At 62.1% G+C, this 64394-nt stretch overlaps 2 protein-coding genes across 2 annotated transcripts; both read left to right on the forward strand.

Annotated features, from left to right (window-relative positions):
• The first annotated feature begins 1580 nt into the window (after positions 1-1580).
• Positions 1581-33729, forward strand: QSOX2 (quiescin sulfhydryl oxidase 2). The gene is made up of 16 exons (XM_032866401.1): positions 1581-1832; positions 1947-2074; positions 4266-4563; positions 4872-4997; positions 5057-5492; positions 18589-18689; positions 20577-20625; positions 21233-21338; positions 21482-21572; positions 22862-23007; positions 24213-24347; positions 24538-24667; positions 26468-26590; positions 27723-27873; positions 30792-30980; positions 33072-33729. Exons 1-16 carry the CDS (start codon positions 1581-1583, stop codon positions 33617-33619), a joined length of 3009 nt encoding a protein of 1002 aa, XP_032722292.1. The 3' UTR covers positions 33620-33729.
• Positions 33730-37258: 3529 nt separating this feature from the next.
• Positions 37259-44642, forward strand: LHX3 (LIM homeobox 3). Its single transcript, XM_032866402.1, has 11 exons — positions 37259-37334; positions 37939-38031; positions 38788-38952; positions 39060-39404; positions 39896-40062; positions 40492-40667; positions 41517-41753; positions 42317-42519; positions 42974-43125; positions 43211-43382; positions 44194-44642. The coding sequence occupies exons 1-11, from the start codon at positions 37259-37261 to the stop codon at positions 44610-44612; spliced, it is 2205 nt and encodes a 734-aa protein (XP_032722293.1). The 3' UTR covers positions 44613-44642.
• Positions 44643-64394: the final 19752 nt, after the last annotated feature.

The following is a 64394-nucleotide window of genomic DNA, read 5'->3' on the forward strand; positions in this document are numbered from 1 at the left end:
CTGCAGCCCTCCTACCCGCTTCCAGATTTCCACTCCCCTTCTCAGAAGGTCTCCTGGGAAGAGCCATAGATCAGGTCCTCACAGATCGCTCCTTCTCTCCTTCGGCCTTTCCATAAACTGTTCCCTCTGTCCTCCTGGCCTCCTGTGGTGACCTGCACCAGCCCTACCTGCCCTCGGAGCCCCACACCCCCAGAGCCCACCAGTGGCCTGGCACCTCCCTCAGATGCGGAAACAAGCTCGGGCTTCCATCTCACCCCGACTCCGCCCGGCATTCTTCACCAGTCCCCAGCAGCTCAGTCCGCAGCTACTTCCTCCTTCCAGCTGCTCTGGCCAAAACCCTGTAGGAGGACATGACCTGTCTGTCTACATCTGGGTTTGATTCACCATGTGTCTTACCTTCAAGATGTTCCCAAAGTCCGACCCCATCACTGGCACTGCCATGCGCCACCATGAGTCCCACCATCCCTTGGGGGGCTGTGATGGCCCGCCACGGGCTTCCTGCTTCCCCTTGCCCCTCCTATATGGCAGCCAGAAGAGCAGACCCACATCCCTACTCAAAATCCTCTGATGGCCACACGACTTTCAGAGCTGGGGCCCTCGTCTATAGTCCAGCTAGTAAGGGCCCACCCAGAGCTCCTCTCCGCTGGTTCTCTGGTTCCCTCCCTTCCCTGGCCTACTCTGCTCCGGCTGTTCTTCCAACATGCTTGGTCCTTCTACCTCAGGGCCTTTGCACATGCCCTCCCTCTGCCTGGGCTGCAGAAGAGCCAAGAGGCCTGAAGCATAAGGCTCTGACCAGGCCAGTGACTGCCACTGACTCACGTCTGCTCTGTGACCCACTTCCTCTCTTCTCTGTTTCAGTCCCACAGTCCAGAGAAAATGTGGATATGCATAACAGTTACAAATAACAATTAAAAACCAGGTCTCCTGTTGAAGTAAGCAAAAAGGCATAGTGATAGGAGTTGAGGAGTCGATAGGTCGTCAGGGAGCTGGCGTGAGCAAGGTCGTACCAAGCATCTGCGGGTCAGGCTCTATATGCCGAAAACTGGACAAGCAGCCACTGGGCAAAGAACCCATGAAGGGACCTAAAGCAGACAAAGAACGTTGAAAATACAGTGTGGAAGGCTGAACCGCCGGCCCGGATCCCGGGAAGTGAGGACCGGGCGCCATGCCCGCCGGGTCCTGGACGCCACAGCCGTAGACAGAAAAGTCTCTAAACCGACCAGGGGGAAAACGGTCAGCAGTGGCCCCCGCCCAGAGAAGACTCCTAAGGCACCTGGACCAGACCCTGCAGGGCTGTGCTGCCCCCAGCCCCTTCCCTCCCGTGCGGGAGTCCTTCCTGCTCAGTGAAGCTGCCGCCTGGTCTGGGTCTCTCCTCCCCCCAGTGCGCTCGGACACGGATGTGGGGGACGCCCACTGGGCGCTGGGGACTTCTCTGGGGGCTCATCAGGGGTGTCAGGGAGGCCGAGCAGTACCGCGACAAAGGCACTTTCTCCTTTCTTCTCCTTTCCTTTCTCAGGCCATCTCTGCCCTACAAACGTTGCTGTGGCGCGCAGGAGCACCACGGGAATCCGTCAGCCCGCATGCCCGCTGTTCTGAAGGCTCGGAGGTCGGGCTTGGTGGACCCGGACTGTGCAAATCGTCCTGTTCCCCGAGCGGGAACTGCTGGCTCTGTCCAGGGTCAGGGGCTCCGAGGCTGTTCGATGGCAAGGGGCGCCCCCTCCCGGCGCCTGAGGGTTCCCGGCCAAGGCTGCTCATTGCTGGCTTCCAAAGTAGAAGGGACACGGGGACCCGACGGGCGACCCGACCCAGCGGACCGCTGGCGGCAGTCCCGAGTGAGCAGTGTGCAGAGCGGAGCCATCTCCTCTCCCCGACCTCGCTTCCTCTCCTCCCTGCTTTCCCCTGCATCCCTTTGACCCTGAGTTTTTTTCCCCTGAGATCTGCACCAGGTGACAGGTGGGGGCTTCTCTGGGGCCACAGATGACACCTGTGGCTCGTTCTGGCCCACGGTCCCACCTCCGGTCACCAGCGGGGCAAAGGCTTGTCACACCCCTGCTGCAGGAGGCCTTTTGCTCCTGTAAGTAGCGTCGGTAAGTCTCTGGGTAGCTGAGAGGAGATGTGAATGGGGCCAATGGGGGATCCCGATTTGCCTTCCCTGGGAAAGCCTGGCTGCTGCAGAGGGAGGTCCCAGATCGGAGCACACAGCCCAGGCTCTCATCTGGAGCTCTAAGTCAGGACAGAACCCCACCTGCCTGCTGAGGCCGTGGTCGGCCTCTCCCTCCGGGGAGCCCCACAGGCCATGCCCCCGAGGACCTGGTGGGGACAGGCCGACCGCACACAGGCCAGCTCTAGCGCTGAAACAGGAGAAGGAGGGCGCGGGGAACCAAGGGCTCACGGGCACCAAGCACCAAGCTACAACCCCGACAGGCCTCACCCCTGCCCCTAGCCGCAGAGGTAGGCCTGTTCAGACCCCACTCAAGACGCAGACAATCCCGGGGGCCCTCAGGAAGTCCTTATTCTGTGGGAAACACGCCCTCCACCGTTCACTCTCCCCTGGAAGGCATCGTCACAACCGACCCTCAGAAAGAAGCGTCTGACAGCCTTCTGCCCTGGTGCTGGCCCGAGGACCAACCGGAAAGTGGAGGAAACTGCCTTCCGGGGGAAGTAGAAACCACACCATCCGGCCCTCAGACCTGTTCTGTAAAAACAAACAAACAAGGCAAATGGTCTGGAGGTTCCTATTTATGTGGGGGCTCTCTCCGCCCTTCGGGGTAGCCCTGGCTGCTCCACCAAAGCACCCTCCCCCCATACAGACGGGAGACTGAGCACCCCGTCATTCCTCTCTCCTCCCACTGCAGGAACAAGCGCTGGTGGAGGGAGGGACCCCTGGGCCGGTCTCCCACCCGTTCTCACTCCAGGACTTGAAGCAAACAAAAAAGGCCACAAGAAAAGGTTCGGCTGATCTTGACAACTCTCGAGGTCCCTGTAGAAGCCAGCCGGGTCTTCCATCTTCCCGGGAGAGACAGTATGTTCCTCCCGAATTGGACCCTCTCTGTCTCTGAAAAGGATCACCCGTGTGGGCAGCCAGGACTTACGGAGCCGAGCCATGGACAACGGGAAACCCCGACCCTCCTTGAAACCTCCGGCCTCCATCTGAGCCCCCCTCAGATGGAACGAGGGGAGGCCCGAGAGCAGGGGCGGCAGGCTCCACACAAGGAAGAGGAGGAGGAGAGCCTCTAGAGGAGGCTGACACCCTTCCACGTCCCACTGGGAACCGGGCTGTCCCGATGGGGGGGGGTCCTATGCCTCTGAGGAAGGGAGATGGAGGACCAGACATGCCCCTCGATGCGTCGCTGAGCATTTCGAACACACATGCGATAGGCCTCTTTTTAGAAAAGTTCTGAGAGGCCCTGAGTAATCTATTAAACTTAACAATCCGGATCCTGATAATTACTAGGGACAGCTTACTCTTAAGGACACATTTGTCACCCATCTACATATATATTTTTTTTATTTACTTGAGAGAGATCGACAGAGAGAGAGAGAGCACAGAGAGGTGGAAGCAGGCTCTCCGCTGAGCGGGGAGCCCGACACGGGGCTTGATCTCAGGACCCCAGGATGGTGACCTGAGCTGAAGGCAGACACTTAACCACTGAGTCCCCCAGGCTCCCCTTGCTCAGGCTACCTCTGACATTAGGAAAAGTTACAAAGATCTCCTCGCGGACCCGAGGACAACCTCCTGAGGACGGCTACCGCCATCTTCCACACTAGGTGAGGCACCTCGGGGAGCTCCCCCAGGAGACACAACTTGCATGGCCCGCTCTGCTGCCCACGTCCTGTTAAGGGTCAGGAATACTCCCCCTCCATAGGAGATGAACCTCTAACAGATCTGAAGCTTCTTTTCAGGAAAAACGCAGCCCTTTCCTCGATGCCAGAAGAGTAATGACTATTAGTCTTTCTCCGTCATTCACAGCTTTAGGTGCTGTCTTGCTTCATTTTGCTGCGGGATTACACGCAGCGCCTCCCTAGAGTGGGAACCTGTCAGAGGCCCTGGTTATGCTGCTCCTGCCTTTCCTATACAGACTTATTTATTTATTTATTTGGATCGCACAGGCACCAGCTGGGGGAAGGGCAGAGGGAGAGAGTATCTCAAGCAGACTCCCGAACTGCGGAGCCCACCACCCTGAGATCACGACCTGAGCCAAACCAAGAGTCAGATGCCCGACTGACTGAGCCCCTCCGGCGGCCCTGCTCCTTTCTTCTCATAGCTTCAGCCCTGTGGGCTACCTTGGCCTTGGGCCCACTGAACTCATCGGTTGGGCACCGCCCAGCACCTGTATTTGGGAGCAGAAGGGCAGCCTTAAGCCCGTTAAGTGTGTGGTGGTGCGCAGCCCACACCCGTCCGCGCTCTGCACTGCTGATCGCGTGTGCGCGGTCCCCACCAGGCACCTGCAGGCTGACCGGCCAACTCAACGGAGTGGGCCAGGGCGCAGGCCAACCTGTCATTCCACTGGAGGGTCCATGGCTGCAGACTTGAGCGACTACTCCAGGCTCTCCAGGTCTGCGGTGGGGATCCCCTCATGCAGGGAACCCCCTCCTTGGGTCAACGTGTGGCTCTTGACAGCAAGGCCCCCAGCTGCCTCCAAGCACACGGCTCCCCGGGACCAAGGCGGAGCCCTCTGGTCACCACGGAAGCACGGCCCATCGGGGCACATCGGGGCAGACAGGCGGGCCCGCGTTTCTCGGGCCGCGGGCACACAGAGCGCTGAGCCGCGGGTCCCGGGAAGCGAGGACCGGGCGCCTTGGCCCTACACGGGAAGGTCCCCAGGCCGGCCGGGGGAAGCGGTCGGCGGTCAGCGGCTCCCCTCCCGCAGCGCGCGCTGCCCGGCGGCGGGGACGCGGCCCAGACTGAGATGCCCCGGAAACCGAGCTCAGGGCAGCGGAAGCCCAAGTCCAGGCGGGGCCCTTCGGGACTAAGTTTCCGGCCAGAAGACGGTGCGGTGAGGCCCGCACGTCGGACACGAAACCTTTTCAGTCGCTAAACCCGGCGACCCTGCAGGGGGCGGGGCCGGGGGCTCGGGGGCGGGGCCGGGCGCGCGCGGCGCACGTGACGCCGGTTGCCAGGGTGAAAGGTCAGGCGCGCCGCGGCACTCCCAACATGGCGGCGGCCGAGGCGGCCGAGGCGGCGGCGGGGACGGCCCGCAGCTTGGGAGCCCCGGCCCCGGCGGGGGCGGCGGCGGCGGCGGCGGCCCGAGCCCGGCGGTTGCCCCCTCTGCTCGTGCTGCTGGCGGCGGCGGCGGCGGGCCCCGGGGCGGGCGGCGCGGCGCGGCTGTACCGCGCGGGCGAGGACGCCGTGTGGGTGCTGGACAGCGGCAGCGTGCGCGAGGCCACGGCCAACAGCTCGGCCGCGTGGCTCGTGCAGTTCTACTCCTCGTGGTGCGGCCACTGCATCGGCTACGCGCCCACCTGGCGGGCCCTGGCCGGGGACGTGCGAGGTGAGGCGCGCCCTTGAACCCTCTCCCGCCGGCGGCGCGTACGGCGGGTGCTCGGAGCGGGCCGACGGCTTAGCCCTCCGGATGCGCCGGACGCCTGCGGGGGCAGCCCGCACCGGCCCCGGACCGCACGGTCTCGCCCGCCGCCGGGGGCCGGGCCCGGGGCGCCTCGCCGGCCCCGCGCGGCTCAGCTGGGGCGCGGTGGGGGGCGTCCGCTGCACCCGCCCGCCAGCTGGCAGAGCTTTGAGGTGGAGCTCCCTGGCCCGGGAGTCGGAGCTGCCCTCCGCACGGGGAGGGCCGGCCGCGGTCCAGCTGGCGCTCGCTAACCTCTAATTACGCGTTTCCGTGGGCAGGAGCGGAGCAAATTGCTGCATTTTCTTCTGCGCTTTTGTTTCTGGATCTGACGTCTTCCTCTGCTTTGATTTTCTTCTCCATCACGGGACAGACTCATACACTACTTAAAAGCCTAAATAAGATTTTTGTGCAAAATCGTAAATGATTATCTGTTTATTTTATTTTTAAGATTTTGTTTATTTGACAGAGACAGATCACACGTAGGCAGAGAGAGAGAGAGAGAGAGAGAAGGAGGGAGGGAGGCTCCCTGCTGAGCAGAGAGGCCAAAGTGGGGCTCGATCCCAGGACCTGAGATCATGACCCAAACCGAAGGCAGAGGCTTAACCCACTGAGCCACCCAGGCACCCCAGCAAATGATTATCTTTAAAATGTGTTCTCCTCTTACTTTGGAGTGTTGGGAGCCTTTTTTTTTTTTTTTTTTTTTGTACAGATTTTATTCACTCATTTGACAGAGATCACAAGCAGGCAGAGAGGCGGGCAGACAGATAAGGAGAAGCAGGCTCCCCGATGAGCAGAGAGTCTGACCACGCGGGGCTCGATCCCAGGACCCTGAGATCATGACCCTAACCAAAGGCAGGCGCCCAACCGCCTGGCTCGGGGCGTCCCTGCGTGTTGGGATTCTTGATTCTGAAGGCTTTGTTTTCTGATCTCGTTTTCTTAAGCCGCCAGTGTTTGGACCCGAGGTCAGAGGCTAGGAGGTGGACAGACTGCCCCTTAAAGGTTCTCTTAAAGCCTTTTCTCTGAGAACAAACAAGCATTTTAATAACAGAACTTTTCAGTTGTCATTTGTTTTTTAGTGGCAGAAGCGACATGTAAATTCAAATGCAAATGCGGGTATCTGTCTGTGGCAAAACATTTGTCACCTATTTTGTGTGTATTTTGATTCACTCACTGGGCATCTGAAACAGAAATGCCGTGAGCCAGATTCGAACATTGCAGACTGTTCTGTGTTGAACCAGCATGTAAGGGGCCATGGGGCTTGGACGGAAGGTTCCTTCTAGAAATGAGGGCGGTAAAATCCATACCTAATGGGGTGATTAACTCAGCTGTTTGCTGAATACAGTTATCTTAACAGGATTGGACGCTGTCCAAGTCAGGCCTGTGGTGGAAGGGAGATGTGGCTGGAAGTGAAAAGCAGCTGTGGTCTGAGGGAGGGTGAGGACAGCTGCAGGAACACCTGGGCAGAGCCCTCGGCACTGGGGAGTGGCCCACTTGGGATCCCCAAAGAGAGGTCACCTGGGGACTTGTTAGAAAGACAAGGGCCCCAATCCAGGCCCAGCCTCCTGTCAGCACAAGCCCCACGTCTGCAGGATCACTGTTCTCAGGGACGCTGGGCCTCGGGAGACACCTGCATGTTAAGGTTCATGGCCAAGAGCGCCAGGAATCACAGCACATGACCTCTTCCTCGTGGATGTCTGCCACACACAAGAATTCCTCAGGAAAGGAGTGCGCTAAGTCTAAGCCTTTGCTTCCCTCTTGATCTACCACAGGGTCCTTTTTGTGCCTAATTTCAGCCAACTCCCCATGGAATCACAGGGAAGAAGCACCCTTTCCCCACCCCTGGCCGCCCACAGGGGAGCAGATGCCCATTGTTCCCCATGTGAATGCAGGCTTTCCTCCCCCTGTCACCGCTTGGCCCCATCAGTCACTTGTGAATTCGGCTGTCCGGTCCCTGGGGCACACAGACCTTGGCCTGGGCCACCACAGGGGCCTCTCACCACCGCTCTTAAAATGGAGAGCACCCAGCCAGGTTTTTCCATCCACCACTCCTCCAGCCCCATCTCAAGGCTTCTGGAAAGTGGGATAGGCTTGGCTCCTCGGTGAGATTGCCTGGGGTCAGGGGAGCTCTGTCTCCCCTGCGTCCCTCCACCATTGCTACCTCAGGGACCTCTGCCATTTGCTCCGAAGGGACTAAGGGACAGGACAGGAGGGGTGGTCTGCAGGGGGTGGGGCTCCTCCCAGTTCCAGGAACAGCTGAGGGGGGCCTTTGTTTTTCTAAAAGAGAGGTTGAAGTTTAACACTTCACTGACATTTTCAAGGTTTTGAAATAAGTGTTTTTCCTTGTAAGAAGGCTTAACAAACAAAAGGTCTACTGTTGGGTGTCGCCAGTGTTTCTGTGGATCTGGCTTAGGCCTGTCAGTTCTAAATCCTTTGCAAAACAGAACCCTGCTGTGTTCCTGGAAATCATTTAGCCCCGAGCTCTGAGCTCCGCCTGCGGTGCCGCAACCCACCGCTTTCCGCCCGGGAGCTGTCTCTGAACTAGCTCTAGGGAAACTTGCTCATCCCGAAGAGTGTCCCTGTCAGGGTCAGGGTCACCAAGGCCTCAGCCTCTGTGCTTGTGGGTCTCGCATGTACTCCTGTCTTGCGGAAGCAGGCAGATTTTCTGCAACAGCCCTGGAGTCCTAGGTAAGGCTCAAAGGGGAGCCAGAGACTTGGCGGGCAGTCACAGCGCACACCTCTTCTCCCTGCTCTGTGAGGGGTTGTTGGTGTCACCCATGTCCTGGATGGTGATGCCTGGAGGTCGTTCTCTTAGGGTCACACAGCTGAGTGACAGGCTCTGTGGCTCCGAGACCTATGGCTCCCTCTGCGTGGTGGCCATGAGGCAGGTGCTCATTCCTGCCCAGAGTCCACTCTGGCTTGCCCCCCTTGAGCTCCTCACCACGCAGTCTGGTTTTCCCACCCATGCTGGCCTGTTGGAGATGAGCTAGGACTGCTTGGTGTCCCCCATGGGCGCACATCCAAGCAGAGAGGGTGGAGAGTAGGGGTGGCGGCTGATGGGGGAGGGGTGACGACACCAGCAAGAGCTACTGGTCAGTGCACCTGCAGGGGTGTGCAAGGTGGGAAGCCGCAGGAGGCTTCCGGGAGTCTGCCTGGACCCTGGAGAGGGTGGACAGAAGGTGGGAGGCAGGCAGGGGGTGACATCCACCTGTTATGGCCCCAGGAAAGCCTGTTGTGCCCCCCACCCCTGGCCCAGGTAGCTGTGGTTAGCCCCGAGTGAGACACGCCCGTGAGACCCAGACTGTGTGATGCCTGTGGCCAGAGGAGCACCACTCGGCACTGCCAAGCTCAGTGATGTCAGGTGTGAGAACTGGGTCATCAGGGTGGGGGGAATGGGGGCTTTTCCTCTCTCTGGCCAGCATTGTGAGGCTTCAGCCATTTGCCAGGAGAGAGGCTTGCGGCCAGGACGGCAGTGTCCCATCGGGCTCTGGAACAGCCGCCCAGGACTGTGTGTGGAACTCTTTCACCCCTGTGCTGGGCTGTGCTGGGGTGGGAGCAGCGCGGAGACCCTCCCTCTGCTCCCAGAGGACGCTGAGCAGAGTGTGCCCGGATTCCATCCACCTCCAGTAACTTCTGGATGGCTCAGGCTGGACCTGCTGCTCACTACGTGGGCTCGATTTCTACCCAGACTTACATATGTTTCTTTTTTTTTAATGTAAGCTCCTTGCCCAGCGTGGAGCCCAGCACAGGGTTTGAACCCTGAGATCGTGACCCGAGCTGAGATCCCAAGTCGGACACTCAACGAAGCCAGCCAGGCGCCCCTACCCAGGCCTGTGTAGCTTAAACTTGCTCTTGAACTTGGAGCCTGAGCCTGAACAAGAAGACCTTGTTGAAGCAGGAAAGGGCCTGCACAGGGGGAAAGAGTGTCCTCCGGTGGCTGGAAAGTGCAAACCCCACCACCCTGGCTTCACCTGGAGGGAGACACCCCCCCGCCCAGTGCGGCTCTGCCTTCCAGACAACCCTCCTCTTGCTCCCTCCAACCCCAGGGGGGAACGACTCCATACTGTGATCGTTTTCTAGGACAGATTGATGCCTGCCTGCAAATCAGACTTACAGAGACGTTTTATTAGAACTTGGCAAGTAGTGGTACGAGGTTCAATCCTGTAAGTTAAGAATAGAGTTACTTGAAGGGTAAACATGAAATAAATTTCAGTTTGCTGTTACACAGAAGCTTACGTCTTTGACAGATAGGTTTTCAGCCTGTGGTACTGAAAGTGGGCAGGCCTGAGAGCAGCGTGGAGCGTGGCTTGCAGACTCCTCTGGGTGCCCCTGGAGGCCGCAGGGCCTCCCAGCTGGTGCCCTCCCCCCGTCTGGTTGGGGTGGCCTGACATTTTGTCAACCAAGCGGTTTGCATTCAGTTTAGAGTGTTTCTGTCCTTTGTATGGTGGGGTCTAGACAGGTGGGAAAGGCAGGAGGTGGGGAGGGTATGAGTTGAATGAGGCAAGTACCCCGAAGCTAGACCTTTGAAATAGTTTGCATTTTACTTGATAAAATAGACTGTCTCTTTTGTGTTTGCATGAATGCCTCCATCTGCCAGCGCGTAAACCGAAATTCTCCCTCTGCTGCTTTCCTCGCCAGCCTTCCCGCCCAGCGCAGGCAGGCTTCCTTTCCCAGACGGACAAAGGCCTGGTGAGGTGTCAGCCCTCCCCTCCGCTCAGCGGCCGGGTTCAGGCGGGCGGGCTGGTCAGCCGGCTTAGTTCTGCGGAGTGCTTGAGGACCGGTGTCCCAACAGCCTCTGTGCGCTGGCCCGTGGCACTGTCCTCGCCCCGTCCATGCTTCTGCGTGCTCCCTATGGAAGTAGAGTCTGATGTCTGCCCTGCGTCAGTCCTGCGTGTTGGAACTTGTCCTGAGTATGTTCTGTGTGGCCCTGGGGTGCGAGAAACTGTGAACAAGACAGCGCAGATCCAAGTGGAGCCTTGTGCCTGAGGGGATGGGACAGTGAACAGAAACACAAAATGAGGCTAATGGAAGGTCATGAGTCCTAGGAGAGTAAACGGGAAGATTGCGTGGGCACTAGGTGGCGGTGGAAGGCGTCGGGTGGCATGTGACACTCAGAACATGAGGGGCGCGCCACAGCCGGTGTGCCACGGCCCCGAGACGGGCAGGACCACGGGCATCCGAGGACTGCAAGGGGCCACCACGGCTGTCCGGTGGCGAACCGGGGGAGGTTCCAGTGGGTCAGGCAGCCAGCGGGACCTATGGCTCCAGGCTTGTAGGCTGGACGGACTGCAGGAAGGAGGAGCAGCTTTAAGTAGGCGGTTATATGATCCGGTTTCTCGGCTTAAAAATGCGGCTGGCCTGGAGAACCGAGGGCCAGGAGTGACGGGCGGGGTGAGCCTGCCCTACCAGCGCCAGCCGCCTCCAGGGGGCATTGACCGACCTGGGGCAGCAGATTCTGGCGGAAGAACCCCGGGGGCGGGGACACTTGTCTTTCCGCCGCAGGCAGGGTCTTGGCGTTGACCCTTTGTAGTTTGTGGACAGGAAGAAGGACTGTGTTCTAGGCAGTGTTTTTGGATCCATGAGTTTTGGTCAAAGCTCACCAAGTGGGACGTCTTCCCTCTGGGGAGTACAGCAGGCTTGGGGATTTCCCGCGTGTATTTCAAGGGCATACCCCATGTCCCTGCCCTGGGCCACTTTCCACACTGGGCTAGTTTTCTTTTCTTTCTTTCTTTCTTTTTTTTTTTTTTTTTTTTTTTTAAAGAGTTTATTTATTTATTTGACAGACCGAGATCACAAGTAGGCAGAGAGGCAGGCAGACAGTGAGAGGGAAGCAGGCTCCGCTCTGAGCAGAGAGCCCGATGCGGGGCTCGATCCCAGGAACCTGAGATCATGACCTGAGCCGAAGGCAGAGGCTTTAACCCACTGAGCCATCCAGGTGCCTCTGGGCTAGTTTTCTTCTATATCCTGCTGTTATGAAACATTATTTGAAACCTGGAACTATGAAAAAAGAGGGCTGGCGTGTCCTCTCCATGTCATCGAGCCTCGTGTCACGGGCTCCCCCTGGGGCTAGTCTTCTGAGGGACGTTCCAGTGTTGGACACGGCGTGCTCACTCTTGGTTAAGGGCCCTGACTCACCCACCTCATCTGATGGAGGAACAGAGTCCTGTCCTGTGGAAAGGGGAACCCAGCAGTTGGGGGCTTCCTGCCCTGCTGGGCGCTAGCCTGCTGTGTCTCCGAGCCGGCAGTTCCTGGCAGGCCCGGTGCTCCGTCCACGTGCCCCTCCCCTGCTCCTTCAGCGCTCAGTCCGGGAGCACCTTGGGTGCCCATTTGTCCTGTGTTCGTACGAGTCATGCCTCTGCTTGGAAATCGGGCCCTGACACTCGCCACGCATGGATGCAGGGTCTGGAGCCCTCACACTGCCGAAGTTACCAAGTGTCTGGTTTCCCAGAGGCGGCAGAGGGGGGTCTCCTGGGCGCAAAGTTTCCTCGGAGCCCCCGTGGGGCGGTTGGTCAGCAGTCGGCATCCCGAGCGCCTACACTCCCTGGGTGACGCTGCACCTCTGGCCCTTTCACCGCGGGATGAGGACAAGCAGTGGTTAAAATCCAGGGAAACCGAGGTTTTCTTTTATCTTTTTCATTTTTAAGCCATCAGCAGTTGTGCCCTATTTCAAAAGGCAGGGTCCACCTCCTGGGTGCCTGGGAAATTTTGGAGGACTTCGGAGGCTGGTGACTGCAGTCTGGGCGACCTCTAGTTTCCCCGTGGCCGCATCTGCCTCCCAGACCTTGCACATCCCCCGAGCCCAGCAGCCCCGACTCCTCCTCGCCTGGGAAGGCAGGCGGCGCCCCTGAGCGGAGCGCTGGCTCCCCGCTTCCAGGGGGCAGAGCGGGGCAGGACCAAGGGACCTCGTTCTGTTGTCTTTTGGGAGGTTGTGCCTGCGACAGCCTAGTGGGGACAGCAAGTAGGGAGGGGATGCACGCCGCGTGGGCTGGGTGCGGCGTGCGGGGAGGGCTCAGGCTCCACGTCCAATGGGTCAGCCGCCCTGCACCCTGGCCCTAACCCCGGGGACTTTAGAGGGTAATTGCTCCGGTGCCGATGACCTGTGCCCAGTTCAGCCAGAGTCTGGGGGGCCCGACAGGGGTGGCCACATGTGAACATTGGACCTGCCTAGGGGTACAGGGTGGGTCAGGACACTGTCTACCCAGAATCCCGGTGCTGGGCTGGGCACTGGCTGAAGAGGAACTGTCCCGACCTCGCTCAGCACAGCTGCCGGCGCCCAGGGAGGGCCACCTCGCCCCGTACTCCTGGGTGCCAAGATGGGAGGCGGCAACCAGTCTGCAGTCTCTGTGCCACCAGGACCCCACGCTGCTGGTCAGAGTGATGTCACTCCTCCCCCTGAAGTGTGTGAGTCCCTCCCGAGACCCGCACCCTCACAGGACTGGCCCAGCCCCTGACTCTGGAGCCACTCATGCTGGCCACCCCCCACCCAAGCTGCCTGCTAGCCTCTCCCCTTCCGTCCCTGCCTCTGGGACCCTGGTCAGTCGCCAGCGTCTGTGAGGACGGCAGTTCCCAGGGTCACTGGGAGTTTGCCATTGGCCTGCGTGAGTGCGGTGTCCCCTGCCACCTCATTGGCTGTGGTGAGTGCTCAGGACACATTCTAGCAGCAGATGCCAAGCAGCCGTGCCCTGCGCAGGGCTGTCAGCCCACCTGTCCTCACACCCCCTTGGAGGGAGGTGTTATCTGGCTTCTGTGTTGTGCCCGCGAGGCTGCGCAGGTTCTCCAGACCCGGTAAGAGGCGGAGCAGGATGTGGGCTGCACGGTCCACCTGATGGGTGTCCTGGTGCCATCTGGCACCGCCTGCCCTCTGTCTGCTCCAGATGGGCCTGCTGGTACGGGGATAGGACAGGCCACTCCAGGGACACCTGGAAGCCTGATGGGAGTGAACTAATTAAAGGGGCAGAGGCCAGGACATGTTAGGGCGTGACCGCAGAAGAAGGACGTGTGTCATGTGGCTGTTGGCGGTGTGAGGTGAAACGCAGCAAGGCGAGAGGGGGGCCTGTCCTGACTGTGTGGCCGGTTGAGAATGGCCTTGCTCCTTGGGAGCCATCAGGGTCCTCTTGGGGCCATACCTGGTCCCAGCTTGCTGCCATCTGCGTGGAGTGTGGCAGGTAGAGGCAGCCTCCACCCCGGACGGCTCCCAGGCCCCTGCTGGTGCCCATCGCCAGCACAGCCTGCCTTGGCGACGTCTCCTGCTTCTGCACGCAGGCCTCCCCTTTGTCAGGCAGAGAAGAATCCCCCTTCTCGCCCCCCATGTCCCTGGGGTGGCGCGTCGTCAGCACTGCGCTGGCAGAGCGGGATCGGCCTGTCGTGTGCCGCTCGCCCTGCGTTGGGATGAGTAGGAACAGCCATGCTCAGGTGGAAGCGGTGTCACGAGTGTCACGGGGAGGAAGGGGCAGAGGAGGTGAGGACCATCAGCCACCTGGCGCTTTTGTGACGCCAAGCGACAGTTTCCTGGTTACTGTCCTCAAACTCAGGATGGCCCAGCTCGGGGCTGGGGCAGCCCCGAGGCCCGGGCAAGGGAGGCGGCACTGGGTGCCCCTCATTTAGCCTGTGGGGCCTAGGCGCCGGCTCTCTTGCCTGTAAAGTCACGTCACAGTCGTGGGCACCAGAGCTGAGCTGGGCTGCCGTGGGTCAGAGCGTTTTAGATTGTGGAGTCCTGCACGAGATGCAGGCGGTGACGTGGCCGCCCTTGCAGAGCAGTTTGGCTCTTGGGGGTCGGGTCGAGCCCTGGGGGCACCGGGAATGGGAAGCAACCCCTCTGCCGTGTTGCTGCGCGGGGCGCCGGCTGCTCGGCTGCACCTGCGACTCGGAGCGGGGCTCCCCGCGGAGCGGACACAGCTCCTGCCCGTGCACGGAGGGCCGTGGTCTGGTGGAGGGATGGTAGAAAATATGCTGGCAATACAAGGATAGGTGGTTTTTCCAAAGAACTGGTTTTCTGTGTGTTTCTCGAGGAGACACTGTGCAGAGGCTCGTTGAGGACGTGGGTGATTCATTCCACATGTGACCATGTGCGGTTCAGAGGAGTACGCGTGTGCCGCATGGCGGGGGGGGGGGGGTTTGAAGGAGGGAGGGTCTTCGTGTGGAGCTGGTAGGATAAAGGGAGAGCAGAACCTTGAGAATATGTCAGTCGGCACACTCGTGTTGCGTGTGCTCCGCGTGCCTGTGACGGCAGGTGACAGTGGTGCCACCAAGCGGATTGTGAACCCCAGGCAGATTCCTTAATCTCTCTGACACTCCGCTGTAACATCCCGCCTCTTTGACCCGGCAGACTTCGGTAGGTGGTGGCTTGGTAAGAAAGCTTGTAAAATACGGTGTAGTTGACTTTGTTTTGGATGCAAGACTGGTGGGGAGCTCTTCTTGCCATTTTAACTGTGCCTGGGCAGAAAGTCAGGGCAGGCCTTTCTGTGGAGGTGACATTTGTGTTGAAATCGATGAATAAGGCAGCAAGTACAAGTTGCAGGAAAGCGTGTTCCCCCAAGAAAGAGCAGGTGCAAAGGTCCTGGGGCAGGAGTGCGCTTGGACCTGTCTGTGGCTTGAGGGGAAGAATGAATGAGGAAGAGATGAGGGTACAAGTCAGCTGATGAAATGGCAGAAATGTGCAGAATCTGGAAGGTTCTGAGGACACCCAGAAAGTGATCTTGCCTACAGACATACATGCCTTGCTGAGGGCTAGGCAACCCTCCGGGGTCCTTTCCAGCTAAGGTTAGGATTTGAAGAATCACAGTTCAGTCTCGGTCAGAATGTTTTTTCTTATCATGGAAGCGCAGGAGGTGGGAACAGCTGGCAGATGTTGGGGCCCCAGGGAGGTCAGCCTGGAAAAAGAGCAGCCCAGTCAGCGCGGCCGGTTTGGAGGAAGTACAGGAGCCTGGCTGCTGGCCGCTGCCCGGGGACACAGACTTTATCCTGCGTGTGCTCAGAGCTGGGCACCCGGATGGCACTGCTGAGTCGCGGTAGGGGGGCGGCTGCAGAGGGACGCAGGGACCAGTGGCCGCTTTCCAGCCCTTCCTCTCATCTGGGGCTGCGGGCTGAGCCTGAGGCCGGACAGCCGCTAGTTCTCAGGGCACAGCAGCACGCGATCCTGCCTTCGGGGTTACCAGGGTGTTCACGGGGACTGACAGCCGTTCTTACCTCCGCGGGGGAAGCCAGCATGTTCCCGCTGTCTCCGTGCCCTGTTAGACTCAGGAGGGCTATTGCAGTGTGGCTGGTGCTGCTGTGGCGTTGGGTTGGGTTCCACTCAGCATCATCGTCACGTGCAGCGTCAGGACCCGGGGCTGCTTCGTGGGGTGCTCTTTGGAGCCTCTCTACACTGGGAACTCCGGCAGGTGGGAACGGAGCACAGCACGAGTAGCCACAGGACTCCGTGTCCGCCGGCCCCCTGCAGACTGGGTGGGGGGCATTCGCTTTTGTGTGAAACGTGCTTAGTAAGACTCGGAGGACAAGGAAGTCAGACCGGGTCCCACCGCGGAAACTGCGCCGTCGCGGACGGGGAGGAGTGGTTCCTTCCGCTGCTCTCCGCTTCCGGAGAATTCCGGCTGGATTACTCATCGCGGTTCTACCAGACGCTCAGGGTTAGCCCTCGGGGCAGGCCTTCATTTTCTCACACGCTCTTTCCGGGCAGTGGGTGCTTTTACGTTTTTAAGCATGAAATGACAGCGTGTCATGGAAATTCCCAGGAAACCGTGAAACCCTGCGCTTGTGAGGCAGGGACGAGGAGGCAGACAGGAGGCGTTTTGGCAAGATGAATGGGAAGAGAAGCGAGGATGACAGGCTGGGGGAGGCCCCCCAGCAGGGCAATGTGGGTGCGTATGGAGGGCGGAGGCAGCTGCATGCAGGAGGCAGCATGCAGGATGGAGCCCGCCGACGAGAGCACCGTGTGGCAGGTGGAGGCCACCGCCCCGGAGGGCTCCGTGTGCAGGTGGGGGCCGCCACGGTGGAGGGGGCGGCATGCGGGGGGGCGCCGCGGTGGAGGGCACTGCTGGCACCGCACCGAGCTGCCCGCTCTGGGCCATCTGCTGCCCTAATTGGATGCGAGTATTAACTGTCCTTCCTTAGTTCTATGTAATCCGAGACTCCGGAAAGATGTGACTTGCGGTTCCCGAAGGTTCTGTGATTCTTGCCTGGAGCCCTCTGAAGTGGCCTCGGGACAGGACTTGGTTTCGGGAAGCAACATGAGCGGGACAGTGTTCGGTCCTCGGTGGTGAAAGCCGGCGGTGGGTCTTCCCACGGCGTGGACACTGGTCACTGGCTTCATGAGGACGGAGGAGGGAGGCGAGTAGTTTAGCACAAGTGGTGCCTTAGTTGGGAAACTGGGAAGCTACGGACTTGGCCACGTCCAGAACTGCTCGTGTGGTGCGGGATCTGGTCATGTCTGGTGCCTTCTCTCCTCCCAGGCCCGTGTTCGTTGCAGCCTCTGAAGTTCAAGATCGCAGCCAGGCCCCGGGCAGACCTGTGCGACGTGATTGTTAACCAGATGACGGCATTAGCCCGGCGGTGCCCCGTCAGCACGCCCGGCAGTACGGGGCCTCCTCGAAGTCTGTGCGGGACCTGTGGGAGCCCCCACGTGGCACTCCCTTAGCTGCAGGGGACCAGGAGTGGACCCGCCCACCGCCCCTGGTGGCCCCATGGGCAGTGTCCCTGGAGCGCCTGGGTCCCGCTGGGAGCGCCCCGCCTGGGGAGCGTCCTGCTGCGGTGTCTGCAGACCGCCACACTCCGTGTCCTGCTTCCTCGGGCTGCCCCTAAGGAGCCGGGAGGTGTCTGGCAGCGTTAACTGGGACATCCTCGTGGGAGGGATCAAATCTTTTTAAAGAGAGAATCTCACTTTTTGGAGGATACTGGGGAAGCCGTGCCTTTGAGACTGGCAACCACAGGGCCAAGCCAAGCACTTGTCTCCCTGTGCACACCGCGCCTCGGGTCTGCCGTGAGCTAGGCCCCTCTGTGCACAGGTGTCCTGCCCGTCCCTGATCGGGGGGGAGGGTGAGATGACACGCTGCCTACATTCGGGGGAGGGGAGGGCGGTCTGTCAGTAAGAAGGGAGGAAGGGAGGGAGCCAGAGGTCACCCACCCACAGGGCCAGCTGGGAAGCCATCTCCCCAGAGGCTCAGACTCGAGTCTCCACGCAGGTGCACGCGGGCTCTGGGAGATAAGCAGAGACGTGCGGTCAGCCCAGCCCTGATGTTGGGGGGACCCGAGGTCTTCGACAGGAAGTGCGTGGGGCACAGGGCTGTAGATGGAAAGACACACAGTCAGTCACAGCCTCCTGACCAGTGAAACTTAAGGAGAGGTTGAATCCTGAGGTGGGAGAGAGCGAGAGAGAGTGTGTGTGTGAGAGAGACTCAGTGTGACCGCGGCCACTGCTGGGTGTGACCGGGTGGCGGGGCTGTTGAGTGGAAGCGTGTTTGGAGGGAGGGGGCCGCCTAGCCGGAGACCTTGTGGTACTCACATGTGGCAACATTCCCATGAGAAAGTCTTTAAAGATAAGCAAAATATATGTGTAAAACTGCACCTGTTCTACTCTTAGGACCGGCGCCAGCTTTCGAGGGTCTGGGGGAGGCGTCCACGGGAAGTAGAAGTCGCTTCCCAGAAAGAACGTGGCTCAGACGCCGCGGCCACAGGTTCTCATTTGCACGAGTGCCCGGGAGTGTCGTCGCTAAGCACGCGCGGCCGGGCCTCTCCGCCTGCAGGCGCTCTCGGCGGCCCCTGGGGAAGGCCAGCACCCGCCAGCTTCCGTCCGGCAGAGCCGTGCTCGGGTGGGAGCGGGGCGGCTTGCACACTGGGCAGAAGTCCGTTGGCTGTGTTGTCCGCGATGGGAGAGCCCTGCAGCCCGGGGAGGCTGTGTTCTCCCCTCCAGCCTGACGCAGGAATGCTCTGGGCGCGTGAGGGCTAGATCCAGGACCTGAGGTGGGGCGTGGGCCAGTGGGCCGTGTGGATGCGGGCGCACACCCACACTGAAGGTCACGCTCCTGCTTTTCAGACTGGTCTGCTGCCATCCGCGTTGCCGCTCTGGACTGCGGGGAGGAGGAGAACTACGAGGTGTGCCGAGCCTATGACATCCACTTCTACCCCACCTTCCGGGTGAGCACCCTGCCTGTCCCGCGGCCAGCGCTTCTCCCACCCTGGCCCTCCTCCCGCTCCGCCCGAGGGGCACCTGCCCACGAGATCGACTGCGTGTGTAACTCCTGCACCCGGCATGTGGGGGGGTGTCACTTGGGACTTGGCAGGAACTCGTTTGCACAGGGTCACCCCTGGCGTTCCACCCTCTCAGGCTGTATGTGTTGTGGGGGGCTGTAGCAGTAGCAGAGGAGGGTGGGGTCTGCAGCCCACAGACCCGGTGGGCATGGCCATGCTAAGGAGCCGCTGTGGGCTCCCCAGGTCAGGTCTGTCCTCCCTGCTTCTCTGCCCGTGTGGCCCGTGTCAGGCTCGGGGCCCTCCGGCGCACCATGTATGTGGTGGGTCATGTTGTCAGAGCAACACTGGCAGGTGGCTTTCAGGTGGCCCTACAGGCAGGTTTTACTGTGTTCTTTTTTTTAAGATTTTATTTATTTGACAGACACAGCGAGAGAGGGAACCCAAACAGGGGGAGCGGGAGAGGGAGAAGCAGGCTCCCCGCTGAGCAGGGAGCCCAATGTGGGGCTCGATCCCAGGACCCTGGGATATGACCTGAGCCGAAGACAGAGGCTTAATGACTGAGCCACCCAGGTGCCCCGATTTTACCCTTTTCTTCCACGGGGAGGCCGAGAGTAAACAGATCTGTTGAGAAGGTTCCGAAGGTGCACGTGCAGGGGCCATGTGCACGTGTGTGCGCGCTGCAGTCCCGCTTGGGAGCATGGGTGCATCGGGACGGTATTTACATCCCAGAAAACATGCGGCCTCTGAGGAAGCTTGGAGGCCCTCAGTCTTCCAGCCCCAAAACCCTGTGCTCCGTGTGGCCTGGGGCCCGGTGCTGTCCTGCAGCTCCCGTGGCTGGGCTCAGTGGTAGCCGTGCCTCCGCCCCTAGGGACGCTCCTCCAGAGCTTCGCGGCCTCACCCTCGCCTTCCCTGTGTGAGTTTGATTGTGTTTTAGCTGCACACGCAGGGTGCTGTGCTGGCTGTGAGCCCCAGGCCTTCGGTCTCGCGCTGAACAGGGCTGCCGAGAGCTCCCTCACCCTCGGCGGTGGCTCCGGAGTCCTGAGAACGCCTCCCTGTGTGACCGCTGCTGCGTCCTCTGTTCACGGGCGCTGTGTCCTGCAGCTGCTCCTTCCGTGTGCAGCTTTTGTGACTGATCGGCAGGAGTCCTGGGCACGTTCTCGACGCTGACCTTTCTTTCAATTGCGAGAACGGAGAGGCTCTTCCCCCGGTTTGCAGTTCTCACCCTCTTCCGCATCTCTTCTAGCGAAGAAGGTTTTTAACTTGAAGAGTTTCTTTTCTTCTGCCCCGAGATGTCCTGTGGCATCTGTCACCCGCCATGAAGGTCGGAGCCGGCCAGTGGGATGCACGTTGGTGCTGGGAGTCAGGGAAAGCGCTGGCTGCACGGCCTGGCTTCTGGCCCTGCTGGGTCAGAGAGTGTACATCACGGAGCCCCGACGCGTCTGCCTGGAAACACGGATGGCTGCCGGCGTGCATGGAAACGTGCGGCTCCTTCTCAGTTAACAGGAACTTGCTGGAGCAGATTAACTCAAGCTCTTTTAAGACGATGGTCATTTTCTTGCTTCAAGATTAAACATTTGCACAGGGGTGCCTCGGGCTCAGCAGGTTAAGCGTCTGCCTTCAGCTCAGGTCATGATCTCAGGGTCCTGGGATCGAGCCCCACGTCAGGCTCTCTGCTCAGCGGGGAACCTGCTTCCTCCTCTCTCTCTGCCTGCCTCTCTGCCTGCTTGTGATCTCTGTCAAATAAATTTTTAAAAAATCTTTTAAAAAAACGAGATTAAATATGCAGACACCAGGTCTGGTTGTTTATTACTTGTTCTGTGTTTTTTCTCTTAGTATTTCAAGGCGTTTACAAAGGACTTTACAACTGGAGAAAATTTTAAAGGTAAGGACGAGTTTTATATTTTGTTGTCAGAGTCGCCTCATAAACCCGTTCAAGCGAAGGTGATTTCAGGAGAGCAGGGAGCCCGTGGGACGGGGTCCGTGGGCCTCCACGCCAGCGTCAGCGAATCTGCGTCGGCACCTCTGACCACCTGTCCTCAGACGGCTCAAGCAGTATCATAGTTTCGGCAACAATTTTTTATTCCAGGTTTTGCCTCCCTTGTTAAATTTGACAGTGAAATCTTTTTAAGTAAACTCCTTACTCAAAAACTATTTGGAGAAGTTCATGAACCACGTGCTTGCCTAGTGAATTGTATGAGGGACACCCCCTCCCCCCCGACCGGGAGCCAGTGCCCAGGTCAGGCTCCCGGGGACGGTGGGTCTCCAGCAGGGTCACCGGGCGTGTTCTGAACACTCCGTCTCCACGCCCTGTGTGTGATATTGGCCCCTGGTGCCCGTTTGGTTCCAGACCAGTCACCGTATGCTCTGTCCTGTGCACCCACCGTGGTCTGTCGACGACCATCGGTGCATCCCGCCCGTGTCCATGCGGTGCCATCTGGGGCCCTGGGGCAGTGGCATTCCACGTGGTGACAGTGGCATGCCTCCCGCAGGGCCCGACCGAGAGCTGCAGACGGTGAGGCGGACGATGGTCGACTTCCTGCAGAACCACACAGATGGAGACAGGCCACCTGCTTGCCCGCCATTGGACCCCATTCCGTGCGTACTTGCGTGTCGAGGGGAGTGTTGGGACTGGAGCCGAATTTCGTGAACACGGATTTGCATGAAGTGTGTGGGTGCTGCACGGGAGGGCCAGCCCGCTGCTCTTGGAAGCACTGAAAGCCTCTTTGTTTCTCTCAAAGGCCCAGCGACGTCCTTTCCCTTGTGGACACTCGTGGTGGCCATTACGTGGCCGTCCTGTTTGAGAGCCACGGCTCCTATGTCGGCCGTGAGGTACCGTGTCCGTGTCTGTCCCCGTCTCTCTGTGAGCGTGCCGCAATTCCTTTCCCCACGGTAACGACCTCTTCCTCCTGCCTGTGGCCTTCCCGCATCTCGCTCCCGTTAATTCTTGGGACGTTGTGGTGTCGCTCAGCGGATTGGCTGGTTCGCAGAAAACACTGTGAGAAGGGGCCTCGACGGCGAAGCGGGGGCCCAAGCGGGGCCCCCCAGACCCAGATTTCCGGGCGCCCTGCCTCTTCCCTCGAGGCTCTTTATTTCTTACTCACAGACATCTCCATTAGAATTTTTTCTTGGCTGTGTTGGAAACACTTAACTTTTCCACCAGGTCCAAGATGATATAAAACGTCGTTTCTACAGTGGAACTTTCTTCTGTTCTCTTTCCGTACGTGGGGTCTGAAGCCTCCGCCTCTGGTGCCAGACTCCAGCGTGGAGGATGGGAGGTCCTCAGAGGGCGGAGGGAGCGGCTGGCTGCTGGGGCTCTCCTGCTTGTGCCCAGCGCCTTCCTCCTCCTCCCGCTCACCGTGCTGCCTGCCTCCGGGAGCTCTGGGAGGGAAGGCGGGACACCATGTGCTCCTGGCAGGCGCGCTCGTCAGTGCGCGCTCACGCGGAGGCTACGAGTGTCCGCAGTCTGAACACCGCACTGTGCCTGTGCCTCCGCCTCCGGGTTCCGGCGACATCGTCCCGCCATCTCTGTGGCTGACCGGAACTCCCCGGGCGGCGGGCAGGCTAGGAGGAGCCACCAGCAGCAGGACCAGCATTCTCACCTGGCACCCCCCGTGCTGTCCCAAAGCTGCCTCTCCCTGCTGTGCACTTGTGTCCTCGGGCGGCCCTCCTTTCCCGCATGCAGGGATGCCGGGCGGGGGCTGCTCCCCAGGGCGGGTGGCTGCGGCCATTCCCGGAGGGCACTCTGCAGTGGGGCCGGCGTGGAGAGCGTGGTGCGCACTTCCGGCAACGGCCCCGCTTGGGACACGCGTACCCTTTGGCTGAAAGGAGTTGACAGGTGTGGGTTCCACACCTGATCGCATTGGTGGCGCGCCAGGCTCGGGGGTCATCTCTCAAGCTGTTCCAGCTCCTACGGTTTTGCTGCTGTGGTCCTTTTGCTGCTCCGTCCCTGTCCCTGTGCCTTCAGCCTAAGCAAGGCTGGACGGGGGAGGGAAGGACGGGCTTCGTCCAGATGACACCGTTGGTGGTTTTCATGCTCACGCTGCTTTGTGATCGGTCAAGGTAACGTTTCCTGAGACGCGGCCCCCCAGGGAAGGTGACATTGCTTTGTCCATCCACAGGTGATCTTAGACCTGCTTCCGTACGAGAACATTGTGGTGAAGAGAGTGCTGAGTGCAGAGACGGGCTTCCTGGAGAAACTCGGTGTCTCGTCCCTTCCCTCCTGTTACTTGATTTACCCAAATGGGACGCGTGGATTAATTAACGTGTAAGTGCCGTCTGGCTTCAGGAGTGTTGCGACCCCTGGTAGGATCTGGGGACCCCTCCAAGAGCGCCTCTGGGCTAGACGCCACGCGCCTCGTCACAGTTACGAGCACGGAACCCGCCTGGACGCCATCTGCACGCCCCGAGTGCCACTAGAAAGTGAACAGCCTGAAGCAGGGTGGGAAGGGCCACAGGTGGGAGGGTGAGACGGGGTCCTGGGGCCAGGAGGCCCGCCTGCCCTGGGGGTTGCACGCCCAGCCCCTGGCTTGGAGGTGCCCACATAGCCAGCCATGACTCGGCCACTGTTGGAGCGTCTCAGTGCGCTGGGACACGGCCCACCAGGACGCGCTTCCTCCATCCCTGGGCTCCTGGCTCGTCTGGGAAGCAGCCCCCCCAGAGCCTCAGATGCGCCCCCGGTCCTTAAGAAGCGGAAGTCAGGGTGGGCGGGGCCGCCTCCGTGGATTGGGTCATTCCTGCCGTCCTCTGCGAGCGGGCTCATCCCAGCCCGGCCCCCTGGGGCTGGCCCCGCAGCAGAGGGTGCCAGCGCCACGTCTGCAGCAGGAACTATCCCCGACAGTGTCCCTGAGCAGAATGCCATTTTGAAGAACAATGTTTGTTCTACATCAAAAGCCCTGTTGGTAGCACTTCTCCACATGAAGTGACGCGGATATTGGAGTCAGAAGGAGCCATGAATGTCATTGATGAGCCCTGAGCTCCTTTGCAGGGGCTCGGGAATCGCCTTCACATACCCTCCGAGTACGAGCTCCTCCCCGCCCAGGCGAGGGCCCCCCGGTCCCCGGATGTCCCCGCAGCCCTGACTGTCCGACGCCCCACTTGCAGCTGGCAGGGTACCGGCAGAGGCCTTGGGCATGCCAGAAGCCGCAGCTGAGGAAACCTGTTACTGGTCCTCATCGTGGCTACAGCTCGGTGATTTGTGGCTCTGTCTTAACCTCCCAGGTCGGGGGGGCCGGCCCGCTGATGCCCGCGCTGCCAGCATCCTGCCCTGCCGCCCACAGCGCCTGCAATGGAGGCCCAGAGCGTGGGTGGGCTGGGGGGTCCGGACAGGCTCCGTCCGTTGCGGAGGGAGGGCTCCTCTCGCTCGGGGAACCCGGGTGCCTGGGTGACCGGCGCGTGCTCCGACACCTGCGGAGGGGGCCAGGCCCCTGGAGGCGCCCTGGCCCGCGCCCACACCTGGCCCCTTTCTCGCAGCGGGAGGCCCCTCCGATCGTTTTTTTCCTCTTATTTGAAGTCGTTGCCGGATGTGAGGAAAAAATTGCTTTCATTGCCTGAAAAACCCAGCAAGGAAGAGAATCCCGAAGTCGTGGTTTGGAGAGATTTTGACAGGCAGGTACCCTCAGGCCTGAGCTGGCCCGGGCGAGGCTGCGTGCACGGGTGCCCGCGCAGCCCTGAGCCGTGGGCTTCACTCACTCACCCCTGCCGCTGCGGGGGCGCGGGGGTCCCTTGGGGCGGGCGCAGGGGGAGGGCGCGCTCAGGCGACGAAGGGGCTCACAGGCCTTGCGGTGTTTGCTCTCAGGGGGAAGCTCTACACGGCGGACCTGGAGTCGGGGCTGCACCACCTCCTGAGGGTAGAGCTGGCCGCCCACAAGTCTCTCGCGGGGGCCGAGCTGCGGACACTCAAGGACTTCGTCGCCGTCCTCGCCAGGGTGCGCTGCGTCTCACCTGGGCCGCGGGGGGGCTCAGGAGGGCACCCGGGGGCGTGGCGGGGAGCGCAGCCGGCCTCCGTTGGAGGACTGCTCTGTCTCCAGTGGCACGGGCCTGCGCTGGCTCTGCCCCTGCTCAGCACTCGGCAGTTCTGAGCCCCGGCCATGTGGCGGAGGCCAGGTCGCTGCTTGCCGGTGACCAGACGAGGTGTCAGGGCGGGGCTGGGGACGTGTGGGCAGGGAAGCTCGGCAGGCAGAGGGCAGGAGGAGGCCGCCCAGCAGCCCTGCCTGTGCAGGGTGTGTCCAGTGGGCCGGGTGCGGGGGTGGCAGCACCCCACCTTCACTGGTGGGCGGAGTGGAGAGGGTGCGTGGGCGGCTTGGCGTCAGTCGGGAGCTGTGGCTGTCGGGTCACCTTTCTGCCGGGAGCCCTTAGCTCCCGGGCCAAGAACCCAAGGCCTGTTCTCCTTGGGCCAGAGCAGCGGGAAGCAGGAGGTCATCCCTCTTCCCCAAGGAGTGCCTGGGGCCCCTCTGCGCTCTCACGTCGGGGAAGGCCTCGGACACAGTGGCCTGAGGACAGAGCCCTCTGCCCCGTGTCTGGCATCACAGTCATGCCTGTTGTCTCTAAGAGGGAAGCTTTGCTCGGAAGGATTTCCCTCGGGGCACCCGGCTGGCTCTGTCGATGGCTCTGCAGCTCTGGATTTCGGGGTTGGGGATTCAGGCCCCACACTGGGCATGGTGATGATTTAAAAATAGATAAGGGGCTTCTCTCGCGGCAGGTAAGGGGCTTGGTACAGTAATTCCCCTTCAGCACTTCCACGGTGTGTCGCACACTTGTGTCCCATGACTTCGGAAAGAGAAGGAAGGAGGCCAGACTCACAGCCCCAGGAGTAGTGAGTCCCATGACGTGTTCCAGTGAAGAAAGGTTGTATAGGCAGGTGTGTGGCCCACGGTACCGGTCCCGGCCCAGAGCCCCGCGGTCCTCTCTCCTCTGCCGCCTCGTCCTCTGCCTCAGGCGTGCAGCTCTGTGGTCGGGGTGACCATCCGTTTTTCTTTCTGAAGCTTGGCTGGACCTGGAAGCTAGAGGCCGGCGTGTCGCTAGCAGCACATTGCAACGCGCGGAGGAAATGGTTCTGCAGCCGTGAGCTGTGCTGGCCCCGGGGCAGGGGGCCTCGCCGTCTCTGAGCTCTGGACGGCGTGTCAGGTGCTCGGGGAAGGGCTGCGCCCGCCGGTTGCGGAGCCGGTGCTGCTCTGAGCGCGAGGGGCCGCGGCTGCGTGGCCGGCACAGACACTTCGTTAACCAGCACAGCGAACCCTCTGGGATGAGAGCCCCTGTGGGATGCGCCTCTTCCACGTGGTTCTGCAGTCAGACGGCAGGGGGGCAGGCGGAGGGAGCACGGAGTGCCGCAGCGGCCCTGCGTGTGTTAGCTCGGGGCCGGATAAGTCAGTCGTGGTGCTTCCAGAAAGGGCCGCAGGGCCCTCCGCCACATGATGCAAGAGGCAGGTTGTGGCCATGTCGTCTGTCACCGTGAAGCAGTTGCCAGCTGGGGCTCCGAGCTGGTGGGCGAGGCTCAGGCGGCTATGAGAGCCGGGGACCCGCCTGCGGCTCCTCCGTCCCCCTACTCTGTGCTCCGGACAGACCCCCCCACCCCACCCCAGTACTAGGGGAGAGCCCTGGGACCTCTCCCAGCAGACTGGTGGGTCTGTGTCCGGCAGACCCGACCTGGCCTAGGTCCCCAGGGACGGCTGTGCCATGGGCGGCGTCTTCCCCGAACCGTCTTTTAAGTACGGTCCTTCCTTTCACAGCTGTTCCCCGGCCGGGCGCCAGTCAGGAAGCTGCTGGAGACGCTGCAGGAGTGGTTAGCCAGCCTTCCCCTGGACAGGATCCCCTACAACGCTGTCCTCGACCTGGTCAACAACAAGATGCGGGTGAGCCCACGCCCCGCCTGTCCACGTCCTCCTGCTCTCCCTCCCTGCCCAGGGGCCCGGCCACGTCCCCCCAGCTGTGCCTCACAGGTCCCACTGTCCCTGTTCCTGGGACGCGCTTTGCGCACGCCACCTCTGCCTGTGGCGTGGTCGGCCGAGGCCACGGGAGGCGTGCTTTGACATGGAGGGAGGCCACGGGAGGCGTGCTGTGACACAGCGGACAGTGGGTGCTCGGCCTATTGTGTTACTTGTATTTGTGGTAAACGCCTCAGTCTTACATGCAAGAGGCTGATAAAATCCTGGGCTCAGTGAGACTCAGGGAGGCCCCACCGGAGCGCCCCCGGGCCAGTTCTTCTCCCTCCTACCCCAGCTCTCGGAAGCCTTCCAGTCAGGATGCGACCCGGGGCAGGATGCAAGCCCGCGCGAGCCACGCGTCGGGTGCTCACAGGCGCCGCGCTGTCCGGCAGCACAGAGACGTGCTGGATGCCGGCCTTGACCTCCCCCTGGCCTCCCCCTAACCTGGAGGCCCCCACAGGCTCCTCGGCTACAGGGTCTGTCTGCATGCATGTCCCCGTGGGAGCCACGTGCTTCAGGCCCCGTGGACAAGCCCTGTGCCAGCCGGCCTGCCGGGAGACGCAGGCCGGGGCTGTGGACTTGGCATGAGAAGCCCCTACTTGGCTGCGGGCACGTGGGCCCTGGGCTGTTAGGGTCTCGGCGCTCCACCGATGCCGCCGTGGGCCACACCTGCTCTGGCTGAGAACCGCTGGGCCGCTGGGTGGTTTCCGCTCACCCTGCCCCAGTGGGTGGTGGGGCTGGGTTAAGTGGCTCTAACGCACGAGGCCGGGAGCCCTTGACGCTTTCCTGAAGCTGCGTTGATCCGATACCACGAACCTGCCCGTCCCTGTGGGGGAAGGAAAGGCACAGGCTCCGCCCCCTAGTTTGCGAACCCCGTTGGTGGAATAGAGGTTCTGCTGTCTCGCTTGTTCGTGTTGAAGTTAAATACACGCGTAAGGAGACGTGCGGTTGACACGATTCTGGCGCATCAACACCAGGCGCAACCAGCGCCCGCTCAAGCCGGAGGACGCTCGCCAACGGCTTTAATACTTCAGTTATCTCATTCTCTCCCTGCCCCCAGATCTCTGGAATCTTCCTTACTAATCACGTAACGTGGGTTGGATGTCAAGGAAGCCGGCCGGAGCTCAGGGGCTACACGTGCTCTCTCTGGCAGTTGTTCCACACTCTGACTGTCGAAGCCGGGGCCCGCCCAGAGGCGCTGGATGGCACAGGTACGGGCTGTCCCCGCGCGGGCCCAGGGCACGCCAAGCCTACCTGCCACGTTCGCCGTGCTGGGCCTTTTGGGGTCGTGAGCAACGGTGTGTGAGGGAACATGTCCCCAGGGCTGCCCGGCCGGGGGGGGGGACGCAGGCTAAGGAGCGTGGAGGGGAGCGTCTTGCCTGCGCGGGCGCCGGGTCCTCCAGAACTCACGAGCCTGTGCGCGGCTGACCTGTGGGGACAGCGTCACAGAATGAGGGCACACCGGCCAGGAACTCCTTTCTCGCAAAAACATGACCGAGTGAAGCACGTTCAGACTTGTCTGCTTGGTGCGTGTGGCCGCGAAACAAACCAGCAGCTTAGCTTTCTGCGGGAGTGTCTGTGGGCCAGGGACTCCGATGGCGCTGGGCCTGGGCCCCCGGCTGCTGGCGTCTGGCGAACCTGCGGGCCCAGTGTCAGCTGGCACCGGGGTGTCATCAGGAGTCTGCCCTGGGTGGAGCCCCTCCCCTGCTTGCTCGTGGGGCGGTGGCAGGACTCGGGGCCTTGCTGGCGGTCGGCCGGCAGCGCTCCCAGTTCCTTGCCACATGGCAGCCGGCTCTGCAGGCCAGTCGGCGTGTACTCGGTGCGCAGCCGGTCACTTCTGCTGTGGGCCCGGTTAGCAGTGCGCAGCCAGTCCGGCCTGCCCGGGGAGGGCCGGGCCCACCGAGCGTGTGGGAGCTGCAGCCCTGGGCCGTCGCAGAGGCCGCCCACGCGGAGAGGTTAAAAGCCACAAGAGGTTAGGTCGGTGTTAATAGCGTTCGTCCGGGTGGTCACTAAAGCGGAGCTGTTGGCACTTGTGGCCCGCGCAGCAGCGAAGACGTGCAGGAGCTTTCCTGCTCCGGGCTCCGCCGTGCGCGCTTCCCCTGTGAAGCTGGCCGCTGGCCTCTGGCCGCTAAAGGCGCATCACCTTTCATTTATTGTTTATTCTCCTAAAGATTCTACATACGTACTTGACCCGGGGGGCGGCACACACAAGCCGGGGAGTGGGAGAGGGAGAAGCAGGCTCCCCGCTGAGCAGGGAGCCCAGCCGTGGCCATGGGGCTCGATCCCAGGACCCTGGGGTCATGACCTGAGCCGAAGGCAGACGCTTTGCCGACGGAGCCCCCAGGTGCCCGACCACCTGCCTCCAGTCTGCGCTTGGACCGGGCAACTGCGGACGCTGCTCTGCCGAGTGAAGGTGGGGGCTCCCTCCCTCCCCGATGTCTGTCCAGAAAGACTGAAGCGTGCGGTACGTCCTGCTCCAGAAGGAAGAGGACCAAACGCTGGGGCTTGAGAAAACCGTAGCTCTATGTGCTCAGGAATCCGTGCGGGTCACCCCAGCTCCCCACGGCCCGGGGCTTGGGAAGGACCTTGGGGCTGGGCTGGACGGTACAGGGCGTCTTGTGGCACGGCCCGTTGCTCGCACGGGCCTCACCCAACCCGGGTCCGTGGTGGGGTAGAGCGGCTCCCCGGTGCTGGGGAGTCCGTGAAGTCGCTACAGGGGACGGGCTGTGTGTGGGAACCGTCAGCAGCCCGGCTGTCCTTGCGGTGATGCGGACGGCCATGTCCTGGGGACCTGGCAGGGGGCACTCTCCGCTCTGCGGGAGCTCACAGCGCCGGGCAGGATGGCAGCCCAGCAGCAGGGCACGCCGTCGGGAAGCTCTCCGGGATGCAGGCTGGAGCCACATCAAGGAGCGCAGCTCGTGCCCAGAGAACTGGGTCAGATGGACACGGCCGGATTAGGTCTTGGAAGGTTTTTCCTCTCCTTAGTGCGTGTTTAAACCCCATCGACTAAACCGCCGCGTCCTCTAATCCCCCACAGGTAGGGCTTTATGGCTCTTGTCCTCTCTGAAGATTAGGGCATCCGGGCCGCAGTGGTTTGCTGGGGCGACAAGAGGAGGATTACCCGGGGACGCGTGGCAGCTGGTGGCGGGGAGAGGAGGGCTGGGAGCCGAGCCTCGGGAGGGCCGGCTGGCAACGTGTCCTCACCGCGTGCACACAGGCCCACGCCGCCCTCGGAGACGCGCCGAGCTGAGGAGACGGTGGCCATCCGCTCGGCCGGGGCTTCTGCTGCTCCTGGGGAGGCCTGCCCGGGTCCACGACGGGGGTGGGTGCTGGCCCTCCGTGAGCAGAACCACACACAGTGGGGAAGGAGGGGATCACAGGAGGGCTTGCTCTCGATTAAGATGGATTCTGTCTCAAAAGCACATCTTTTTTTTCCCCCCAATTATTTTCCTGCGTTTCTTTTAATGCTGACATTTAATCTGCTTTAATCTCACGGCATCTCGCTCACTGGCTCAGTCCCCCGCATTAGCTGTCTGAAGGGAGCCGCCGGCGCCAGCCCCGTGACTGCCTCTCTGTTTGCTGTTCTCAGGGGTCCTCATTTTAGTGAGACTGTGGCTGCTTCCCTCTGCCGTTGGGGGCTGTGTCCTCGGACGGTCATGTTCCGAGTTCACAGTGTCTTTACACACCGTGTCCCAGCGGCACCTGCGCCCACACCTGGGGCACACAGTCCATGTGGCATTGCCGCTCGTGGACAGGGTCAGCCTCTTGAGAGGGGACAGGTCCTCGCATCCTGCTGCCCTCTCGTGACCTGGAGGGAGCCCTCGTACGTCGCAGCCTCAAGCTGGTTTTCCCAGCTGTGGTACATGCCCTGGAGCGTGTGCTGCGCTGGACACGGGCTATGGATCTGCTCTCCAGGGGACACGAGCCACCCCTTCTGGACGTGGCAGGCGTCCAGGAGGTGCTGCTTTCTCCCTGTGTCCTTCCCGCACAGACAAGCAGGGCCGTCCCACAGGCCCTGGGGCAGGCACGGGGCCCGTTCCTGGCTCCTGACGCCAGCCCGAGCCCTGGGGCCTGTGGACACACTCCTGTAGTGCCGACGCTCTCTGTCCCCCGCCCCTACCCCCCGCAGGTCTGGAGGATGACCCCCAGGCCGTGCTGCAGACCATCCGGAGGTACGTGCGCACCTTCTTCGGCTGTAAGGCGTGCAGCGAGCACTTCGAGGCGGTGGCTGAGGAGTCCGTGGGCACGGTGAAAACCCCAGACGGAGCGATTCTCTGGCTGTGGGAGACTCACAACCTAGTCAACAGTCGTCTGGCAGGTGAGCAGAAGCTACCCTGGGGCGGCCAGGCCCGGGGCCAGAGGGGCCGCCGCAGTGGGGGTGAGGCCGTGTACACAGACGGCCGTCAGAGCGAGGCTGTGTAGACGGGTGGCTTCCCGGAGGACAGCCGAGAACGCAGCCACCCCAGGCCGCCGGCGTCCCCACCTTTCCCCACTCTTCCCCCTCGGGGAGCATGGCAGGCCCCGCGGACAGTGGGCGGCAGAGGGTCGAACCGCTGTCCAGAAAGCCGTTGGCCGCGCCGCGGTCTGCTCTCAGCGAAGCACACCGCCAAGGCGGCTTGTGTGAATGCGGCACGTGTGTCGCCTCCCGGTTAATTCAGACTCTGCCCCCAAATCACCGGCAGATTGAAATTAGGCTTAAAAATAATTCTGCTGACGGATAAGTCTTAATAGAGATGAGTAGAAAAAACCACTAAATTATTGGTTTTTATTTAATCCACTGTCAGGAAACGCTACGACCGAAGCACTAAAGAGAATTGGTTTTTCTTTGCTCTCAGAGCTGCCGTGGCTCAGCCCGCAAGGCCGTGAAACCATCGCTTGCCGGGGGTCCATCCACGGCTGTACGCTTCCACCGCGGCTCTAGTTCTGGGACCCTCCACCTCCGGGTGTGCGGCCCCCCTGCCCCCACCGCACTCCAGCCCGGGGGAGTTGTCCCGGGCAGCCCCAGTCCAGGAGCCCCGTGTGCCCCCCATGTGCTTGCGCTGCAGCAGAAAGGGGCTTTCCGCAGCCCAAGTCGTCGTGTCCCTGCTTCAATTCTGCGTCCCCCTATGTCCCCCCAGGCCCACTTCTGGCCTCTGCATGGAGGCCCAGACTCCTTGGAGGCCTCAGAGACCGGCCCTGGGCCTCACTGTGTGTGTGGCGTGTGACACCAGGCCCCGGCAGCTTCTCCGTGGTCTCCTCGTGGGCGCCTCTGCCTCATGCCCGGCGCAGACCCTGGTGGGTGATGCCTGGGCCTGTGGCGCCGGCCCCTGCCTCCCGGCTCTGTGCTCACAGGCGGGAGGAGAGCGTCTCCATTGGGTCATACCCAGTAGATGTGATTTTGTCCACGCCTACTCACGGAAGCACTTTTGGGGTGGCAGGGCACCCCACGTTGGGTCAGGGGACTCTGGGAGCCGAGGGGCACAGTGTGGCGCACCTCGTGGTCCTCATATCTGCGTGGCCGGGAGCCAGAGCTGCAGGGTCCGGCAGGGTGTCGCTCACCCAGACGGAAGGGAAGGGGGAAGGGAAGTGAGGTCAGGCTGCTGCTCCGTGGGCTCCATCAGCCGGAGGAGGGAACGCACTCACCGAGGACAGGAGGAGTCTCAGCCGTGGCCTCCGTGGACGGACCGTGGCTGAACCGCCTTGTGAGCGGATGTGGAGCAGGACGTAGCGTGACTTTAAACCTGGGGCGCTCTGCGTCTGAGTTGGCGTGCACCCAGCCGTCGGAGTGCTGGGGGTCACGGTTCCTGCGAGGAGCGGTCCTGCCGGCCGAGTCGACCCCGCGCGGTGTGGTCAGCGGGTGCAGGACAGTGCTGTGTTGCCGCCCCTGGGAGCAGGACGGGCGGCCGGCTTTGCGCGGGTTCCCACAGCAGGTCTCGCTCCCAGGATGGGTTTAGAGGTCCTGACGGGATTTGGGGGTCTGGGAGGGCCCACACGTGCCTGAAGTGCTGTGGAATGGTCTGGGCAGCCTGTGTCCAGGGGCAGGGACTCCGGGGGTCTGTGTGGCCGTGGACCTCAGATGCACCTTAAGAGGGGAGAGGACAAGCAGAGACGGGGCATGAGCAGGGGCCTCGGGGTCACGGGGAGGCAGAGTAGCTGCAGGCGGGAGCGGGGTCTGGCCAGGTGGATGGCACCGTCCAAGCGAGGACCCTTCCCTTGCTGTGGCCACGAGGCCCTGCCAGAGGTTCCGGGGGGGAAACGCCATTTGTGTGGGGGGTTTGGGGGACGGGCATCTGTGCAGGAGTGATGGGTGTGAGGCCAGGAGCACTGGGAGGTCACGGTGCAGGTGGGTGGACAGGGGAGGCGTCTGCGGGACATCGAGCAGTTGGGTCACCAGAGATCCCTTCACCGTTGCTCTCCCTCCCCGTCCCAGGCCATCTAAGTGAGGACCCCAAGTTTCCAAAGGTTCCGTGGCCCACCCCGGATCTCTGCCCAGCCTGCCACGAGGAGATCAAGGGCGTGCACAGCTGGAACAAGGGCCAGGTGCTTCTGTTCTTGAAGCAGCACTACAGCGGTGACAATCTCGTGGACACGTATGCGGCAGACCTGGGGGACACCAGCGAAGGACGCGGCCCACACCAGGGCGGGGAGCAGGAGAAAGGCCTCGCCTCCTCAGGGAAGCCTCGGAGAGACCAGCGCACCGAGAGTCTCCGTCCACCCAGCGTGCTGCCTCCCAGACCCCGCCTGTCGGACGGCTCGCAGCTCGGCCTGGACGGGAGACTGCGGAGCGCGCGCGGAGCTGAGGGCCGCAGGGAGGCGGAGGTGGCTGTGCCCTTCCTGGGGATGGGCTTCTCTGGCCTGGACATGAGCCTCTGCGTCGTGCTCTACGTGGCCTCTTCCTTGTTCCTGATGGTGATGTACTTTTTTTTCCGAGTGCGGTCCAAGCGGTGGAAGGTCAGACATCACCGGCCGTCCGTGTAGGAACTGAGCGGGACCACAGAAGCGCCTTTGGGGAAACAGCCCCACCAGGCCACCTGCAGCTTTCATAGGAGATCAGGGATTTTATTAACAGCGAGACCTGGTTTTACTTCCAGTGGTGGGCACGTTGGCGTTTGCCGTGGGCCCGCGTGCCCTCCTGGCGTGCTCCCTGGACGCCTCTACAAGGCTGACAGCAAAAATGTTTCTGTATTTTCACTCTCCTCGGTCTAAGAAAAGGGGGAGTCCAGGCCAAACAGACAGATTTTCCCAGCTGCCTTCGTCCCAAGTTTCTAGACACACGTCACCTTCCGCAAGCCTGGCTGGGGATTCCGAGAGCAGCCGAGCCCTTGTGCGCCGGGAGGCTGGCGGGCGATTGCACATGGCCAGCCTGGGCCCCGCGGAGCTGCAGCGCCCGGTGAGCTCGTCCTGGCGGGGGTGACGTGTGTACGATCGTCAGAACCTTTAAGGCTGAACCCCAAATCTCATTTCCCAGAAGCTGTTTTACAAAAGGTCCTGGCCCAGGACCCCAGTCCCCCAGGCTTTGGTGATTGATTTTTTACCATTTAATGATTTTTCACACACTGTGTGTAAAACCCAAATCACTTAGAGGTGAATTTGCTCCTGGAGATGTAAACAGACAAAATGAGCAGGCGCTGCCTTTTCGTGGAGATGCTTTATGACGTCGCTTTGTCCACAAGTATAGCTGCGTCCGTCCACTCCTGTCACTAGGACGGTACGACCGTCTTCTCCACTTCGCCCAGCACCCGCTGTGATCCCGAACTAACGCCTGCTGACCAGGGACTGACCAGGGGTGTGTCTTGGGGGGGCAGCAGGCGAGCTGTCAGGAGCTTGAGTTCCTGCAGGGGGACGGGGGATGGGATGGGGGACAGGGACTGGCTGGGGGATGGGGTGGCAGGGGACGGGGGTGAGGGATGGAATGGGATGGGCATGGGATGGGGGCAGGACAGGATGGAGGACAGAGAATGGGGGACTAGAGCACAGGGAATGAGGGATGGGGTGAGGACAGGGTGGGGGGACAGGGGAACCGGATAGGGATGTGGTAGGGAAAAGGGAAAGGGGGGATGAGGGCAGGGGACTGGGGGCGGGGTGTGGGATGGGGCAGGGGACAGGGACATACAGATGAGGGACGGGGGATGGGGCTCCGTCTGCAGCTTCCTCAGCTGCTTGGCTTCCGTGGCTTCTCCAGAGGTTTCTTCCCGTCGGGCTGTGCGTCGCCCCTGGAAGCCCGTGTGCTCACCTCGTATGCTCCGGCGGTGGCTGTACCCCCGGTTACTGAAGACCTGGAACCTGGAAAATGGCCGGATCCACCCACAGAATCCACAGGGGGGTGCTCAGCACCACAAATGAAACTACCTTCTGGTTCACGTCCAGTGTGTTTCCTCCCCAAAGTACATCTCCGCACGCGGCGTGGTCTGGGATGAAGGTGCAAGACGCCAAGGCCACGACCGCCACAAAAGCCAGGGATGGCCTCTCGGGGTTCGTGGTAACGTTGCAGTTGGAGGTCTCCGTTATTTGAGGGACAAGTGTGCGTCTCCCTGAGGGGCCGGGTTTCCCCCAGACCCTGAGCAGTCGGGGGCAGGTGGTGTGCCAAGGCGGCCATGGGACATGTGTCTGGTGTGTGGGTGTGGACGTGGCCGCATGCCTCACGTGGCCTGCTAGGAATTGGACATTAACTTTGGGCAAGGTTTAAGGTCTATTTTCTAAAGTTGTAAGCATTTAGATTAATGAATAGAATAGTTCGGTAATTTAAATGTGTATTTATTTTTGATGGAAGGATTTTGATTAAAAAGAAGCTAATTGATGTGGCAACATCTGAAATTTCTTACCTGTAAGAAAAATAAACATTTTGTATTTAAGTGAACTATAATGTGCACATTTTAAAATAAATCTGACGTTTGGAAGGACTGTAATTCTTTCGAAAATGTGAGCTTGTTCTGGCGGGGATAGGTGGGGGCACAGAACGGACCCCTCCTTCCCTTCCGGAGTTTGCGGACTGGGCGTCTGAAACCCTGGGGTTCCTTGTATTGAGCCTCTGGTTTCGGAAGACAGCCCAGGACTTGGGTGGAAAGTGAAAGATGGAAGATCAATTATAGATTATCTTCTCAGGGCTGATGTAGTTGGGGACCAGCCACAGGACCACAGCCTTCACGCATGTCACACGGTAGATCGATGGGACGCAGCAGGGATGGATACGTGGGAGTCCTGTGACTTCATGATGCACCAGGGGCGCCCTGGTGACTGGAGCCCCGGCCCAGCCAGTGCTGGACACGGCTCTCCTCGGCCGCCCCACTGACGCCCCACCTGCACGCCCCAGCACGGCCTCTAGCCAGGGCTTTACCCCCAACACCTGTTTGCTGCCTCGGGTTCTGAACTATGGATTCCATCTGCTTCTACCTTTGTTTTGTTTTGTTTTGCTGGGGGCGGGGCGGGGCGGGGGGCGGGCACTCTGGGCATGGTGGCTTCTGAGGGACCTGCTGGAGGTGATTCCCGTGGATCCACCTTCCGAGCCAGGCTGTGTGCTAGCTATAGGTAACCCCTTCCCTCAGAGAGGGAGCCCCTGTGTGCCCTCCAGGCAGGGCACAGACCATTCTGCCATTCCGGGTCTGTGTGGTGCTGTGTTGGCAAGGGTTCGCCGTCTGGTAACCCCTCCCAGCTCTTGTGTCCTGAGCGGTTCCTGCTGGGGGCGCCCCTGTGCCCCTCCTCAGCTGCCCTGTGGGCACAGGGTGAGCTGCTGCAGACCTGGGGAAGGTTGTATGGGCAACAGGTCCCTCAGGACAGCAGCAGCCTTGTGTGCCGGGCCACACCTAGAGCCAGAGAGGCATGGGGGCTGGGGCTGGAGGCCGGTGGGGCTGAAGCGGCAGAGTCCTGGACACTGACCTGTAGGGCAAGGTGGAGCCCCCCCCCCCCACTTGCTTCCAATTCCCAAGCCCGGACCAAGGCTCTGGGCAGAACTGGCTGCCCCTGGCGATGGGAGGAAAGGTGGGGTGAGGCTGGCTGAGGGGCTGGGGGTGGGAGGGTACGGACAAGGGCCTAAGAAGGGGAAGTCGGTAGGGGGAATCTGGCAGGTGCTTGGTGGAGAGACTGGAAACCAAGGGAGGTGGGGAAAGTGAGGAGGGAGCTGGGAGGAAGGCAGGCAGTGGTGGGTTTGCTGGGGGAGGCAGGTGAGGGGATTGCAGACCTAGGGAGGTAGGGTGGTGGGGAAGCAGGATGGGGGAACAGAGTGGCTGGCAGGGTTTGGTGGAGGCGGAGAGGGGGTGGGGGACAAGGGGCCTTGGGAGATGGGGAGGTGGGCGGGGCAGGGGGAGGCAGGCACAGCGACGGCAGACTTAGGGAGGTGGGATGGTGGGGAGGGGAGCTAGGGGAACAGAGTGGTGGGCGTGGTCAGGGAAGGTGGGGAGGAGTGGGGGACGGGGCCCTGGGGAGGTGGGCGGCTGGTCTGCTCATTCAGCACCGTGGACAGCGCCCAGGCCCGAGGCTCCCGCTGCCCGAGCTGCGCCCATCGGGTCGCGGTCCCGAGTCATCTGGGCCTTGGGGAGTTCTGAGCCCTCCCAGGGTCGCAGAGGAGGAAGGAGAGGGGCAGCCTGGACCACTTGGACTCCCGTCTCCGGCCTGGCATTCGTCATGCTGCTAGAAACCGAGCTCAGTGGAGACCGAGATCGGCAACAGGCCTCCATGGCCGCTGCTGCCTGCAGCTTTGGTAGGACTCGGGGTAAGGGCCCCTGCGAGCCCCTCGGCCTCCAGCCCAGGCAAGATGACCCCAATGGGAGAAATGACTAGGACAGCAGAGTGGCAGAGGGATGGTGGGGAGAAAGGGACCCAGACACAGCAGAGAAGAAGAAATTCTGGAGAAATCACGGTGTGTGGGGGGGGAGGCAGCACCCATGAGAGATGGGAACAGTGGCGAGGGGATGCAAGTCTGGCAGATCCCGTGGGCAGAGGGTCTGGAGTTCGCTGCGGTGGCTCCAGAGGCCATGGGCTGTTGTGGAGGACCCTGAGAACAGAAGGGGCCTTGCAGGAACTGCTGAGGGGAAGGGATAGGGCAGAGTGGAGACATCAGTTTCCTCCAGAGACCCCACACCCCTCAGCTCTCCCACACTGCCCCACAGTGCAGAACTGGGACCCCTGGGCTGGGTCTCCCACCTAAATTGCCCTCCCAAGGACCACTCGATCACCATGGACGTTGGAAAATAATGGAGGCATTGTTGGCAGGCCAACCAGATGCAGAGCATGTGGGGTGGCCGCCTACTGGACCCGCTACCCACCTGCCCCTTCCCCCCTCAAACCACACATGGTCCCTCTAGGCAGGGCTCTGCAGCAGCTGACACTCCACGGCCAACATCCCAGTGCGCCCAGCACCCGGCTCACCGGCTTGTGCACCCTGGCCCTGTCCTCTGGTAACAGTGTCTTGCACAGGGAAGTGTGCAGTGCTGGTGGTATGAGCCTTTGCTCAGATCCGTGGGGCTGACCCTGGGGATCTGGGAGGGCACTGTGCTTTTCCTGCCCACATCCTTCCAGGCTTGCCTCCTTAGTAAAACGCACAGACGAGGTGACCGGAGGCCAGGATACGGAGCAGGGCGAAGACTGTCCTATACCACGGGACTCTCCCAGGTGGAGAGATGGGGAGGCTGGCAGAAATCTGCTCACCCCCATCACTGCCTGAGGCCCCTGCCCTCACCATGCCCCATGCTGCAATGACCCCCACACTGCTGTTTCCTAATTATTGGGGACGAGGTGTCCTCTGGGCAGGAGCAGCTGCCCTGGGTGGGGGGTGCATCTCTCTCTATACAAGCATGGGTGGGTTCCTACAGGCTTACCCTTTGGATTGGGGACAAAATGCCGGAAGATCAGGTGTGGGACTGCCTTCTGTGCAAGCTGGTGTGTGGAGGGAAGTGAGGACGGACCTCCAACTCCCCCAGCTCTGTCCTTCCTGACCTGAGTCCTGGCCAATGACTGGGCGGAGGACACCGGGTGTACCTGCCGAGAATCGCCCCTCTCTGTGCCCATTCTGGTGGCAGTTCCCAGGGTGGGGCCCAGAAGCTGGTCACAGCTGGGAGGTCTAAGGTCGTGTCTGGCTCCTGGTGGCTTTGCTTTGAGCCTTTGGGCGCCACACTCACCCTCTCTGGGTCCCGGGTCGCGTTCTTGCGGACCAGACGTTGTCACCAAGCCTCCCAGACCCGGCTCTCAAGCGGCGGTGGGACGCGGCTCCCTCCCGAACGGTCCTCCCGGGACCCTCAGCCTTCCCGCACTCGAGCACGCCTGGAGCCCAGGCCTCCGCCCGCGGCCCGCAGCGCGGGGCAGGAAGCTTCGGGGCCCGGGTGAGCTCCCGCGGGCAGCCCTGGCCCGGCTCCTCCCCTGACTGTCCCCGCCCTCCTCGGGCCGGCTACTCGGGTGGCGTCTGGGCACCCCGAGTCCCCTCGCAAAGACGCGCGTAGCCAGCGGACGCCCGCGGCGCGTCTCAGCGACCCCCGGCCCCGCCCCGCGCCGCGGCCCCGCCTCCCGCCGCTCCGCCCTCCGCGCGGCCTGAGGCTCCGGGCCCCAGGGCGGCCCGCGGGCGCAGCGCCCAGCAGCGCGGGGAATAGCTCGGACACCGGCCTGGGGCCCCGGAAGCCGTGGCCTCCCCGGGCCGCGGGAAAGTTCGGGGCCGGAGAGCCGCGGCGCCAGGCGACGGGACCCATGGAGGCGCGCGGGGAGCTGGGCCCGGGCCGCGAGTCGGCGGGCGGCGACCTGCTGCTGGCGCTTCTGGCGCGGAGGGAGGACCTGCGCCGAGGTGGGTGCCCGGGCTTGAGCGGCTGCACGGGGAGACCCGGAGGTCCTCGCTCCTTTCCGGGCTTGGCCACACAGAGGGCGGGAGACGGGGGACCCGGGCGGGCGTGGAGGCAAGGGCCCCAGCACGTCCCCAACCGGGCGCCTCAGTAGCGAGTTAGCGCGTCGGGGCCCCTGGAGCCGTGCTGTCGGTTGCGCGGTCGCAGCGCCCAACAGCCCAGGCCAGAGAGTACTTGGGGTCCCAGGACCGATTTAGGAAAGCCTCTCCCTTATCCGGAGAGCATGTGGAGAGCAACCGTGCGAGCCGGTGACCACTGGACAAGAAGATGCCCGACAGGGCTGACGGCACCCAGATAGTCCACACTTTCGGGGGAAGAGAGTCAGAGGCAGGGCCGGCGTGTGTAGCTGGAGCCCGCTGGCAGATGTCCCTAGTTGAGGTCTCCTTGTCTGCCCCACACGGACCTGCTCATCAGCGGCTCCCAGGCTGGTCCTCAGGACCCTTCCGGAGGAAAGACCCCAGCTCCTGCCGCACCAGTCCTGCCCCCGCGGCTCCCTCCCACGCTTTGGCTCTGGAGAAGGGCAATCGCCAGTCCTTCTCCCAGGCTTCGTCGCCTGCGGGACCACAGGATGGAGACAGAGGCGGGCCTGGCCGCGTGGGGAGTGTCAGGGACCCAGCAGGTGGGAAAGAGCTTACATCCAGCTGTGGGGTCTCTTTCGTCCCCTACTTATTTATTTATTTATTTATTTATCCAACGGTTCCTGGGAGGGGTTGGCCGCAGGGGCTGGGAGAAAGGGGTGGGAGGTGGAGGGAGAGGGAGAGAGGGGAGGCACACTCCCAACGCGATCGCTCAGGAGAGCTGGCCCTGAGCGGGCGGGCGGGCGCGAGGCTCCACTGCGCCCTACCATTGCTGAGGGTAGGAGACCCCGCCGAGGCTGGAGCCACCATGCAGCGTAAGGCCCGGGTCGCAGGGCGCGTCGGGGAGCAACAGGGGCCCAGTGGGAGCAGCTTTTGCCGGACGCGGGGCGAAGGGCAGCTCGGCCCGGCGCTGTCCCGGCCACGGTGCTGAATCCGCGCTCGCTGGCCTGTCTAGCCACCAGATCTAGGCCGGCTGCGCTCGCCCTTCTGCCGGCGCCGCCAGCGAGGGCCCCCCGCCCACCCCAACCCCCGGAGCAGGGCACCTCCCCACGCTCCACTGGCGCTGGGGCCGCAGTTTGGTCCGATGCGGGACCGCATCCTCAGCGAGTTTCCTGCTGCTGGGCGAGGGAGGTCAGTCGATCAGGGTGCTTTCAGCCTGGGACGCAGGGAGGCCCTTCTCTGGTCCTCCCACCCACTGCCGGCTGACCTGGAGCCGGAGGGGTCTCTGGCCGGGGAGGGGAGCATGGCCAGGTGGGTGCAACGTCTGCGCAGGCTCCAGCTCCTGCTGCTGGTTCTTTCCTCTCCAGAAGACTTTTCTAAACCAACAAGGAGGTTCACCCTGTGAGCACCCTGCAAAGCCCCACATGGGCCAGTGGCTCCCGCAGACCACCCCTCGAGTTTCCCCAGCCTTGTTTCCCCAGAGGCCTGCAGTCACACGGTGGCAGAGCCGAGTGTCAAGTAACTCATGTCAGGCACCGACACTTGAGTATGGTGACAGCGATCCAGTTGTCCAGTCCGTGTACAAGGACCTGCGAGGGCTCCCAGAGATGGGGAGGACACCAGTTTCTACCTTGGTGCCTGAGCAGGGTTGGGTGGCCAGGCTTCAACAAGGGACCTCCAGCTGCAAGGATACTTAATTGCACAAAATAGCGATGGGGATTGGGCGGTACGCACCCCGGGACCACGAGCACCTTACCTCCTGCTAGACAGCTCCTGTGGTGGGGTTTTCATTTGAGCTCAATGTGCACCCTTGGTGGTCGCTGGGAACATTTTGCAGTTGATGGTATCTGGCCGAATGGAATGGCCGGGGCCCCTTCCTGCTCACGGGCACATTTCTAAACCTATTTCAGTTTTCCCAAATTTTAACTGTGGGCCAGGCTGCAGACCTGGTTGTCATGCACTCCCTACACCCGGGAACCAAGGGGGTGTGCGGGGAAGGGGGTCTCCTGTGGCAGCCCCGGGCCCCGCGGGCTGGACTAGGAAGGGGACTCCAGTGCTCCCACTCCGTGCGGTGCCTCTGACCTCGGTGGCTCCTTGGCCTGCAGAAATCCCGCTGTGTGCAGGCTGCGACCAGCACATCCTGGACCGCTTCATCCTCAAGGCACTGGACCGCCACTGGCACAGCAAGTGTTTGAAGTGTACTGACTGCCACGCGCCCCTGGCCGAGCGCTGCTTCAGCCGCGGGGAGAACGTCTACTGCAAGGACGACTTCTTCAAGTGAGCGTGGCCGCGGGCTTGTGCGGGAGGGCAGGGGTGCAGTCTGCTCCTGCAAGGCGGGCCCCTCCTCTTACCCAGGCCAGGGTGCGGGTGGGGAATCTCCACAGGCCACTGGGCCTGGCTGGCTGGGCAACTCAGTTCTCTCCAAGTAATTAATTTTGCAAATCATAGAAACACAGTCATTCAAAAAGACGACCCCAAGTTTACAGAACTTGATTGGATTTACTCCGTCTTGATTTCGGTCTTGTTTTTGTCTTCAGTGCTGGGGAGGGGGTGCTTTTCGAGCACAGGCCTCTGGGGTCTAACGGAACTGCCCTATGGATCCCGCTTCCCCACTGGGACACGGAGGTCAGGGCGGCGAGGCTCTTCCCCGGGGCCTCTGGTTCCCTTCTCCGTATTCTGTGCGGCTCTGTGGGGGCTGCCGGGCCGACGACTAGGGGCAGGGCCCGGGTGAGCCTCCCTCCTGAACCGCCCTGGGCGGCTTCCCGCTCCTCGTTCTCCAACCCGCTCCCGGCGAAGGAGCCGCGGACGCTGCGCTGAGCCGCGCCCTGTGCGTCCCGCAGGCGATTCGGAACCAAGTGCGCCGCGTGCCAGCTGGGCATCCCGCCCACGCAGGTGGTGCGCCGCGCCCAGGACTTCGTGTACCACCTGCACTGTTTCGCCTGCGTCGTGTGCAAGCGGCAGCTGGCCACGGGGGACGAGTTCTACCTCATGGAAGACAGCCGACTCGTGTGCAAGGCGGATTATGAGACGGCCAAGCAGCGCGGTCAGTGGGAGGGTCCACCCACCTCCTTTCCCCGTCTGCAAAATGGGGCTGGGGTCCGTCTGTTAGGGGCGCGGAGGGATCCCCACGCCCAGCGCCCGCCGCAGCTCCCTCGGGGGCGCAAACTTAAGCGCCTCCCCACCCCCCGCCAGGAGGGGTGGGGGCCCGCCCAGGTAGGGACGATCCACCGGCTCCGAGGAAGCCTGGCTCCAGGGCCTTAGCGGCCTCCTCCCACCCTCGGGGGCGCAGGGAGTTCGGTCTGAAATGTGTGGATTTTCGCCCCAAACCCTTGACCGTGAAGATCCGTCCCTACCCACAGCTTTGGAACAAAGGGGAACCCGGGCGGAGGCGGGAGGGGAAAAGGGCAGCCGCCCCTCCGCCTTTACTGCGGTGTCCCCGCGCCCCGGCCGGGTGGGGGGCGGAGGGGCCCAGCCTCACTCCATCCCTCGCGGCGCAGAGGCCGAGGCCACGGCCAAGCGGCCACGCACGACCATCACGGCCAAGCAGCTGGAGACGCTGAAGAGCGCCTACAACACGTCGCCCAAGCCCGCGCGCCACGTGCGCGAGCAGCTCTCGTCGGAGACCGGCCTGGACATGCGCGTAGTGCAGGTCAGCGCCCGCGCCCCGCGCCCGCGCCCCGCGCCCCGCGCCCCGCGCCCCGCTCACCCGCCCTCCGCCGCTCGCCCCGCCGCAGGTGTGGTTCCAGAACCGCCGCGCCAAGGAGAAGCGGCTCAAGAAGGACGCGGGCCGGCAGCGCTGGGGCCAGTACTTCCGCAGCATGAAGCGTGCCCGCGGCGGCCCCAAGTCGGACAAGGACAGCGTGCAGGAGGAGGGGCAGGACAGCGACGCCGACGTCTCGTTCACGGGTACGGCGGGCCGCCTCGCCCCCAGGGCGCCACTCGGGAGGCCCGCAGCTCCCGCGCCTTGCGGTCCCCGGGAGCCTGCAAACGGGAATTTCCCAGTCAGGGGCTGCCCTGGCCTTTTAAAAGCGTTCACAGACTCTGGTCTCCTGTCCCCAAGCCCTGCGGTTTGGCCCATGGGGCGCTCAGCTGTCCCCCTGGTGGGGAACAGCCCCCAAGACCCACGTGACTCTCAGCAGGCTTTCTCTGGGGAAGGGGTCCGACCATTTCTGTGGCTCCTGGTCCTCACAATGATTTTCAGGAAAGTGGGCTGTGGTTTCGGGGTGAGTGACAAAAAACTCTCTGCTGTTTGGAGTTGGGGGGTTTGGAGTTGGGGGGCGATCCACCTGTCTCTGTGGGATCTAATCATCTTATCCCATCTGTGAGTGACCCCATACTTACCCCTTAATGCCCATCCACAGACAGTTTGTGCAAGAGATCCTCTCTGGCTGCATGGTGACCTTAGGCCACTCGCTCTGCCACTCAGAGCCTCAATTAAGTCATCTGCAAAATGGGCGTGGGGCCGCCCTTCTCCAGGCAGCCTTGCAGATTATCCCGTCACCCTGGGCCCTGGCTGGCCTGTTCCTCGCCCGGATCCCGCAAGGGGATCCCCCCAAGACACCAGGTGGGACTGAGATGAACAAAGGCGACAAGCACGGAGGCAGAGGGAGGCCTAAGTTCTGAGAGCCGCAGAGGCTTGGGCTGGCCGATGCAGGCTGGCCACGAGTCCCCCAGAGGAGGGGCGGGCCCTGAGCATCGCCGTCTGTTTCCATTGCAGATGAGCCAGCCGTGGCCGAAATGGGCCCTGCCAATGGCCTCTACGGAAGCCTGGGGGAGTCCACCCCGGCCTTGGGCAGGCCTGTGGGAGCCCCAGGCAGCTTCCCACTGGAGCACGGAAGCCTGGCCGGCCCGGAGCAGTACCGCGAGCTGCGCCCCGGCAGCCCCTATGGTGTCCCTCCATCACCAGCTGCCCTGCAGAGCCTCCCTGGCCCCCAGCCCCTTCTCTCTGGCTTAGTATACCCGGATGCCAGCTTGGGCCTGGTGCCCGCGGGGGCCCCAGGTGGGCCCCCGCCCATGAGGGTGCTAGCGGGAAACGGACCCAGCTCCGACCTGTCCACAGGGAGCAGCGGGGGCTACCCCGACTTCCCTGCCAGCCCCGCCTCCTGGCTGGATGAGGTGGACCACGGCCAGTTCTGACCGAGGCCCCCGGCTCCACCGAACTCCGGACGCAAGGGGTGTGGGAAACAGTGCTGGCCCTGGCTGGGGGGCCCGAGGCGACCCTCCCCTCCTCTCCCAGAGCCCAGCACCTCGGCAGGAAAGCAGGTGCCACGGGCGCCCGCAGGGGACAGGATGAGACCTCAAAGGAGGGCTCCTTTCTGCGGAGCGCCCAACCCCGCTCCCCTCCCTCGGGGGCAGAGGGACTCCAGCGGCTCCTGTCCGTGCCCGCTCCGTCTCAGACACAGGCCGCCAGCCTGGTGGCCGCCAGCGAGCCGTGTTTTGTAAGCAGATTTCTCCCTTGATCGACCAATTAACTGGACGCTTGCTGTTTCTAGACACGAAGCATCCCCCCACCCAGGCTGGGCCTTCCCCCTGCCGCGCTCCAGCCCAGGGCCACGCCGTCTTTGGGCTGGAGGAGGCTTTACTGTCTGAAATGAAAACACAGAGCACGAACCATGCTTCTCTTTCCGGGCTCCATCTCCCTGATGGAGGCCCACTTTTGGTCAGAGATGGGCCTCTTCTGTCTGGGCAAGAGGCGGCCAAGCAGGGACCACACCCGTGTCCCTCTGGTCCCAACACCCACCTCCCCCAGGAGCCTCCTCTCTGGTCTTCCCTGGGGACCTGGCTCTAGAGCTTTCTGTTCTTGACTCTACCACCTGTCGGGAGGAGACACCCCTGCCGGGCCGCCCTTCTTCTCCAGGAGCAACGCGTTAAGGTTAAGGCCGTGGGGACCTCCCTCCCTGCCTACACCAAATTTCCATCCCCTCCCCCGTCACAGCTGCCCCTGGCCCTCGGCGTCCAGGCCACGCCCAACCCGCTGATTTCCGTTGCCAAACAGCCTGCAGCCCTCCCTCTCGGACTGGGCTCTAGCTGCCGGAGGACTGGGCGGCCTCCTCCACCCAGCGCCTGTGGCCGCCTGCCCCAGACCCCGAGGCCAGCGGTGGGTGAGACCCAGTTGTCCCCGCAAACCTGCATCCCAAGCTACCTGTCAGTTCTGTGGACATCCCGTGTTTTTTATTTACTCTCTGACTATCAGCTCTTTCCAAGACTTCAATAAATTTGTCAGTGACAGTCGAGAAGGTCCGGGTCTCTAGTGCGGCGGGGGGGTGCACGGGCGCAGGGGCATTGGGGGTGGAGTGGCTCTCCGAAAGCGGGAAGCCGTCCGTGGCAGGGACGGCACTTGCTGTGAGTTGGGCCCCTCTGTCCCTGGAATTTGGCCAAACTTCTGAGCACCGGAAGGGGAGGTGGGAAAACCTTGTGCCCAGCCACTGGGGGGTGGGCTGGTGCACGGGTACCCGGGCCCTGGGAGAGGCGGGGGCTGGGGTGACGGGAGTGTGCTCCCAGTGGGGAGCGGCAGCAACGGGTGGGGGCAGGGCAGCCAGACCCAGCCCATCCGGAGGTTCCCGGTGCAAGGTCCCGGGTGTCTCCCGACTTGGATTCCAATCCTAGCCATTTGCTAACTTGCTGTGTGATTCTGGGCAAGTGAGCTGCCCTCTCTGAGCCCTGTCGTCCTGCAAAGTGGAGACACTGCTCGCAGCTCCTCCAAGGGGAGGCGTTAAGAAGAGAGTCGATGCTCACCAAGCAGGTGAGTGCTCCCTGGAGGGCAGGACTGCGGCCTCCCGCGGGACAGCTGGGCATGTAGGCGGGTGGAAGCCTGAGTCCCCAGGGCAGGGGAAGAGTGGTGGATGGTGGGAGGGAGGCGGGGTGTTCCATGGGAGCTGTCCTCGCTGTCAAGACATCAAAGAGGCACTCACGGGAGCCCCGGGGACTGGGAATTGGGAGGTACCAGGAGAGGAGTTGGGGCTAGAAGGGGCCCCCGAGGCCGTTCCATCTGGGGCTGCGAACAGGGAGTGCAGCTGGGGGTGTCCAGACCGCACTGGAGCAGGAGGATGAGACGGTGGCCCGTGAGACGGTGGCCTGTGAGACAGCGCCCACCGTGAGCAGAGTTGTGGCGCCGGGAAGTGTGACGGGCCTGGGTTGGCCTGGCAGGGGGTGCTCAGAGGTCAGGCCTCCCCAGGGTGGGGCAGGGGAAGGCCCTGGGGCTGGTGGGGCGGGGTCCTGCAGCGGTCTACCTCGCACTTCCTCCCGGGGGCTGGGGAGCCCCTGGAAAGGAAAGCAGCCCGGGCTGAGTTGTGATCCGGGCAGGGGTGGGGGGCACCAGGGTGGGCGCTATCTGACCCGGCCGCCGTGGGGGGCGGGGGTGTGCGTGTGTAAATCCTCAAGTCGTCACCCCTCCTCCCGCCTTGAGCCCCTCCCCCAGGCCACCCGGGGCCTTTTAGGCGCTGACAGGTTAATAAAGTGCTAAGTGTCCCCATGGGGCCCTCCGCCTGTTGGCAGTTGCCCACCGAGCTCGCTCCAGCTGGCGGCGCGTCGATAATCCCGGAGCCGAGTCGGGGCGGTGGCCCCGGGGTTGGCAGCCTCTGAGACCCCTGGGGGCTGGGCCCAGCCCGCGTGTGGGAAGCCCGAGACCCCGGCTGGTGTGCTGGAGGGACGGGCGCGTTGGGCCCAGGCACCCGGTGGAGGCGTTTGGCCGTCAGACCCGCAGCCGGCCTGCGGTGCTCACTCGCCCCCATCTCTGGCTTTGGCGTCCCCATCTGAGCGGAGCACCCCCCGGGTGGAAACACAGCTCCATATCCGGGCGCCACCACGAAGCTGGGTGCCCGGGGCCCTCGCCGGGACTGGCATGGCAGCGGGCACTGCCCAGACCCAGACCGGCGTTACCAGCAGGCATCAGGTGCCCCCGGGCTGGGGGGCCACCTGGGTGGGGACAGCCCTTGAGCTTGCTAACCTTTTTTGGGGGGTCGGGGGGGGCGGGTAAGGCTTATTAACCTTTGAACCCATAGATGTCTGACATTATCAAATGTAAATGCGTGAATGATATAAATAACAATATCGACCAATACATAAAGGATTTTCTCTCCTTTTAAATACAAAATTCACACAGGAGGCAAAAGTTCAAAGGACACTCCCAAACCCAGGACCTGCCTCTCCCTGAGAGGAGGGGACGCACCTGCTCCCAGGCTTGCCCATCTCCCTCCTCACTCCCCCCACCAGCTGGCTTGTCTTGAGGGACTTGTCCCCCCAGATGTGGACAGGAGGGGATCCAAGCCCTGGGAACTCTCCTGGTTGAGCACCAAGACTATAAATCAATGGGTTTTTGCAGGGATCAGTCTGGAGCTCTCAATTCCAGGGGCTGTAATGATCAATTCTTTAAGCCCATAATTGTTCAAATTACTCTGAGCAACATAAAACATTAATTTTAAGAAATTTAATAGAAAAAAGCTCTTTAAATCCACAACGAGATAAATGACACCCAGCGTTGCGACCTTTTTCCATACCTTGGTGACATTGAATAATCTGAAAGTTATTTACATTTTCATTCTTCGTGGAAAATGTTGACAAGCTTTTGGCCACGGGCGAGGTGCGCGGGTGGCGCGGAGGGCCCCCTCCCCCTAATTAATGGGGGAGCCGCGGCTTCATAAAGCAGGGTTTCCATCAGTCTGCTGGGGCGACCTGTGCTGGCGGTTCCCACCGCTCCTGGAGCTGATGCCACAAGCCTCATTTTTTACCACAAAAAGATTCCCTCCTGACCAGCAGAGCCCCCTCTTGGCACGCCCACCCGATGCGGGACTAAGGAGCGGCTGTCGCGGGGGGTGGCGCGGGGATGGGGTCCACGGCCGGACCTGGGGGGAAGCGACAGGTGCTGCAGACCCCAGAGTCAGGGTGCGCGAGCGGCTCGGCTTCGCGTTTGCAGGAGTGTGCGTGGATGCAGGCGTGGAGGTCATGCCTGGGGCCGAGGGGGAAAGGGGGCATGTGGGCTAAGCCCTCCAAGCCCTGACCTCCACGCGTTCCCAGAGACCGTCCGGGTGGCCGCCTCGGCCAGGCTGTGGAATGTGACGTGCGGGGTGGCCGGTGGCGGGCTGATGACCGCGGGAGGGAAGCTGGGTGACCCTGGGAGGGGCTCAACCCTTCAGAGCCTCGGCACAGGGCAGCATCCTGCCCTCCCTTCCAGGGTTGCCCTGAGGGGACAGGCTCCAATGAAGGGTTGGGCAACGCTGGGGACAGCAACGAAAGAACCCCGCTCAGGGGCTGAGGGCAAATCCCACGGACGCAGAGGAAACAGCCCCCTGACCTATGCCACCCCCAGACGCTCCACACCCCTGTGCCTTCTCCCTGAACTCGGAGGCCTCAGTCGCCGTGAGGGAAGCAGGGCTTGTGTCCACCGGCTCTGGGGGCTCCGGTGCCCTCCCTGCGTCTGAACAGAGCGCCCAGGTCTGGGTGTCCCCTGAGCCAGGTGGAGGACCCAGACAGGGCAGGAGCAGGGTCTCACGTCCACCCGCCCCCTCCAGCCAGTGTGCGCCCCCCGGGTGGGCGGCAGGAGGCGCTGCAGGGACCTGCTGGGGGAAGGCATTGCTCAAGGTGATTGGTCTGGGAAGACCCAGCCCGGAGCAGTCCCCTGTCCCCGAGGGTCCCCTGTCCCTGACGGCTCTTCCGTCATTGATTTTCCCCCATCCCTGAGGGATCTCCCATCCCAAAAGGTTCCCCCAAACCTTAAGGGTGCCCTGTCCAGAGGAGTCCCCCATCCTTGAGGGGTGTCCCCCAAACCTGTGGGCAGCCATCATTCTGTCCCCCACGTCCGTGGCCATCAGCTGTGGGCCAAGAGATGACTCTGTGTCTCTCTCTGCAAGCCGTCCCACTCATCTGCAAGGGGGTGATCTGGTCATCAAACCCAGGAAGAGATACCCCCCTGGTCTCTGGGTAAATTGAGTCAGAACGACAACACGAGGCAAACCAGATACTAACAAGTGCTGGCATGGCTGCTGGGGCTCTAAGAAGCCGCCACCATGGGCACCGTGGTACCGCGCACCCCGGAGACTCCACTCGTGAGTATGCACCCAAGAGACAGAACGCAGACACCCAACTGGACACCTGGACACGCACGTTCCCAGCGGCAGGGGAACAGTGCAGGTGGCCGCTGGCTGGGAGCTTGAGGCCCTCTCCCAGGAATGGGCTCCCGTCCAAAGAGGCTTGACTTGGTGGCTGAGCAGAGAAATGCATGTCCAGCCCCCAGCCCTGCTGCCCCCACTCAGGCCTGTGGTAGTCTACAAAGTGGCTCTGTCCTGTTCCCCAGCCTAAAGCTCCACAAGAGACCCCTGACCATTGTCCCCGGGGCCAGCCCGCCCAGACCTCCAGCTCTGCTGGCGCTCCAGAAAGGGCAGAGGTCGAGACCTGAGATGTCTCAGGGCAACAGGCGCCCCCCACCCTCATTTTCTCTCTGTGCCGGGAGAACAATGCTCGCCGCTGATGGTGCGGCCCGTCTGCACTCTGGAGAGGCTCCCTCGGCCTCCCTGGAGGACAGGAGGCGGGCCGGTCAGCTGCCACCAGCCCTGAGCTGCGCGGGGAGGGGAGCACCTCCAGGGACAGCCGGAAGGGCAGAAAGGGACTGGGACCTCTGAGCCCCATGGGGCGCTGGCATCTCACGCGGCCTGACTCCCTGGGACAGGGCAGACACCTGCCCCAGGGCCCTGGCACCCAGCGCAGGGTTTGGTGAGGACGCCCCCTGACCCGTTCCCTCGTAGCCAGGCCTGTCCTGGGGGCTGCCTTGGGGCCTGGGGCTGCGCGCGCATCTCCCAGTCTTCCAGAAGACCCCCCCCTTCAGCCACCTCGGCCAGAAACCCCTCTGTATGTACAGCTGAGGCCCCCAGCAGGCCTTTCCCGGGGGAGGGGGCGGCCATCCTCTCTCCCTGACGAATGTTTCCGTCAGAGCTCCCGCTAATCTTCAGAATGACAAGGTTTAAAATTTAATTAGCAAGTTCCTCTTATGCAAATTCTCCTCATTAAACTAAGTGTCCTATTAGTTAAAATGAAGCCTGGTGGGGGCTGGGGGTGGGTCTCGGGCTGACGCCGCATAGAGCCTCCTCCTCCTCCGCGGGCTCCCGCCAGCAGGGGCAGCCCCTCTCCCGCTCCGTCCTTCAGGGGACACGGGCAGCCGGGCCCAGAGGGAGGGGCCACAGGCTTGGGGGGTGTGGCCAGGGCACCACCCGCCGCCCGGAGAGGTGCCTGGGAGGGTCTCCACCGCCCCATCCCTGCGGGCCCGTTGGGACCCCCACCCGTCTCGCAGGCCTGGGGTGGCCCGGCCGAGCTCCCGGGAGGGGCGGCCACTCTCAGCGTTCAGAACGCAACGTGCGCGGCTTCTCAGCAGCTCCTCGTAGAAAATGTGGAGAAGGCGCGGACCCTCCGCTGCTGTTCATTCCAACCAAGAAGCCGCCCGCTGCTGCCCCTCACACCTGCACACTTGGGGCATGCGCGTGTGCCCACCGGCTCCGTAAGCTGCGTCGTCCTCACTTTGGGTCACTCCGGGGCCATCTCCTGGGCCCCCGAATGTCCCTCGAGATGCGTTCTGCTGGTGGCCTTACCTGAGGTCTGACTGGCTATTGGCCCCTCGCATGGTTTCTGCTCGGTTCCTGGGGACGTCAGCTCCGGCCCCCTGGGGACCCCGTCCAGCCTGGGCAGGACGGCCGCTCACCTACCCCTTCCCCCATGCTCCAGAGTCTGGAGCTGTCGGACTGGACCCACCTGGTCCTGAGAAAGGGTCAGCATCTTTCCTCTCCAGGGGCATCTCCCCGACCAAAGGGAACAAGCCCCATGTTGCCTTCCTCTTCTTTTCTAGAATGTTCTATGCCAAGGCCACTCCCCATACCCTATCCGTAACACCCGCCCCTGCCCCCCCCTGTCTCTGATGGGGTCTTAGCACAGTCTGGGGAGTCTGTGGTCACTTTGTGGCTCCCACCCCAGCCCCAGCTCTCTTCCCCTCCCCCTAGGGCTCCTGGCTTGAGAATGGGAAGTTTCTCAAACTGTACCTAAGGGTCGTCTGCTCTCAGAGGCTCCTCACAAGTCTTTAAAAGTGTGAGTTCATGGTGGCCAGCCTGGGAGTTGGGGGAGGCTCTGGGGTCCAGTGAGTGGAGGCACTCATCCCATCAGGGAGGGTCTGCTTTAGGGTCAGAGGCTGACCTCTCTGGGGCGTGGGCTCGGACCAGCCCAGCAGACCCTGGGGGGCAGCTGGCTAAGGGGTGGAAACCAAGAGGCACTTCCCAGCCCCCAAGAAAGCTGGACCACCAGTCCAGTCCTCATTCAGAGCCTTGCCTGCATTTCCTCTGCCCTAGCCTCGTGCCTCCTTGGGGGCCTCTCATGCTGCCCCCCGTCCCCGGACACGCAGGCCTATACCAGCCCCTCGGGCCCATGAGCTGGAGGGCACCCAATGGGCCCAGAGGCCGACTCGGAGCGTAGCCCTGGGAAGAGGCCCATCCAAGCTCTCACGTGTCCTGGTGGCTCACCCCCCCCAGCCCCTACATCTGGCCTCCCTTCTCGTCCATCTGGCCCTTTGTGCGTGGGCCCCAGGCGGGTGGGGAGGTGCTCCACGAGGGTCCAGGAGGGCTGCAGCCCACCTCCCCCAGGGGCCTGGCCGGCCCGCCTCCTGTCACGGTCCTTTAGCAAACCCTCTGAGGAATTTCTCAATGGAGCTGACTTCCTCTGACTTCTCCTGGCTGAGAGGGCTTCATGGGCCCGGGTGGAGGGGGGCTGCAGTGGGGGTTGGGGAGCTGAGCAGGGGAGGGGGGACCCTGCTGCCCCAGCCCCCCACAGGTCAGCCCAAATCCTGGCCGCCCCTCAGTGACAGAGCCTGGCCGCCCCTCAGTGACAGAGCGCCGCATTTTGGAAACCCCTCCTGCCCCGGGCATCTTGCAAAAGGAACCCCGAACAACTTGTTTGATTAGGAGTGGGCACAAGCTAACTCAAAGGACAGAAAACCTCGTGTGGGATTTAGGGGGGCTGTGCATTTGCGGCTTCCTGTTTTCGTCTGGGTTGAAATAATTCGGCCCATTAGTTTGTGATTCCCACTAAAATGTTTAATTAAATAACAGGTTTCAGCTTTTAGGCTGATCTCTTATTAACTCTGTGAGCTCTCGGAAACACGAGAAGCCGGTGTCCACATCTCTGCGCAGCTCGTGTTTTCCGGGCCAAGGAGCCCTCCCTTTGTGTCCGGGGCGGAAGTGGGGGCAGGGTTGAAGGCTGGAGGCCGCGTTAAGGGTTTAAGGTCATTTAATTGAGTCTGAGTCGTGGCCATTCCGGACATCCTTCTTAAGGTTTTTGCTAAGCTTCATCAGTGCGGCAGATCGTATTTGCAAACTAAACTTTGGAACTTAGGAAACAACGCAAGTCTCGAGTTAATTGAATTTCTGTAAAAACCAAAGTAATCACACTGAATGCCCTTTTTTTAATGCTAAAAAAAATTAGGAGCATTCAAGAACACAGAATATGGCTTTTGAACAAATTAAGTCTTTGCTGCCCAACCTCAGGCCGGGTCGTTGTGTCCTCTGGGTGGTCAGAGCCCCGTCCTCGCTCACCCCTGCTCTCCTGCGTCCCCTGAAGAGACGTGTTCCAGTCCCCAGCCCCCGGGAGGCAGGAGTGGAACCTGCTGTGGGAAAGGGTCTTTGCAGGTGTAACTGAGTAAAGATACCAGGTTGGGGTAGGTCCTAACCCAGTGACTGGTGTCCTTCGAGAAGGAGACACGTGGGAATACAGCTGTGTGGGGACCGAGGCAGGGATGGGGGGCGCTGGGACAGGCCTTGGAGCCTGGGGCGCCCACAGGGGTGCGGGTCCTCCGGGGGTCTGCCCCTTCCTTCCCCAGCCTGTGCACGCCGGCTGGGCCTGTCCTTCCCTCCTGTGCCGTGCGCCCTGTAGCCACATGCCTGTAGGTATCTGCAGGTTCAGCCCGTGGCCCAGCGGCGCCCCGAGTCTTCCAGGACCTTTGTATAAGCCAAGGGGGTGGGGAGCAAGCGCGTTGGCTGACCCTTCCCCCGACAAAGGTCCCCGCGACCCTGCCTGGCCCTCCCCGAGCCGCCAATATTAGAAAGGATTTGTGTCCCCGATAAATAATGCGAAGTTAAATTACATCCGCTCCGGCTTAAATTTTCATATCCCTATTTCTCATCTCCATAAAGAAATTCTGCTTGCCGGCCTCCCAGGGTGGCCTCTGCCAGCTGCCAGGAAGGTCCTAATGAAATTACTCCTCTGGGTGGCGGCCCGCGGGGCAGGGGGTGGGAGTGGCCCGCCTGCCTGGGGGGAAAAGGTAAAAGTCCAGAGTTCAAATTATTTATCTCCCTAATAACGTACCGGATCGCAGGCATCGAGCCGGCCGGCCGGTGATGCATGAGGAGGCGGGCCCCGGCGGCGTGGGAGCTTCCCAGGAGTGACCCCACCACAAGGGCACGGCAAGGACGTGCTTAGAGATGGCCGCAGAGCAGGGGATCCCCCCACATCCAGGGAGAGGTGGGGCCTCTGGGGCTCAGGGAGGGAGCCCGAAAATGCAGGACAGACAGGGCACAGACGTTTCCTTGGGGTTTCTGCCCGTCTGCCGTAGCTGAAGTCAGGGGCTGGCTTTGGCCCCATTTCTCGTGTTTTTCCTAGACCTGAGACAAACCACGTACTTGGACAATGCTGGGTGCGTGGTGTTGCCCCTGAGGGGCCTCCCAGGGGTGCAGGTAGGAGGGGAGAAGCTGGGCTTGCCCTGGGGGTGATGGGGGGCGGATGGAATGAACCAGAATCCCAAGCAGGGTGGGGAGAGGTCTCTGCAGGCTGACGTCCTTGGGAGTGCCGGGCAGGTGGCTGCAGATGGCCTTGAAGGGCCAGGGGGAGGAGGAGGTCCCCTGTCCTTACCCCCACCCCGCCCTGGGGAGCAGCCCTGGGAGGAAGGACATGTGGCCAGAGCTCGGGAACGGAGCAGCCAGGCAGACCACAGCACAGTCCTGGGAGGCCCCTAAACCAAGGCAAGGATCCGCAGCTAGAATTTAAATCCCCAGTTACCACTGCAAGGAAGGGGCCCCACCCCGTGTGCCCTTCCACGGTGGGGTCCTCCAGCACTGGAGTCCCGTGAGCCCCTCTGCTCGGCGGATGGAGTCCCTGGGCCATGACCGGGGTCCGTGGCGATTCCCCCAGGCCCCAGTGGCTGTTCCCTGGACCCCCCACCTCCAGAAGAGTCAGGGGGAGCCCTTCACCCGGCTGAGAGCAGCAGCCTCTCCAGCCCGCATCGTGGCCCCGCGCCCCACTCTCCCTCCCCCCAGGTCCAGCACCCCAGGCTGAAGAGCTCCAGACCCCGGCTGGACGGGGAGCATGGCCCCAGTTTCCTGCCCCTCTCCCGGCCTGCCGCACCCCCCGCCCCCATATTTATGGCCACTTAATCTGTGCGAGCGGCCAGCCCTGATAGATCTCTGAGTATCGATCAGCTTTAGGCTGATAGAAGTTCAAGCTCACAGGGCCTCGCTCTTTGACCCCCAAATAGGGCATGAATCTCAATCAAAGAGACTGGTATTTGCACAGACTCCTACCCCGGGCGAGGGGCTGCAGGGAAAATCAATGGAGAGTACTAATGACTCACGATTTATAGAACACGTGCCATTTTAATATTAGAATAAATGTCATATTGCAAAGGGAGGGGACACAGGGGGTCCCAGGGAAAATATTTCTTAGAGAGCCTTTTCTGCTGGAAAATGATGTGCGTGGAATTTTATGAACTCAAATTTATAGACCTCATTTGGGCTTATAATTTAAAACTGCTTATGAGAAAGACATTAAGTAGAGTGCTGGGTGGGGGGCAGGGGCTGGACGAGTGGGTGGTCCCAGAGCCGTGGGTTGGGGGAAACCACAGGGAGGGGGTCCGGAGTGCCAGGGTGGGGCTCCGCCAGGGCCTGAGCAGCATCTGGGGGAGGCAGCGGGCAGGGCAGGGGGACACCCCAGGGCGTCCTTGCTGCTGGGCGAGGGTGGGTCTCCCCGCGGGTATCCACATGCAGCCCAGGCGAAGCCGGACACGCGTGTGCATGTGTGTGCCCTTTGCACGTTCATGCCCTGTCTGCCCCGTGCAGCACACACGCCGCCCGGGCCCATTCACGCCGTGCCGTGCCCACATGCACACACTCCACCTCCTGCTCCAAAACCACTTCTCTGAGCTCCCGGCCGAAGAGAGGTCTTTGCCCCAAGCTCCCCACCCCGACAGAGGCTCCAAGTCACCTGTGTCCTGGACTAGGTGGAGGTCAAAGAGTTACCCTAAACTTTGTCACCTAGATAAACTCTGCTGGGTGACGGGGCGGGGTGGGCACCACTGTCTGGTAGGAACGGGCTTGGGCCCAGGAGGGCTTCGCCATCCAGTCTGATACCAGGGCAGGAGGCAGCCGCTACCCCACCCCCACCCCCACCCCCCGCGGCAGCTGACCCCAGGCAGAGGCAGGCCCTGTGTGTGGAGGAGAGCACCAGGAGGCCCACCCCAGCCTGCACGGCCCCCTCGAGTGTCTGGCCCTCAATGACCCTTGACGGAGACCGCTGGGGCCGCCTGCGGCTTTGCAGATCCTGCCCCTCTGGGCCTCGGTTTTCCCAGCTGTGTCTGGAGAGCTTCCTCACTGGACCGTCCAAGGGCCTTCAAGCCTAGTCTCTAGCACCTGATTCTGGAGCCCTGCCTGAGGGTCAGGTCCCCACCCTGGCCTGATCCCGCACAGTCCCTGCCAGGAGCACGCCCGCGGGACGGCCTTGGGGTGCCGGCATTTCCAGAGGAGGGTCCCGAGGGACAGGGATTAGCCTTTTCCAGTATCCTCTCCCCCAGGACTCCCCTCCGGGCACGGGGCTCCTCGCTGAGAGCTGGGGAGACGTCTTTCAGGACGCAAACCTTCCCCCATTCCCTTACAGAATTGTCACCTCCCCTGCCAGGGTCCTGGGCTGTCCCCGAAGTCCCGGAGGCCCAGCAGGGGAGGTCCCCACTGTGCTTTCTCCCCCGCATGCGATGACGACTCAGCCTCCTCCATCAGGCGGGCGCACACTGCCGCGGTGCCTGGTGTGGGCCGGGCACGCTGTACATTTCCGACTTTATTAGAGGAGAGTGTGGAGCTTGGGAATGCCGCCTCCTCTCGGCGGTCAATTCCGCTCCTGGAGGCCATAAATCTCCAGGCCTATGATTTGTGACTCCGCACTCCCGATAAATTAAATCTTTCTTGATGAAAAGGTTGGCGCTCCCGGCTCCGCTTCAGGTCACTGTGCTCGTCCAGAGTGAGCAGTAAGGGGCCCTGGGTGGGGCTCCCCGCTGCCCCCCACCAGCTGCCTGCCCACAGAGGGACATTTGGGACTTTTGGGCTCTTGGTTGAAAATGTCTGCAGATTTCCAAAGTAAGAAGAACAAAGCCGTTCTCAGGGCACGGTGGCACGGGACAGGACCTGCACAAGGAGACCTGGGGCCATTGCCTAGGCCCTATCCTGGGGGCTAGCCTTGGGCAGTTCCAGAACTGGCTTCTGGGACCTTCCCTGTTGGGGTTGGGGACAGGGGTCAGACCACTGGGCTCCTGGGGCCAGCTTCTCCAGCCACACCTCCTGCATCCTCGGAGCCTAGGTCCCTAACCTGGGAGCTAAGCCAGGGCCACCGCGGGGACGTACGTTGGAGGTCTGCACCAAGGACAGCCTGACCCTGGGCGGAAGGTGGCCGGCGTCCCCTCGGAACAGGCCTCTGGCCCCAGGAGCATCTGAAAGCGGTTCGCAGAACGACCCAGGACTTTTTTATTTTATTTTATTTTATTTTATTTTATTTTATTTTATTTTATTTTAAAGGGGCACCTGAGTGGCTCAGTGGGTTAAGGCCCCTGCCTTCGGCTCAGGTCATGGTCCCAGGGTGCTGGGATCGAGTCCCGCATCGGGCTCTCCGCTCAGTAGGGAGCCTGCTTCCCTTCCTCTCTCTCTGCCTGCCTCTGCCTACTTGTGATCTCGGTCTGTCAAATAAATAAAATCTTTAAAAAAAAAAAAGAGCGGAGAGCCCGATGCGGGACTCGATCCCAGCACCCTAGGACCATGACCTGAGCCGAAGGCAGAGGCTTTAACCCACTGAGCCACCCAGGCGCCCCTGACCCAGGACTTTAGACCCTCCTGCTCTTGGAATACAGCAGACCTGTCTCAGAAACCAAAAGGAACGAGGTCTGCATTCTGGAACAGAAACATCTATGGCCCTGCTTGAGTTGACCCCAGGGCAAGTGCCGGGGAGATTGCTCTGCCACAGAGCGGAATCTCCCAGAGCCGCCCAGCAAACTAGGCGGAAGCCCACACAGAATAGGGAGCTCGGGTTTCAGGGTGGTTCTCGCGCCCACATTCTGGCCCAGCCAGGGGCTTAGGCTCTGGCACCAGAGACAAAAGCCCTAACCCCAGGCTTCCTGGGACTCCATTATGCTGATGAAGCAAGTCATTTCGGAGGCACTCAGGCCTTTTTGGCTGATTGCTTTCGGGAGAGAGCCGCCCCTCCAGGAGCCGCTGGGGAGTCCCATCTGGGAGGGGTGGGGGGGTCAGCGGCCCGCTGGTGAGGGGCGGCCCCTATGAACACCCATAACTCTCCCGACTACACACAGGGGTGCCTCTGACCCCTGCAAACTCCGGCAGAGATCAGGGAGGAAAGGGGGGCAGGAAGGGGCCCGGCAGGGCTCTGGGGACCCTTTGGGTCCAATGTCCTAGGAGCTCAGGGTTTCTTGCCCAGCGAGGAGGGTCTATGCTTGGGCTTCTGGGCCCCAGGCCCTGGGGACGGCTGCCTCGCCGGACAGACTGTGGGTGAAGCTGAGACGGGCAGCGAGTTGGGACCCCAGCCGCCCAGGCTAGCCCACGACACTTTGGGCAGAGTCTCCCGGCTACAGGGGGCGTGTTCAGAAAGGTGACCCCAGAAAGGCCGCTCCCCTGCTTGCCCCGCTGCTGGTGCACACCTGCCGCATCACTGCCCCGGACCCTCAGGTCTGCCCCTCACTTGGGGAACTCATAGTCAGGGCGGGCAGCCCGGTGCCCAGTCCCTCACAGCCCAACTCACCCATCCCCACCCTGGCCCCCAGTGCCTTGGATCCTTTTTGACTCTCGGGCCTCAGGGCCTTTGTACATGCTGTGTCCTCCGCCTGGCACACTTCTGCACTGGCTCCCCGGGCACCTCGTGTGTGGCCTGCACCACTTGGGGTCACTGGAGTGGGTCTTGGCCTGCATGCTGGGTGTATGGGTCCGGCCAGAGTGGGAGAGCTGGGGGCCAACGGGTGGGGGTGGGCGTGGAGGGGGCTGCCGGCGGGGTTTGGGGCCCGCTGCTCCAAAATGCCATTTCCCGGGCATATCGAAGCCTTGATGCTGGCGGAGGCTCTCCCGGAATCCGTCCTGAGACCTCCTGTGAGAGGCGGTCTCCCCACACCCGGGATGGGAGCACCCTTACCTCCAAAGGCGAGGGGACCCTGGGAAGAACCCGAATGAGCAGGCCTTGCTCAGCGGACCCCAGGTCACCACACGGACCCCCACTCCTTGACCTGTCTGTCGTGCTTCTCCGGGCCTGTCTGCCCTCCGTCGAACACGCGAGTTGCCAGCCGCTTTGGGCCTTCGCTGCCCCGTGAAGTCTCCCTCGTCACAGAAAACTCAGACTAAACTGAAGACGCATGCGTGTGCTTTTCCTCTGCTCGTCTGTCTTTGTCCGTCGACCTCTCAGACCCAGGGATGCTAAGAGGGTCGCCGAAACTTCTTGCTCCCGTGAGAGGGTGTGGGTCATGTGTGGAGCCGGACTCCAGGGCTGCAAGGGCACAGGCACTCAGCTTTGGGGCCACACGCCCCTGGGGCTGTATCACTGACCTGGGCCCCGTAACAATGACCACAGACCAGGGAGCCTCACGCGATAGGAACATACTCTCCACAGCTCTGGAACCGCAGCCCCAAACCAAGAGGTCCGCAGGGCCACCCTCCCTCCAGACGCTGTAGAGGAGGGGTCCCACTCGCCTGTCCTAGCTCCTGGTGGCCCCAGGAGTCCCTTGGTCTGTGGCCACATCGCCCCAAGCCTCTGCCTCCTTCTTCACATGGCTTCTGCTCTGTGCCTTCCCCTTCCCCTCTTATAAGGACCCCAGTCTTTGGGTATAGGGCCCACCCTAACCCAGGAGGGCCTTGTCTCTGAGATCCTTAACGGATTACACCTGCAAAGACCCTGCATCTGCCCCCAAATGGCTGACCATGAGCCCCGGCCAGCCTCCGTGCCCCCATGCGCCCCTCTGTAAGGTGGACATGACCACCTTCACTCAGAGAATCCGCACCTATAAAGGGCTCCCCCATCTCCTGCTTGAGCTCCAGACTGGAGCAGCGCCCCCACAGCCAGGTGGGCCCAGGACACGAAGGCCTTGGGGCCACGCTGACAGCTTTCCTGCTCCCCTGAGTGAAGCCCCTGGGCCTCGGAGAGCTGTCTCCAAATGAAGGCAGCAGACCCCGTGCCTGGCTGGGGGAGCCACTGGTTCAGCTGTGTTTCTAGCAATTTCTTTTTTTTTTGTTTTTTTAAGATTTTATTTATTTATTGAACAGAGATCACAAGTAGGCAGAGAGGCAGGCAGAGAGAGAGGGGGAAGGGAAGCAGGCTCCCTGCTGAGCAGAGAGCCCGATGCGGGGCTCAATCTCAGGACCCTGAGACCATGACCTGAGCTGAAGGCAGAGGCTTTAACCCACTGAGCCACCCAGGTGCCCCCTGTTTCTAGCAATTTCTGCACTGTCAAGGCGTCAGTCCGCGGGGAATGGATGGCTCTGGGTCAGCAATGATAAGCCCAGCAGGGTGTGCTGGTCACCTCTCTGGGTCGCTACCAGGGCCCCAGGCAGCCTCTGTCCACTGAAGCCCGTGCGTCTGCAGTCCGGGGCCCCCCGCTCTGCCCGCCCGCCCTGCTCCCACATGCCGGGTTTGGACAGAGGACCGAAGGCTTCCTCGGCCCCCACTGCTCACCAACCACCTACTCCGACAGTGTGGGGGGTGGGGGAGCCCCATCCCCCATCCCCCACCCCGCACCCCTTCACACCTGCATGAGGGGGCTTCCCAGCCCGGAGGCTGTCACCACCAGCAGCAGTCATGGCCGCGAGCTGTGTGGTGGGACTCCGCCAGGTACCAAGGGAAGCCTGCGGCCCCGGACGTCTTCGTGGATCCTTGTAGCAATTTACACCGTGGAGCCCCAAGCCCACTTACAGAGGAGTAAACTGAGCCTCCCCGAAATGACATCACCCAATCAAACTCACAGCAGCCTGAGGGGCTAGGGACAGGGGAGCCAGGTCCAAGGCCACTTCCAGCTGATGTCAAAGGCTTGCTGCCCCCTTCCCCTGTCTCCCACATCCACAGCAGAACGGGAGCGCCCAGAGTGGCCAGTACCTCCCCAGAGGGGCCCATCAGCCTCCCCAGAACAGCCTCGGAGGCCGGGGGCGGAGGGAGACAGGCTCCAGGGACCCACGGATACTGTGTGGGAAAGGTGGGGACCCTCCACAGCCCAGAGCTCACCACTTGGTGCCCCAGTTCCTCCCAAGGCACCTTGCCCCGTTCCTGTCCACGAAGCCCCTGGGGGGCAGGTGTGGGTTCTGGGCCAGGGGAGAGGGCAGGTGTGGGGGCAGGGCAGGGGCCGGTTTTAGCCGCTGGGCAGCTCTGCCAAGGACCTTGGGTGCCTGGGCTGTCTCGTTGGGGGAGGGGAGGACCGTCCTCTGACTCCAGGTGGCATCGATTTCCCAGGAGGGAAATCAGACCCTGGGCAACCTACATCTGAGAAGGGGACATTCTTCGATTGCTCCTGGGGGTCAGTTCCAGCCTCCCAGTCCCCCCTGCAATCCTGTTGACTTAATTGAGCTTTTGTCTGGGTGGCCCCCGGGGGGATTACGCGGGGTTCCTGTTACAACGGCTTCGGCTTCGGGGGCCCCAGCAGAGGTGAGCTTGAGGACTGTTTTCCTGTTGTCCTGGGAACAACCTGGGTGCTCTGGGCTCCACGGTCAGCGTCAGCCCAGTGAGGCCTGCCCCGGGGTGCAGGGAGGGCAGATGGGCCCCCTTGTGCAGGCCAGGGGTTGGGGACATTCCAGCTGGAGAGCATCCACCGCAGAGGTCCTGAGGTGGGAGAACCGAGGCGTGTCCCAGGACCTGAAAGGAGGCTGAGGCAGGGAGAGGGAGGGTGCCCCACGGCTGGCGGGGAAGGACAGGTGATAAGACAGCACTGTGGGGGGATGGGCAGGCTGGAGTCGGGTCTACTTGACTGAAGAGAAGCTGAGGGTCAGAGTGGCCCGAGGCAGCACCCTGGTGATGCAGCTAATGAGCTGGGCTGGGAGCTAAAAAGCTTGGGGATTTCAATCCTCCTCTGTGATCAGTGCTGCCTGCAACCCCTCTTCTGGGGGTTCCCGACCAGACTAAAGACGCCGTTCCAACTGGGCAAGAGGCCTTGAACACGCACTCCCGAACGTGAGTCCCCAGGCAGGGGAAGGGCTGCTGGGGGGCCGTGGGGGGCCGTGGGGGGCAGGGGCGGGGTGAGCCCTGGCGCGGCCTCCCCTGGCCGGCCTCTGCTGCCCCCTGGCGGCCACCCCAGCCCAGAGGGCCTCCACCCCACTGTCTACTGCCTCGAGGCTCCCTCTCCGGCCCAACCTGGGATTCTGCAAACAGGTTCACCAAATTGTCAATTAAGTGAAAATCAATCCGGAGCCATTCATCACAGGCCGCCATCGATCGGGGCCCCTGGGGAGCGATTGAGGCCAAGTGCAGCCCCACATCTGCTACATCAGGGCAGTCTCTGTGATCCATCATCGGGAACGGCCACGGCGCCCATGGGGCTCGGGGCCGGCCCAGCAGGCGGGAGGTGATGGGCACAGGGCCCTCTGCCCATGGAGGCTCCTCTGCTCCCCCAGCCCCCACATGCCTTCTCCTTCCCTGCCTGAGCCCACCCTCACCTTCCCTAAGGACTAGGCCCCTCCATGCCTCTCCTTGCTGGCTCCCATCGCTCTGCTGGCTCCCTCTCACAGTGCCCATGAGGACCCTGGGGTCCATAGCCAGGGGCCTCAGGAAGTCTGCGGGAGGAGATGGACCCCCTCCCATCCTCAGCCTGCCCTCTCTGTCTGGCCTCCCCCACAGCAGGCACCCTGACCCCTGCTCCCCCATTGACCCCGCCCCCAGCACGGCTATAACCCATGTGGAACCTTAAAGCACTGAGCTGAGTTCCAGACACCCCCTCCAGGGAGGTCCCCATCCAGGCACAGGTCTTGGGACCGCAGGCCAAGGATGCATCCCTAGGAGACCAGAGCCCCCAGAACTCGCTGCACACACCTGGGGAGTCTGCAAGCCCCCGAGACACCCACTTTTCTCTTAGAATTCCTTTGCAATACAGCACTCGGGTCACTATTTCTAGGTCAGGTGGAAACAGACCGTCACCACCCTGCCTGCAGTCAGCCTGTTCCCAGGCCCCTTGAGAGAGCTGCCCCAGCCCAGATCTCCGGAGCCTCCCAGCAGGGCCATGGGGGGAACCATGCATGTGGCCAGTGCTTGGGAGCTGGACACCCTGCTCTATAAGCCAGTGGTGTTTCTGGGGGAGGGGCCTCTCTGGGCACCCTCGTTGTCTCTCCACAGGAGCATGATAGGGAGACCCCCAGCCCTTCCTCCTAGGCTTCAAGCTGCCCGAGCTCAGGATTTGGGCTGAACACGGGGATTGTTCCGCAAGCCCTGGGAGCAGCCAGGCGCTCGAGTCCCTCCCACGTGCTGACACTGTGGCTCTGCTGCTTGCACTTCCGGGGGCAGCTCCTAGCTGGCCAGCCCGCCCACCGCCTGTGGGCTGCGCACTGGAACACGGGGGAGGTGTCTGACGTTGGGAGACAGGCGGCTCTGGACAGAGATCCAGGGAGATAGGGAGCGAACGAGGTGCTGTCAGGGCTGGTGTGAGCGGAGGAACCCAAAGAACGCCAGTTGTCTTCCGAGAGAAGGCTGAGCGGGCAGAGGGGGCTCCCAGGAGCCACGGGGCATCACCCGGAGTCTCCTGCCTGCCCAGCCGGGCATGTGCAGCGGCCGCCCAGGCCGGAGAACCATGGGAAAGCAAGAGGAATCCTTGGAACTTACACAGGGCCAGGAGTGCAGAGGTGTCTGTGACCCGGGTGAGAGGCCTCATAATTCCCAGGACATCAGCTGAAATGCTCAGAAGGGCCTCAGCTCAGCTCTGGGGCCAAATTAACCCCAAGCTAGTGACGCGCTAACAGACCAGCAGGGCTCAGCAGCTAGCGTCCTAAGGGGCAAACTGTTCCCAGTAATTGAACTATGTCCCAGAACAAAGCTCATGAGGATCTCCGGGGACACAAAATATCCTTCGCCTGACTAGCGGGAATCTAACTGTCTAGCACTCAAGCAGAAATTACCAGGTAGGCAAAGAAGCAGGACAAAATGTCCCAAGACACTACAAAAGCAACAAAATGAGTGAGAAAGGACAGAGGTGAGAGAATGAGGCAAGAAGCCTGTCGGGCGGGACAGGCGCTGGTGCCATGTTCCCTACGCCCCAGGAGGAGGAGGGAAGCCTGGGCATACAAAGGAGGGCTTGGAAGACACAAGGACCGGAGTCACATCTCTGGAGAGGAAAATCCACTGCCTGGGATAGATGAACACTAGAGAAGGGAAGGTGCACATGAACTCAGAGACACGGCAACAGAAACACGGAGAGAAAAGGCCACAAAAGCTGGCCTCATGCACCTGCCTCTGGAGTCCTTGAGGTTGAAGACAGAGAAGGGGATGTACGTGAAGAATTAACAGCCAAAACCTTCCCCGACTTGATGGAACCTGTAAACCCACAGGTCCAAGAAGCTCTACAAACCCCAAACACAGAAAATAGGAAGAAAATGACGCCGAAGCTCATTTTGTTTCTTAAAACCAGCGATGAAGAAAGAGCATGCCAGGCAAGCAGCCAGCGGGGAAGGGCGCGTCCGTGCA

The sequence above is a fragment of the Lontra canadensis genome, unplaced genomic scaffold, assembly GCF_010015895.1.
Source record: "Lontra canadensis isolate GAN:19392208 unplaced genomic scaffold, GSC_riverotter_1.0 scaffold30, whole genome shotgun sequence".
In the NCBI taxonomy this organism is placed as follows: Eukaryota; Metazoa; Chordata; class Mammalia; order Carnivora; family Mustelidae; genus Lontra; species Lontra canadensis.

Coding starts and splice junctions, on each gene's coding strand:
- QSOX2 (XM_032866401.1), top strand. CDS start 1,581: ATGCCCGCTGTTCTGAAGGCTCGGAGGTCGGGCTTGGTGGACCCGGAC. Junction 4,998..5,056: donor TCCGGCCAGAAGACGGTGCG/GTGAGGCCCGCA, acceptor GCGACCCTGCAG/GGGGCGGGGCCGGGGGCTCG. Junction 27,874..30,791: donor AGAGGCGCTGGATGGCACAG/GTACGGGCTGTC, acceptor TACCCCCCGCAG/GTCTGGAGGATGACCCCCAG.
- LHX3 (XM_032866402.1), top strand. CDS start 37,259: ATGCTGCTAGAAACCGAGCTCAGTGGAGACCGAGATCGGCAACAGGCC. Junction 37,335..37,938: donor CGCTGCTGCCTGCAGCTTTG/GTAGGACTCGGG, acceptor TGGTCCCTCTAG/GCAGGGCTCTGCAGCAGCTG. Junction 43,383..44,193: donor CGCCGACGTCTCGTTCACGG/GTACGGCGGGCC, acceptor TTTCCATTGCAG/ATGAGCCAGCCGTGGCCGAA.